This window comes from Triticum aestivum, chromosome 7A, assembly GCF_018294505.1.
Source record: "Triticum aestivum cultivar Chinese Spring chromosome 7A, IWGSC CS RefSeq v2.1, whole genome shotgun sequence".
NCBI lineage: Eukaryota > Viridiplantae > Streptophyta > Magnoliopsida > Poales > Poaceae > Triticum > Triticum aestivum.
In genome coordinates this window covers 347,413,075-347,485,163 of record NC_057812.1, presented here as the reverse complement: position 1 = coordinate 347,485,163, position 72,089 = coordinate 347,413,075, and positions in this window count along the sequence as shown.

Sequence of the window (72,089 nt, the reverse complement as noted above, 5' to 3'; positions counted from 1 at the left end):
ATTGGGTTGTTTATATTGGGTATAATTGTGAGTGGGAACTTGTGAATGTGTACACTCGTCACCGGGTTCCACTTCCAAAAATCACAGACTGCCCAGAGGTTGAGCACACGGATGATCTACGTACGTTCAAATACGATCATGGTGACTGTCGTCTATGGAAGATAGCAATTTGTCGAGTTCCCAACCACTCTTGGGATTACAAGAACTATGAAGTAGTTGCTATCTTCGACAAGCTTGTTGCCGTCCTTACTTCCATGACTCGACAGATATTGTACAAAAATCATTTTTGTACACAGATGAGTACTGTGATGCAATTCAGTACGAGGGTCTTGTGTTTGCTGCTAGCACTCGTGGCACTGTTTTTGCATGGAAACCTTATGGTTTCGGTACGTTCTCTTCCACCGTAATTATAATTGTTTCATCCACATGCATGCGGGTTAGCTAGTTTCCCTTTACTGACTAACCTTCTTGTGTTTCCAAGGCCCTGTGAACATTCCACCACCTATACTTGAAATTTTTTATAACCAAGGGGGAGATGATGATGGTGACGATCAAGAGCATGAGGACAAGCAAGACCTGTATACTCAGTGGCACCTGGCAACTTATTCCGATGGATCACCTCTTCTTGTATGTATACAGGGCACTACTGATGTTACTAATGATGCAGGTGTTGTCACCCATGGTCACACTCTCCGGACCTATTCCAAGATCCGTTGTAGGGTATTCAGGATGGATACTAGTGTGCTAGCGCCAACACCTTCTCCCTGGTCCAGTATTGATAGTCTTCGAGAAAACTCACTCTTACTTAGACAAAACCATCCAATGATGGTGTAAGGCGATCCAGTTGCTGTTGATACAACATTGCTACCATTTATGAGAAGCAACTGTATCTATACCTCGGACATTGCTATGGTTCCCTCCCTAGCTATCACAATATGCGTCCTGATATAGGCCACTTCAGCCTGAATGATCAGTCCTGCGTTGGTCTCGAGATTGACAATAGCTGGCCCTTCCCAGAGAATCAATTATGGTTCAAAGAAAGCATTTACAACACCGAGGATTGGTTGAGCTGAAGTTCATTTCATCGCTTTATTATTTTTTGTGTGAGAAAAACTTTACTTTACTAGAATGTTTTGTTGGAAATAATCTATAATCCAACATGTATCCTTGTTGTCGTTGTGAGTTTATGACTTGTTGTATGTAATGAATGGTACATTTTCATATGTGTCCCGTCAACTCACGCCTGCTCGCACGGCACACGGGTCGCGTGGTGACACATATATTATTTTTCTATTTCGATGATTAATGTTGCCGCTTTATTGCTTAACCGAAGCGTGGCACATATCCATTGTTGGTCTAACGCTCACGGTTCGAATAAATAATTTGTTTGGGATATTGGTTCCTAGTTATTAATAATCTCTTGTCTGTAATTAGATAAAGATTACATCAAAACTGGTCTCAAATTTGACAGAAAAGTACAATGCCACTTTGTATTGGTATCCATATGAATAGTGCTAGTGATTTTAGTTGCAAAAATTAGATAGTGCTAGTGATTTTTAGCTGCATATTTTGACAAATCGCAGTGTTACAAGGTTGAAAAATGGCAATGTTACTAGATCAACAAATGTCAATATTTCCAGTTTGACAAATGGAAACATACCCAATATGACAGATGCAAATCTTACCAAATTGTTTGTACGTGGTTGGACACGGGTCATCTAAAACAACCGTTTGCGTTGAAGGGATGCACAAATCTTGCTCAACACATTTTCTCTTGGCTTCATGGGGAAGCTGTCGGTTTGCATACGGGTGTTCTAACTAAAACGTTTCCGATCAAGAGCTGCACAAAATCCTGCTCGACACATTTTCAGTTGGTGTAACACCCCGGCTGTAACTTCCATATTTGTAACTCCGACTCTTGCCATTTTCGGCTTTATGTTATGAGATTCCCTCCGTGGTTGGGTTTTGTCTTCGTTTTGCATTTTGTTCATGTCATGCATTTCATATCATGTCATCATGTGCATCGCATTTGCATTCGTGTTCGTCTCATGCATCCGAGCATTTTCCCCGTTGTTCGTTTCGCAGTCCGACACTTCCACATGCACCCGATGCACCTCTCGTGTCTCTTTTCGTGAGCGGGAGATAAAAATTCTCGGAATGGGTCGAGATTTGTCAAGTGGCCTTGGTACACCATCGGTAGACCGCCTGTCAAATTTCGTTCGATTTGGAGGCCGTTTGATGCCCCAACGGTTAACCGGGTAACCACAAAAGCCTCTTGTGTGTTGCAGCCCAACACCCCTCCAAAACAGCCCAATAACCCATCTAAACCACCTCCATGTTCTCCACCGTCGGATCACGATCGTGTGGGCGAAAACCGCACCTCATTTGGACACTCCTACCTCCATCTACCTATAAATATGTGCCCCTCCCCGAAATTCCGTAGATAAAACCTTAGCCTAGCCTCCCCGCCGCCACCGGACACGTCCGGAGGTGCCAGACACAATCCCGCCGCCACCCGCAGCCAATCGCGCCTCGCCACCTGTCCCGCTCCGCCGCCACCCGCCCCCGGCCCACCGGGCCTAGGCGCCCCCCCGGCCCGACCGACCGCGCCGCGCCTCCCCGCGCCGCCCGCGCTCACCGCTGCCGCCGCGTTAGCTCGTCGTCGCCGCCACCATGTTAGCTCGCCGCCGTCGCGCTAGTTCGCCGCCGGCCCGCGCCGGAGCTCCCTGCCGCCTCGCGCTCGCCGTCCCCGCCACGCCCGCATCGCCGCCTCACCGCCCGTCAACTTCGGTGAGCGGATCCGGCGCCCCGCACTCCCCCGACCAACTCCGGTGGCCGTCGCCTCGTATCCGGTGAGATCCACCGCCGCCTCGATCTGCGTTCCCGAGGAAACCCTAGATCTCGGGGAGGTCAATTTCTTCCAAGTCCTTGTCCCGTGTTATTTTTATGCCTCCTTCATCGCATCATATCTCGGTGACCGTGGCTCCAAATCATGCATATAATATGTCAAAATGTTCGTCTCGTTGAGCTCTTTATGTTAGCAGCATATCCATGCATGTTACTGTCCTTTATGATGCCATTTTCTTTGTTGCAAGAGTGCTATAAAATGTTAACTGCTGGTAGTTATCAGATCATGGTGATTTGTCATTTTTGTTGCATTTGATGTGTGCATCCTTTGAGCATGAGGTCTACATGTGTTTTGAACTACAACATTCCATATTCATAGAGGTGCAAGTCTTGTATTTTTGTGATCTATGTGGTGACTAGCACAAGCATGCAAACTAGGCTCCGTAATGTTGCTGTTTTCAGGGACTTAGGATTGTGCTAAGTCTTTTTCCTGCTGTTATTTTGATGCCATGTAAACTTGATGCTACATTGAGATCCATGCTTATTTTGGGTTACTTCACTAAGGATGTTTTGAACATGTGGTTATGCTATATCCATTTATGCCCCTGGTTGAAATTATGGAGTGCTCTAGCATGTCTTTTTCTTGCTCTAGTTTTGCTACATATTATTCCTGGCAGATTGTTAACATGTTAATCAATATTTCCATGGTTGTTGCTAGTGATCCATGCATCCTATTAACTTTCTCTTGCCATGGTTAGCTTCATGAAAATGTCATCTTGCTGTTGGTATGCTTATGTTGTCATTTAATGGTTTGTGGTGAGTGGCATGAGCTCGCAAAGTTGCTATCATAAATCTGTTTATGTCATGCTCTGTTTTTCTTCTAAGTCTGAATCTGTTAATGAAACTTGTTATGTTTACATGGGTGCCATCGTATCTTCTGTGCCCTTTTGGCTCATGTTCAGTAAGGGGGCTTTTGTTTTATGATTTTAGTAGAATCATGCCATGCCTTTGTTTGTTATGATATGTTCCTGTAGCATGTTGTTTGCTTGCTCTAAACATTGCTTCCTGATGTTGTTTTTGACATGTTAGTATTTTCACAAAGTCTGTGAAGCTGATATCTTTTGCACTTTTGCCATGCTTGTTTGAACCTGCTCTAGTGTGATTTAGCCGTAGCTCAGTGTTCATGTTTTGTCAAGAATCTCTTGTACATCACTTCCATATGCTTTGTTGCTATGTTAGAGTGCACTAGCTTAGTTTCTTGTTGCATTCTAAGTGCCATCATGCTGTTAATCGCAGTTTTGCGTCATTCTTGTGTTGCTTGTCATTTGTCAACCGTGCATCCGTTTCCCATGATCCTTATATCGATTTCGACCGAAATCACCTCATCTTTCTAGTGGCATACTTGGTTTGCCAAGTTGATGCCTTGATCATTCTTTCCCTTTCGGAGCATGCATATGCATTGCATATCATGCCATGTATTGCATCATGTTGCTTGTGCATTGCACTGTGATTGATTGTCATTCCATTGCTTGTGTTCTTGCTCTGGGTAGAGCCGGGAGACGAGTACGTGATCAATGAACCTGTTGAGTATGCTAACAAGGATCAAGCTTTCGACAACTCTGAGAAATTTGCAGGCAAGATGACCATACCCTCGAAATCACTTCTATCTTTGCTGGCTAGTTCTTTCGTTCTGTCTCTATGTCACGCTACCTACCACTTGTTATATCATGCCTCCCATGTTGCCATATCAAGCCTCGAACCCACCTTCCTAGCAAACCATTGTTTGGCTATGTTACCGCTTTTGCTCAGCCCCTCTTATAGCGTTGCTAGTTGCAGGTGAAGTTGAAGTTTGTTCCATGTTGGAACATGGATATTGTTGGGATATCATTATTATCTCTTATTTACTTTAATGCATCTATATACTTGGTAAAGGGTGGAAGGCTCGGCCTTATGCCTGGTGTTTTGTTCCACTCTTGCCGCCCTAGTTTCCCTCATACCGGTGTTATGTTCCTTGATTTTGCATTCCTTATGCGGTTGGGTGTTATGGGAACCCCTTGACAATTCGCTTTGAATAAAACTCCTCCAGAAAGGCCCAACCTTGGTTTTACCATTTGCATACCTACCACCTATACCTTTCCCTTGGGTTCTGCAGACTCAAGGGTCATCTTTATTTTAACCCCCCCCCCCCAGCCAGTGCTCCTCTAAGTGTTGGTCCGAAATGGGCAGCCTGCAGGGCCACCTCAGGGAAACTTGAGGGCTGGTTTTACTCGTAGCTTGTCTCATCCGGTGTGCCCTAAGAACAAGATACGTGTGACTCCTATCGGGATTTGTCAGCACATCCGGCGGCTTTGCTGGTCTTGTTTTACCATTGTCGAAATGTCTTGTAACGGGGATTTCGAGGCTGATCGGGTCTTTCCGGGAGAAGGAATATCCTTCGTTGACCGTGAGAGCTTGTGATGGGCTAAGTTGGGACACCCATGCAGGGTATAAAGTTTCGAGAGTCGTGCCCGCGGTTATGTGGTAGATCGGAATTTGTTAATATCCGGTTGTAGAGAACTTGACACTTAACTTAATTAAAATGAATCAACCGCGTGTGTAGCCGTGATGGTCTCTTTTCGGCGGAGTTCGGGAAGTGAACACGGTCTTGTGTTATGCTTGAACGTAAGTAGTTTCAGGATCACTTCTTGATCACTTCTAGCTTCTCGATCGTGCGTTGCTTCTCTTCTCACTCTTATTTGCGTATGTTAGCCACCATATATGCTTAGTGCTTGCTGCAGCTCCGCCTCACTACCTTCTCCTACCCATAAGCTTAAATAGTCTTGATCTCGCGGGTGTGAGATTGCTAAGTCCTCGTGACTCACGGATACTTCCATACAGTTGTAGGTGCCGAGGATACCAGTGCAAGTGATGCTGCCGAACTCAAGTGGGAGTTCAACGAGGATCTGGGTCGTTACTACGTTTCATTTCCTAATGATCAGTAGTGGAGCCCAGTTGGGACGATTGGGGATCTAGCATTTGGGGCTTTATCGTCCTTTTATTCGGATTTTACCGTAGTCGGTCTTTGAGTGTATTTGGATGATGTATGAATTATCTATGTATTGTGCGAATTAGCGATTGTAAGCCAACTCTTTATCCCTTTCTTATTCAGTACATGGGATTGTGTGAAGATTACCCCTCTTGCGATAAAACTACCATGCAGCTATGCCTCTAAGTCGTGCCCCGACACATGGGAGATATCGCCGCATTGTGGGTGTTACAAGTTGGTAACCAGAGCCATCCCCGACTTAGGAGCCCCCTGCTTGATCAAATCGCCGACGTTGTTGAGTCTAGAACAAATTGTTTTGAGTATTAGGATTATATATATATATCGTCGAGTAGGATTCTTTTTACTCCTCAGTCCCTTCGTCGCGCTGGTGAGGCCTCCTCACGTAGAAGTTTTGACTCTCCCCTCCTCAAATTTCATGAATTTTTTAGGATCACGCGGGTATCTTGGAATCGTTCCGATAGTCTTGTGACGAGAACATTGTTCTTGGTGCCTCCTGACATTTAGGGGTTGTGGCAGTGTCCCGGGGAGTTGAGCTCCAAGGTGTTGTCGTCACAATTTTATCATTGCAGTTCTGGAATACCTGAGTTCGCCGAGATCGAAAATCTCTTTTATGCAGTTGTTGGTGAGATAACCTCGACGCCACCCAGTACTGGGGCGGGAGTTCGGGAGTATTGCCATAACTCGCATAACGGATGCTTTTCAAAGGTTGAGGTACATGATTTCCGAAGGTTTATTGGTTATGTGTTGAAGGATGGTTCCAGCTGGATGTAGGGATTGTTAGTTTAGGTGAGATATTATGCTTCCCCTGTATCCCCAACACCTGATTGCATAACCAGAAATTTTTGGGAGTTTTATAGGTGGGAATTCAAGTAGCTCTAGTATTTCTTCCCGCAGATATTTGGTTTGTGATTGGGCAATCCTTACCACTTATTTGTTCATATTCGTACCTTGTTGCTTTATTCATCTACCTTTATCAAAGTGGCTTCTCAACTTAATGGACGTGTCATGATTTACTTTGGAATTCATTCATTCATCCTTGTTCGAATGTCTATTGTGAAGACTGTATGTTGCAATTTCTATCCATTGATTCAGCTGGTCTATCTGTCTATCAAGATTCTAACGGATGTCACCCTCTTCAGGATGGCTCCTCCAATGCGTCAGAATCCGGACCGCAATGATGGGGATCAGTCAAACCCTCCGCCACCACCTCCACCTCCAGAGACATGGCAAGTTGTCATGGCAGCCATCAACGCCAACACTCAGATGCTTTTGCAACTCTTGCAAGAGCACAACCGAGGTCAAGGCAACCAAGGAAATCAAGGCCAAGGGAATTCCAACAATCAGCCTCAGTTTGCTACCCACAACCAGTTCCTCGCAAACCAGCCGAAGTCTTTCAGCAACTGTGTCGAGGCCACAGACGCCAACGATTGGCTTGTGGACATCTGCAAGTATTTTGAATGTAGCAATGCCAGGCCTGAGGACTTTGTCAAGTTTGCTTCGTTTCAACTCAAGGACCAAGCTGCTGAGTGGTATCAACAATATAGAGATTCCATAGGAGTTCGTGTGATTACCTGGGATGATTTCCGCCGAGACTTCAAAGCTCATCATATCCCACCAAGTGTTGCTGAGAGCAAGCGTGAGGAGTTCTGCCATGGAATTGTCACGGCAGTTGTCCTAGTGAAAGGACTTAGTCGTGGAGCCATCGCAACTAGGAAGCTTAAAGGGGTTAATCGGAACAAAGGACAAGAGAGGTTTATACTGGTCCGGCCCCTTGCGGTGAAGGTAAAGCCTAGTCCAGTTGTTGTGGTATTGCTAGGTTTCGATGACCAAGGAGCGAAAAATGCTAGCTCGGCTCTCGACCTGTTGTTTCTTGCCCTAAGCCGCCGCCGAGTCGTCCCCTTATATACACGGGTTGACGCCCGGCGGCCTATAGAGTCCCGGCCGGCTCGTACAACGTGTTCGGCTCGGTAACGTCTTTTACATGCCTTACTTTACAAGTCTTATCATACATGTCGGTTTATAATTACGGGCCTTAAGCCACCTCTGGGCTTGGGCCTACTACAAGCCTTATCATGAACCGTCGCCATGTATACTCGTCGGGCTTCTTTTAAGTAACCCGCCATGGTGATTGACCCGGCCCCTCCTGGGTGGGTCATACCTGGTAGTTATATCCCCAACATTAGGCCCGAGACGTGACCCCGGATTTACCTTCCCACCGGAGCTCACTCAGTTGATCCAGCAGCAGAACACATTGATGCAGTTGCTAGTCCAGAATCAGAATCAGGGGAACAACAACAACAACCCACCACCACCACCACCTGTTGACCACTTAGCCCGTTCTCTTAGGCTGAATCCACCGGTGTTTTCCAGTAGCACCGAGCCGATAGTAGCAGATGATTGGCTCCGCAAGACAGCAAGGGAGTTGACCACGGCAGGATGCACATATGCGGAAAAGGTGAAGTTTGCCGCACATTATCTTGACGGACCCGCAGCATCATGGTGGGAGAATTTCACAGCCACTTTCCCTATCGACACTATCACATGGGACCACTTTCAGCAGGCTTTCCGTACTGCCCATGTTTCAGCAGGAGCTATGGCCATGAAGAAGCGTGAGTTTCGCAACTTGCGCCAAGGAGGACGGACAGTTGGCCAGTATGTGGAGGACTTTAGTAAGTTAGCATGTTATGCCCCAGATGACGTTGCTACGGATGCAGCTAAGCAGGAGAAGTTTCTAGAAGGACTGAATGATGAGTTGAGCATGCAGTTGATGGTAGGAACCTTCAACAACTACTAGGAGTTGGTAGATCGTGCTCTTATGATTGAAGGGAAGCAACAACAGATTGAGAATCGTAAGAGGAAGTATGGACAAGGGAAGTAAAACTCAGGAGCTTAGCAGAAGCCACGTTTTACCCCTAGACCGAGAGGACATTTTCAGCATACCCATGGAGGAGGTAGCTCGCACAATCATAATGGCCCCAAGAATGGTAATGGGAATGGAGGAAGCAACAGCCAAACCGTACCAACCCATCAACCCCAGCCAAGAGAGACCTGAGCCAAGTCACTTGCTTTAAGTGCCAGAAGACCGGACATTATGCCAATGAATGTCCTGAAGCCCAGAACGGAAATGGCAATGGAAGCTCCGGGATAAAGCCGAACCCTTTCAACAGGGGACATGTGAACCACGTTAGGGTGGAGGAGGTTGAAGAGCAGCCCGATGCAGTAATCGGTAAGTTTTTGGTTAAGTCATTTACTGCACTCGTTCTTTTTGATACTGGTGCATCGCATTCATACATCTCAAGGGGATTTGTGGATAAGTATGAATTGCCAACCCAAGCCCTTAGGTCACCCATGTTAGTAACCTCACCTAGAGCAGAATATATGGCTAGTCTATGGTGTGATCGGTTACCATTGAGGATTGGTAACTACGTATTTCCCTCAGACCTAATAGTATTGGAATCTCAAGGATTGGATGTGATATTAGGCATGGATTGGTTATCGAAGTATGAAGGGAATATTTAATGCGCCAGTAAGTCAATTTTGCTTACAACGCCAGAAGGAAGAAGGATCAAGTATGTATTCCAGCATGTGCCTAAAAGGACTCAAGTAAATTCCCTAACAGGAGTTGTGCAGGAGGAAGTACCAGTAGTGAAGGATTTCCCTGATGTATTTCCAGAGGAGTTGCCAGGCATGCCACCGGATAGAGATATTGAGTTTTTGATTGAGCTTTTGCCAGGCACAGGGCCAATATCTAAGAGACCATATAGGATGCCCGCAAAGGATTTGGAGGAGATTAATAAGCAGATTAAGGAGTTACTTGATAAAGGATATATTCGCCCAAGTTCTTCACCTTGGGGATCGCCGAAGCTTCTAGTGGAGAAGAAGGATGGATCGTTAAGGATGGTTGTTGATTATCGAGGATTGAATGAAGTAACCATCAAGAACAAGTACCCACTACCGATGATCAATGATCTGTTTGATCGATTGCAAGGAGCTAAGGTATTTTCCAAGATTGATCTGCAATCAGGGTACCATCAGTTGAAGATTCGAGAACATGATATACCTAAGACAGCTTTTACCACTAGGTATGGGCTGTACGATTATACCGTTATGTCATTTGGTCTGACTAACGCACCTGCATATTTTATGAACATGATGAACAAAGTGTTTATGGAGATTTTGGATAAGTTCGTCGTAGTGTTCATTGATGATATCCTGGTTTACTCAAAGAATGAAGAGGAGCATAAGGAGCATTTGCGTTTGGTGCTTGGTAAACTCAGAGAACATCAGTTATATGCCAAGTTTAGCAAATGTGAATTTTGATTGAAGGAAGTTGGATTTCTCGAAAACGTTATATCCGGAGAAGGTATAGCAGTGGATCCCACCAAGGTTGACACTGTGACAAATTGGGAAGCCCCAACAACAGTTGGAGAGATCCGTAGTTTTCTTGGACTTGCAGGATACTATCGGAGATTCATTGAAAATTTCTCGAAGATTGCGAAGCCTATGACGGAGTTGTTGAAGAAGGATACCAAGTTCATATGGACTGAAGAGTGTGAGGCCAGTTTCCAGGAGTTGAAGAAACGTTTGGTTACATCACCTGTGTTGATTTTGCCAGATCAGACCAAGGATTATGAGGTGTATTGCGATGCTTCACGCCGAGGACTTGGAGCAGTACTTATGCAGGAAGGAAGAGTTGTTTCATATGCCTCACGACAGCTTAAGCCTTATGAGTTGAATTATGCTATGCATGATTTGGAGTTAGCAGCCGTAGTGCATGCGTTGAAGACTTAGAGACATTTTCTCATTGGAAATCATTGTGAGGTGTACACAGATCACAAGAGTCTGAAGTACATTTTCACGCAGAAGGAGTTAAATCTCAGGAAGAGGAGATGGTTGGAGCTCATCAAGGATTATGATATGAGATTGCATTATCACCCCGGAAAGGCTAACGTAGTAGCCGATGCACTGAGTCGTAAAAGCCATGTCAACACCTTAATGACGGGAGATTTACCAAGAGAGTTAGCCGAGAATCTTCGTGAGCTATGTTTGGAGATAGTTCCGAGAGGCTATGTAGCAGCATTGGAGATTCAGTCTACTCTGATGGATAAATTAAGAGAAGCTCAAAGGACTGACAAGGAGATCGTTTCTATTAAGGAGAAAATGAGCAAAGGAAAAGCTAAAGGATTTTGTGAGGATGAGCACGATACCTTATGGTTTGAAGACCGTGTTTATGTGCCCAATGACCCGGAGATCGGGAAGTTGATTCTGCAAGAGGCCCATGATTCACCATATTCGGTTCACCAAGGAAATACCAAGATGTATCGGGATTTGAAGGATATTTTCTGGTGGACCGGAATGAAGAAGGATATTGCGGAGTATGTAGCAGTTTGTGATGTATATCAGAGAGTAAAGGCAGAGCATCAGAAGCCTGCCAGATTACTACAGCCATTGCCGATACCCGAATGGAAGTGGGATAAGTTAGGCATGGTTTCTATTATAGGATTGCCCAGAACTTGTTCAGGCTATGACTCGATTTGGGTTGTAGTCGATCGTTTGACAAAAGTAGCTCATTTCATTCTAGTGAAGACTACCTATACTAGTGCCAAGTTGGCCAAGATATACATGACCAGGATCGTATGTCTGCATGGAGTTCCAAGGAGCATTGTATCAGATAGAGGAACCCAGTTTACCTCAAAATTCTGGAATCAGTTGCATGAAACCTTGGGTACCAGGCTAGAGTTTAGTACAGCTTTCCATCCGCAGACAGATGGACAGACCGAGAGAGTCAATCAGATTTTGGAGGATATGCTGAGAGCTTGTGCGCTAGATTATGGATCTAGTTGGGGCGATAATTTGCCATATGTAGAGTTCTCTTACAACAACAGTTACCAGTCAAGTTTGAAGATGGCCCCTTTTTGAAGCCTTGTACGGAAGGAGGTGCATGACCCCATTGTCGTGGGATGAAGTTGGAGACCGCCAGTTGTTTGGACCGGATCTGAATAAGGAGTTTGAACAGAAAGTGAAATTGATTCGTGATAGGCTCAAGGTAGCCCAGTCCAGGCAGAAGAGCTACGTAGATTCTAAACGCAAGGAGACAGTTTACGAAGTAGGAGATAGAGTTTATCTTCGAGTATCTCCACTTCGAGGAGTTAAGCGCTTTGGAGTTAAGGGAAAGTTAGCGCCACGTTTTCTAGGACCATACAAAGTTTTGGATCATATGGGAGAAGTAGCTTACAAGTTGGAATTGCCCGAAGGATTGTCAGGAGTTCATGACGTGTTCCACGTTTCCCAGTTGAAGAAGTGCCATGCGGATATGGCTAATATACCACTGAGAGATACAGTGCCGCTAGAAGCGATTCAGTTGGACAGTGATTTGACCTACGAGGAGAAACCAGTTAAGATTCTTGAGTATGCCAGCCGAGTCACCCGCAGCAAGGTTATTAGGTTGTGCAAAGTTCAGTGGAGCCACCACATGGAGGATGAAGCCACCTGGGAACGAGAGGAAGAATTGCTGAAAGACCACCCTCACCTATTTTCTAGCCAACCCGAATCTCGAGGGCGAGATTCATCTTAAGGGGGTAGGTTTGTAACATCCCAAATTTTCAATTTGAAATGTTGTACACTAGATCATCATTGCATATCATATTTTATTGCATTTTGGTTGATCCAGAAATTTCACGCAACTCAAGGACCCTCGGAGAGAGTAGGGGATTTCGTTATTTTCATATTTGAGTTTTCCTCAAATTTTGAAAATAGAATCATTTGATTTTATTTATTTTATCTTCAATTATTTCTATCATAAAAATATGAGAGAGGGAATAAAATGACTTTCCCAAAATAAAGAAATATTCTGGATTTAATAATAAAATCAAATAAGATTTTATTTTGGTTTTATTTGCTATTTTATTTGAATTTAGGAAAAATGTGCGTTTTTCAAAATTGCATTTAGGCCCCAAATAAATGTCCATCCTGTGTGGCTTGATTTTAGAAGCCGGGGAAATTTTATTTCGGTATTTTTGGAGTCCGTTTAGTATTCCTTTTGTTTCTTTCTGAGCGTAATTATTAAAAAAACGCGAACCGACCTATGGGCCGTATCCGGCCCGGACTCCTCCGGGGGGGGGGGGGGGGAGGCTTTATATAGCAAGCGCCCGGGCCGCCTCCAACCCAAGCCGCCGCGCCCCACAAACCCTAACCGCCCGCGCCCCGCAACCTCAGCCGCCGCCGCCGCGCTGCCGCGCCGCGCCGCCACCCGCGCCGCCATCGGAGCCGCCGCCGCCGAGGTCAAAACCGCCGCCGGTTTTTTTAGAAAACCGTTGGTTTTCACCGGTTTTTTTTGGTTTTTTTAGATTCATTTTTAGATAGATAGTTTTTTTCTCGGTTTAGTTAATTAGCGAGCGTTCGCTCGTTCGTTCGTTTTAACGAACACGTTCATCGTTTAGATTAAGATAACGAATGTCCGTTCGTTAATTTGTTCGTCATTTTCTTTTTCTCGGATTAAATCCGCGATTTTTTTGATCGCAATTTCCGATCCGATTTTCGTTCTAGTATAACTTTTCGCTCGTTTATCGGAATCAGGCGATTCAAGCGCTTGGAGTTTCGTCTCGAAACCCTCTTTTCGTTTAACCAACTCAAACAAGTTCTTGCCTGTGTAAAATTTGACCTAGATCCAGAATAGTAAACGAAGCCTGTTTCTTTTGCCGTTTGTCTTTCGTCGCTTCGTTTGATTTGATTCTTTTTGCCAACCGGAGTTCTTAAGTTGAACTTTCTGGTTAGATCTCTTATTTGAGTTTTACCTTTGCATTAGTCGAGTACTTATTGTATGCTTGTTTGTTTGTGATAGAGTACCTGGAGTGCCCCGCTTGCTACTTCGAATCGCTAGGTTTCGCGGGTCATCAGCAAGGCAAGTAACACTTTGATCATACTTCCTACTACCCAGTTTTTATTGCATTAGATCAACCCTCACACATTGCTTTATTAGGATCTAATTAAATTTTAGGTTTGGGAAGTAGATGAGGTAGTACCTATTACCCGTTTTATATTCAAACCTTTGGGAGTTACTTCTACGTTTGCTTATTATGCCATGCTATGCTAGTAGACGTGGATTGGGTGAGTGTATCCATGACAGATGTGAGATGGTTAAAATAATGGTTTATCTAAGGTGGCAACTTAAACACACATCTGGGTGGATTGAGGCACCTGGGTATTCCAGCGATTGCCTGTTTTTCTTTTGGACCGCCACCCAGGCTCAAAGGGATCATGAGATTATTCATACTAGAAACTTCCGTGTGCAGCCACAAGCTACTATGGGCTCTAGCATAGTTGACTAAGTCGTGCGAACTCTTACAGTGGTAGACTAGCACATGTAGGGGATGTAGGTTGGTATGGTCTACCCGTTCGTAAGGTGCAAGCACTTCTGAAAGACTATGTCTCGGTCATCCATTTCTCAAACATCATGTAGTGCGAGAATCCCAACGGAGGAGATCGAGTCTTGTGGGGAAAAGTGCGCAAACCTTTGCAGAGTGTATAAACTAATAATGGTTAGCCGTGTCCCCGGTTATGGACATCTCGAGTATCTAGTACTTGGATTATCATGTGAATCTCATCATGTTACTCTAATTAATTTTGTTGGGTTTTAATGATGTTACTTAATTGGGATTGAGAATGCTGTCAACCATTCTCAATGTTCAACAACCACCATGATAGTTAATTAGAATGTATTCACTTGCAATAGGGAAAAATTGGCTTTACGCAAAACTGTAACCATAGAGCTTTCCACCAGCCAAATATGCATGTAGTATAGTTTTATCCTTTCATTGCCCTCTATGTGTTACATGGCCAGCATATTCCATGTGCTGACCCATTTCGTGCTGCAACGTTCATGTTGCAGACTTTTCAGACAACGAGTAAGGTGCTTTTAGGTCGTGGTTCTATACTCAGTGATGCCGTTGGAGTTGATGGACTCACTTATCTTCCAAGCCTTCTGCTGTTATCGTTATTAGATGGCCTTAAGCCATATTTATTGTAATAAGTTCTCTTTTGAGACACTCGATGTAATAAGTGTGTGATTGCTACTCTGTTATAAATCCTTCAAGTACTGTGTGGTGTCAGCATTACTGATCCAGGGATGACACCGAAGCATAGAGACTAGACTGTTTGACATCTGGTCGCTACACACGCGCTCGCGGCACGTCCGAAATATTATTTTATAAGTGGCCAGAGAATGTTGTCGGAATGGGTTGAAAGTTGGCGTGCGGTATTATTATAGTGTAGGTAGGCCACCTGCCAAGTTTCATCGCATTCGGAGTCCGTTTGACGCCCCAACGGATAACTATAGCGGCAGTATAGCTGGTCTTTTCGTCGGACGTTTTCGGTCTCCGAAAACTGTGCCGGGCTGCATCTCTCCCCTCTTCTCTTAGGCCAACCCGCTCTCCACAGTCCACCTAGGCCCATGCCTATCCCTCTTCGCGTCCGGAGCCATCCGATGCGATCGCACGGTCCGAAAACCCCTCTTTGCTCAGTGCACAAACCCCTTCGCGTGCGTGTTCGAAACTGTCCGGAACCCGACCCGGATAGTCATCACCGTTGGGTACGGAACATCCCAAAACATCTACAAAATATAACTGTTTTCTTATTTGGACTCCCTAGCCTATTTTTCCTGACCGTCCGATTAAAATCGAAGGGACCAAATGCCCCTATCACAAATCAACTTGCTTTATATATATAGACCAATCCCCTAGGCAGCAACCCTAGAAATCCTCCCCCATGTCCTATCGCGCCGCCGCCACTAGCTTCACCCGGTCGCCTCCCTTCTCGGGATCTCCTCCCGCAGCAACCGCCGCTCCACCTCGTTTTCAGTGCCGGGCCAACCAGCGCTCTTCCTACCACCATCGGCTCCATCCAGCCAGCAGCCACCACCTCCTCCATTCGAACCATCCTCGCGCCCACCTCCAGATCGAGCAGGAGGCTCATTCCTGGCCTCCTCCTCCCGCAGCACGCCCGTCCTCAAGCCCCTGCCCCAAGCCTCCCCGTGCTCCTCCTCCTCGCCTCGTCGTCCGGCGCCGCCGCCAGGGATTGAACCAGCTAGCAAGATGAGCGCCCACCCCTCTCTCCCATGTTCTCCTTCCTCTAGTTTCTTTCTCTCAATCATCTCTCTGTTCTGTTGCCATGGATAGGAGCTTGCCGGTGCGCTGATCTGTCTCCACCGGCATTCGAAGTTCCCTTGAAGCCCGGATCTGGTACCCTGCGCGCCAGATCCGTCCGTTCTCCTGCGCCCGTCCGTCGCCCCGCTGCCATCTCCGGCCTGTCCCCGCCGGGTCCGCGTCGTCGCATCCCCACCATGGACGCCCGAACCTGAAGCTCCATCTCTGCCTCACTCCACGCCTCGCCTCTAGTCAGATCGGCTCCCCAGGGCCGGATCCGCACGTCCGCTCCATCCCTGCCGTCCCGCCGGAGTCCCCTGCCTCGCCGGAGCCCGCTACTGCCTTCCCATCCAACGCCGCCGCTGCTCTGCTTCCTGACGAGAAGATGATCATGCTCGCTTTCAGTGCCTCCCCGAGCTCGCTCGGTCAAGCTGCGCGTTGATCTCCAGCCGCGGCCCAGCAGCCTCCAAGGCCCAGTCAAGAGCCCCGCGGCCCAGCTGGCTCCAACGGCCTGGGCTTGGCCCGTGGTGAGGAAGCCCAGCACCCAGATCCAGCCGCATATGTTTTTTGTGTGCGCGCTGTGATTTTCCTATTTATTCCAGAGTCTGCCAGTTTTGCAGAGAACCCCCTAGACTTCATGCATTTAATAACTCATAATCTATGCAGCATATGTAAAGACTTAATATATGAAACTTTCTTAGAATTTTGTGTAGTTTCATAATATGTCATATCCATCCATGTTTAAAATGTTTAAAATGTTGTTTGTGTAATTTTGCCCATATGCCATGCTAAAATGATTTAATTCATAACTTAATAACCGTAGCTCCAAATTTAATAATCTTTATATGTAAATGGGGTAGAAAAATGTCTAGTTTAACATGGTGGCTTTACTTTGCATGTTTAACAACTCTAAAATATGGTTTAGGGCAGAACAGTACCAAAACCTAAAATATGCACGTGAGGATTTTCCGGAATTGTTGTTTGTTATTTCCGACCTCATTTTAACTTGCCTAGATAGGTAGTTTTCATATGTTTCACCCCTTGCCATGTTTAACAACATTTAATATTGTTGGGTACATAAACAAGAGAGAACTAAATAAGTCCCGTGGTGTTTCGTCAATATGCAACTCATTGCATATTGAGCTCCACTTAACTTGTAGTTTTGCTTGTGCACTTTGCCATGCCATGCCCTCATTAAACCGGACATGTATCATACTGGGTTGTGCATCATGCCATGATTATGTGTTGGTTGTTTATTATGTTGTTTTCTTCTTTCCGGGTTGCTTCTCGCGTTAGCTTTGGTTTTGTTCCGGAGTGGTGAGGATCCGTTCGACTACGTCCGATTGTTTTCTTCATGGACTCATTCTTCTTCCTTGCGGGATCTCAGGCAAGATGACCATACCCTCGAAATCACTTCTATCTTTGCTTTCTAGTTGCTCACTCTATTGTTATGCCTATGCCGCGATACCTATCACTTGCTTTATCATGCCTCCCATATTGCCATGCCAAGCCTCTAACCCACCTTGTCCTAGCAAACCGTTGTTTGGCTATGTTATCGCTTTGCTCAGCCCCCTCTTATAGCGTTGCTAGTTGGAGGTGAAGATTGGAGTTTGTTCCATGTTGGAACATGGATATGTTGGGATATCACAATATCTCTTATTTAATTAATGCATCTATATATTTGGTAAAGGGTGGAAGGCTCGGCCTTATGCTTTGTGTTTTGTTCCACTCTTGCCGCCCTAGTTTCCGTCATACTGGTGTTATGTTCCTTGATTTTGTGTTCCTTACGCGATCGGGTTATAATGGGAACCCCTTGATAGTTTGCTTTGAATAAAACTCCTCCAGCAAGGCCCAACCTTGGTTTTACCGTTTGCACTAACAACCTATCACCTTCCCTTGGGTTCTGCAGACTCAAGGGTCATCTTTATTTAACCCCCCGGGCCAATGCTTCTCTAAGTGTTGGTCCGAACTGAGTAGACTGCGGGGCCACCTCGGGGAAACTTGAGGGTTGGTTTTACTCGTAGGATGTCTCATCCGGTGTTACCCTGAGAACGAGATATGTGCAGCTTCTATCAGGATGTCGGCGCATCAAGCAACTTTGCTGGTTTAGTTTTACCATTGTCAAAATGTCTTGTAACCGGGATTCCGAGTCTGATCGGGCCATCCTGGGAGAAGGAATATCCTTCGTTGACCATGAGAGCTTGTGATGGGCTAAGTTGGGACACCCCTGCAGGGTTTTGAACTTTCGAAAGCCGTGCCCGCGGTTATGGGCAGATGGGAATTAGTTAATGTCCGGTTGTAGAAAACTTGACACTTAACTTAATTAAAATGCATCAACCGCGTGTGTAGCCGTGATGGTCTCTTCTCGGCAGGGTCCGGGAAGTGAACACGGTGTTGGAGTTATGCTTGAACGTAAGTAGTTTCAGGATCACTTCTTGATCACTTCTAGCTCACGATCGTGCCTTGCCTTTCTCTTCTCGCTCTCATTTGCGTAAGTTAGCCACCATATATGCTAGTGCTTGCTGCAGCTCCACCTCATACCTTTTCCTTACCCATGAGCTTAAATAGTCTTGATCGCGAGGGTGTGAGATTGCTGAGTCCCCGTGACTCACATATTACTTCCAAAACCAGCTTGCAGGTGCCGATGATACCATGCAGGTGACGCAACCGACCTCGAGGAGGAGCTCGATGAAGATCTCGTTCTTTGTGTTGTATCATTTCCAGTTGATCAGTAGTGGAGCCCAGTTGGGGCGATCGGGGATCTGTTGCATTAGGGGTAGTCCTCTTCTATTTTGGTTCCATAGTCGGACCTTGATTGTATCTGGATGATGTAATGCTATAGCCAAGTATTGTGTGAAGTGGCGATTGTAAGCCAACTCTGTACCTCTTTCTTATTCAGTACAAGGGATGTGTAAAGAGTACCCCTCTTGCGACATGCCTACAATGCGGTTATGCCTCTAAGTCATGCTCCGACACGTGGGAGATATAGCCGCATCGTGGGTGTTACAAGTTGGTATGAGAGCCTTCCCAGACTTAGGAGCCCCCTGCTTGATCGAATCATTGGCGTTGTTGAGTCTAGAAAAATGTTTTGAGTCATTTAGGATTATATATATATATATATATATATCGGAGAGTAGGATTATTTTTACTCCTCAGTCCCTTCGTCGCTCTCGTGAGGCATCCTGACGTAGAGTTTTGACTCTTCTCTTCTCAAATTTCACTAAAAAAATTTAGGATCACGCGGGTATCTTGGAATCGTTTCGATGGTTTTGTGACGAGAACATTGTTCTTGGTGCCTCCTGACATTTAGGGGTTATGGGAGTGTCCTGGGGAGTTGAGCTTCGAGGTGTTGTCGTCACAATTTTATCGTTGCAGTTCTGGAATACCTGAGTTTCGCCGACATCGAAAATCTCTTTTATGCAGTTGTTGGTGAGATAACCTCGACGCCACCCAGTACTGGGGCGGGAGTCCGGGAGTATTGCCATAACTCGTATAACGGATGCTTTTCAAAGGTTGAGGTAAATGATTTCCGAAGGTTTCTTGGTTATGTCTTGAAGGATGGATACAGCTGGATGTAGGATTTGTTAGTTTTGGGTGAGATATTATGCTTCCCCTGTATCCCCAACACCTGATTGCATAACCAGAAAGTTTCGAGAGTTTATAAGTGGGAATTCAAGTAGCTCCTAGGATATCTTTCTGACAGATGTATGATATGAAATTGGGGTTCGACGTCTAGTGGTCCGCCTATCCATGGTTGGTTTTACAGTGGTCTCGTTGTGTCTTAAAGAGTCCTTGGCTATGCTGACTCGGGGGCGCTTCATATGTCATGTGCACTGCCTTTTACATGATGGTGTTGTACGATCGAGCCCATGTGGGCCCCACCACGAAAACTTCGGACGAAATCTCTATCATATGTTTGTTCCGGCTTATCCTGCAAGCCAATCATTTGTTTTGTTTTTAGTTGTGGTATTCGAGTTGCTTCAACGTCAAATGTGTTTCCGTACCATTCCTAAGCGGTATTCTCATATTTCTATGTGAATACTAATCCTTCATGATAATCAAGATTGTCATGTTAATCCTTTTTCAACCGGTGTGTTTTCTCTTCAAGTGGATATGATCATTTTTTTCAACATACGCAAGATCAACTCAAGTCTTCTCAACGGTGTTTGTTTCATCCGTCCCAAGTTGTCTTTGTTTTTCCCGCCCTCCCACCCTTTTTCTTCAAGGACTCAAATATCTTAATCAAGTATTCATTTGAATCATGTGAACTTTCTTCTTTCCTTTCCTTCAATGTTCTTAACCGGTGATTTCTCGTGGAGATGCTCAGAAACTTCAAGTTCATCATTCTTAATTCTTTTTCTTCTCTGGTGAATTCAATTCAAGCTTTGTCAATCATATTCCTTTTCCTCATTTAAAATGCTTTCTCATGACGGTGCACCTCTTAATCATTCCCCGCTCGCTATTCTATTGTTCCGGAGAGCTCAAGATATCTCGAGGATTCGTGTTTTCACTCTACATTCATTCAAGCTCTTTCGAGGATGTTATCTCATTCAAGTCTTTTAATTCAATCGGTGCAATCTATCTCTTTAAATCATTTCGACGGTGTTTCTCTTGAGTGGGCCCTAACCCACAGGTCTTTTTCCAGGATCTTACCTGACTCTTCTAATTCTTTTCGGAGTTATTTTTAAAATTCTTTTCAAAGTATGACGTAAGTATGATCTGTCATCAGTCATCTGTCTTTCTCTGAGATCTCTCAAATTCTTTTCACCTTTGGCTCAACCTTTCTATTCGCCATCCGGGAGTATCTCAATAATTCATGGTCGTGTTTCTCATCATCATCAACATTTGAAGACCGAAGAAGAGTTTTCTCTGCAATCATATCCATTCTTTCAAAGATTCGTGATTCTAGCTTGATGCCATACTCTCATAATTGTTTCGATTGTGAGAATTATTTTCATCCTTCCGGAGCAATCCAGGAGTCTTTTCAGTCTGATTCTTTGGAGGCCATCATTTCGGGATTATTCATTCTAGCTTTCAGCTCTCATCCTCCAAATCTTACAGGTGCATCATTTAAATATACTCTAATCAGTTCGTGATCTATTCGTTTCACTTGTATCTAAATTCTCTCAAGCATCTTTGTTCATTTGCAAATTCTTGCTCTTGTTTTTTATCCTTTCTTCGTTCATTTTCAATTCTTACCGATGGTTCATTCAAGATTTCTCTTCCTTTGTTATTGTATCAATTCATTCGTTGTTTCAATCCTATCGGTGGTTCGCTGAAGACCTTCCCAAGTTTGCGCTATATCTCGTTTAATCCTTTCTACGAGAATAAGTAGTGTGCCAAATCCATTGTTTGTCATCAATTTAATTGGTGAAGGATAAGCATAATGTAATTCTTATTCTTGTTTCATCGAGTGAATTCAATTCCTTATTCCGGAGGTTCATCATATCACATTCTCGGTTCGAGAGGCTTATCTTTTCTTTTCCAAGAGTTCCAAGCTCTCACAATTATATCACCACGGAGATTCATCTAAATCATTGCAAGGCTTCACCTTGTGTTTTGAACCTCTCTTTCCTTCCGTTTGATCATCCTTTTGTTACCGGAGTTCTTCATGGAGGTTCTACATGATGGTTCACCAAGGATTTAATTCCTTCTCGAAGTGTTCATCAAGATTCTTTTCAGAGGAGCTCAAGCATTCTCCATCTTGCAATCCGGAGTGCAATTCTTTCTACCGTATCATTGGAGGTGGTATTATGTCATTCTTGATAATTTGAGTTCATGTTTCATAATTCACATGTTGTTAAGAATGAGGTAGTTTTAAAATCCATCAATCTCCTCGTTGGAGCTATCTTGGGTTATATTTCACCTAAAGCCTTCCCTAAGGATTGTTGCTATTTATGGTGCTCATAAATGACCCAAGTTCTTCATTTATCCTCCCGGTGATATAAGTTGCTCGTCTCCTTGTTCATATCAATCCAATCTATTGTTTCCGGTAGTGGAAAAATTTCACCTCAGTTTTGAGATGTTTTCCTTAAGCCCACATCAAGCTTATCCTTTCGTTGTTGATAATCCAACAACTCCGTTCTAGCATTTTTTGTAAGCGTGCTCTCCCAAGATCTTGTTTCCCTCCGTTCATTCCATTCCATTCTTTCATTTCTTCCGGAGGCAGTGTGATGTTTCTATCTTCACTCATCATCTCAAGTTGTGAGGATCATATTCTTTCTCTTGCTTATCCATTTAACTGGAGTGTTGTGTCCTCTGCTCAAGTTCTTTTCGCCTTATCTAGTCTTGCATCACTTTTCAACCGGAGTGCTGCCCGAATTTGTTCTTCTTCGTTCCTCTTTTCTGACGGAGATTGGCAAATTCGTTCATCTCTGTTGTATTCTTTTCTCGAAGTTGTTCAACTTTTCAAGGTTCCTTGGTTTCACTCGTTTGTCAAAGAAGCAACTTAGTTTTACCTCTTCTCTTTCTCTTCCATTTTCCCTCTCGTGCCATTCTAGATCTCGGGACGAGATCCTCTCATAGTGGTGGAGTGCTGTGACGCCCCGAGACCGTTACGCCAGGTGTCTTCCAGTTATTCGTTGTTGTTGCCTTGTCATTTGCTTGCGTGTCGCTTCTTGCCATTTCATCATCTGCATTGCATCATCATGTTTTCGAAACTTGCATTCGTCCGGGTTCCCCAGTTCTGTCCGTTGTCCGTTCTGAGCCCAGACACACTTGCACGCGCCCGCGGCACGTCCGAAATATTATTTTATAAGTGGCCGGAAAATGTTCTCGGAATGGGTTGAAAGTTGGCATGCGGTCTTATTATAGTGTAGGTAGGCCGCCTTCCAAGTTTCATCGCATTCGGAGTCCGTTTGACGCCCCAACGGGTAACTATAGCGGCAATATAGCAGGTCTTTTCGTCGGACGTTTTCGGTCTCCGGAAACTGTGACGGGCTGCATCTCTCCCCACTTTTCTCAGGCCAACCCGCTCTCCACAGTCCACCTAGGCCCATGCCTATCCCTCTTCGCGTCCGGAGCCGTCAGATGCGATCGCACGATCCGAAAACCCCTCTTTGCTCAGTGCACAAACCCCCTCGCATGCGTGTCCAAAACTGTCCCGAACCCGACCCGGATAGTCATCACCGTTGGGTCCGGAACATCCCCAAACATCTACAAAATATATCCGTTTTCTTATTTGGACTCCCTAGCCTATTTTCCTGACCGTCCGATTAAAATCGAAGGGACCAAATGCCCCTATCACAAATCCACTTGCTTTATATATATAGACCAATCCCCTAGGCAGCAACCCTAGAAATCCTCCCCCTTGTCCTATCGCGCCGCCGCCACTAGCTCCACCCGGTCGCCTCCCTCCTCGGGATCTCCTCCCGCAGCAACTGCCGCTCCACCTCGTTTTCAGTGCCGGGCCTACCAGCGCTCGCCCTACCACCATCGGCTCCATCCAGCCAGCAACCACCAACTCCTCCATTCGAACCATCCTCGCGCCCGCCTCCAGATCGAGCAGGAGGCTCATTCCCGGCCTCCTCCTCCCGCAACATGCCCGTCCTCAAGCCCCTGCCCCGAGCCTCCCCGTGCTCCTCCTCCTCGCGTCATCGTCCGGCGCCGCCGCCATGGACCGAACCAGCTAGCAAGATGAGTGCCCACCCCTCTCTCCCTTCTTCTCCTTCCTCTAGTTTCTTTCTCTCAATCCTCTCTCTATTCTATTGCCACAGACAGGAGCTCGCCGTCGCGCTGATCTGTCTCCACCGGCGTTCGAAGTTCCCTTGAAGCCCGGATCTGTTACCCTGCGCGCCGGATCCGTCCGTTCTCCCGCGCCCGTTCGTCGCCCCGCTGCCATCTCCGGCCTGTCCCCGTCGGGTCCGCGTCGTCGCCTCCCCCCATGGCCGCCTGAACCTGAAGCTCCATCTCTGCCTCGCTCCACGCCTCGCCTCTAGTCAGATCGGCTCCCCAGGGCCAGATTCGCACATCCGCTCCATCCCTGTCGTCCCGCCGGAGTCCCCTACCTCGCTGGACCCCGCTGCTTCCTTCCCATCCAATGCCGCCGCTGCTCTGCTTCCTGACAAGAAGATGACCGCGCCCACTTTCAGTGCCTCCCCGAGCTCGCTCGGTCAAGCTGCGCGTTGATCTCCAGCCGCGGCCCAGCAGCCTCCAAGGCCCAGTCAAGAGCCCTGCGGCCCAGCTGGCTCCAACGGCCTGGGCTTGGCCCGTGGTGAGGAAGCCCAGCACCCAGATCCAGCCACATATGTTTTTTTTGTGCGCGCTGTGATTTTCCTATTTATTCGAGAGGTTGCCAGTTTTGCAGAGAACCCCCTAGACTGCATGCATTTAATAACTCATTATCTATGCAGCATATGTAAAGACTTAATATATGAAACTTTCTTAGAATTTTGTGTAGTTTCATAATATGTCATATCCATCCATGTTTAAAATGTTTAAAATGTTGTTTGTGTAATTTAGCCCATATGCCATGCTAAAATGATTTAATTCATAACTTAATAACCGTAGCTCCAAATTTAATAATCTTTATATGTAAATGGGGTAGAAAAATGCCTAGTTTAACATGGTGGCTTTACTTTGCATGTTTAACAATTCTAAAATATGGTTTAGGGCAGAACAGTACCAAAACCTAAAATATGCACATGAGGATTTTCCGAAATTGTTGTTTGTTATTTCCGGCCTCATTTAAACTTGCTTAGATAGGTAGTTTTCATATGTTTCACCCCTTGCCATGTTTAACAACATTTAATATTCTTGGGTACATAAATGAGAGAGAACTAAATAAGTCCCGTGGTGTTTCGTCAATATGCAACTCGTTGCATATTGAGCTCCATTTAACTTGTAGTTTTGCTTGTGCACTATGCCATGCCATGCCCTCATTAAACCGGACATGCATCATACTGGGTTGTGCATCATGCCATGATTATGTGTTGGTTGTTTATTATGTTGTTTGCTTCTTTTCGGGTTGCTTCTCGCGTTAGCTTTGGTTTCGTTCTGGAGTGGTGAGGATCTGTTCGACTACGTCTGGTTGTTTTCTTCATGGACTCGTTCTTCTTCCTTGCGGGATCTCAGGCAAGATGACCATACCTTCGAAATCACTTCTATCTTTGCTTGCTAGTAGCTCACTCTATTGCTATGCCTATGCTGCGATACCTAGCACTTGCTTTATCATGCCTCCCATATTGCCATGCCAAGCCTCTAACCCACCTTGTCCTAGCAAACCGTTGTTTGGCTATGTTATCGCTTTGCTCAGGCCCCTCTTATAGCGTTGCTAGTTGTAGGTGAAGATTGGAGTTTGTTCCATGTTGGAACATGGATTTTTTGGGATATCACAATATCTCTTATTGAATTGATGCATATATATATTTGGTAAAGGGTGGAAGGCTCGGCCTTATGCCTGGTGTTTTGTTCCACTCTTGCCGCCCTAGTTTCCGTCATACCGGTGTTATGTTCCTTGATTTTGCATTCCTTACGCGGTCGGGTTATAATGGGAACCCCTTGACAGTTCGCTTTGAATAAAACTCCTCCAGCAAGGCCCAACCTTGGTTTTACCATTTGCACTAACAACCTATCACCTTCCCTTGGGTTCTGCAGACTCAAGGGTCATTTTATTTAACCCCCCCGGGCCAATGCTTCTCTAATTGTTGGTCCGAACTGAGTAGACTACGGGGCCACCTCGGGGAAACTTGAGGGTTGGTTTTACTCGTAGGATGTCTCATCCGGTGTTGCCCTGAGAATGAGATATGTGCAGCTTCTATCAGGATGTCGGTGCATCGGGCAGCTTTGCTGGTTTAGTTTTACCATTGTCGAAATGTCTTGTAAACGGGATTCCAAGTCTGATCGGGCCCTCCTGGGAGAAGGAATATACTTTGTTGACTGTGAGAGCTTGTGATGGGCTAAGTTGGGACACCCCTGCAGGGTTTTCAACTTTCGAAAGTCGTGCCCGCGGTTATGGGCAGATGGGAATTTGTTAATGTCCGGTTGTAGAAAACTTGACACTTAACTTAATTAAAATGCATCAACCGCGTGTGTAGCCATGGTGGTCTTTTCTCGATGGGGTCCGGGAAGTGAACACGGTGTTGGAGTTATGCTTGAACGTAAGTAGTTTTAGGATCACTTCTTGATCACTTCTAGCTCACGATCGTGCCTTGCCTTTCTCTTCTCGCTCTCATTTGCGTAAGTTAGCCACCATATATGCTAGTGCTTGCTGCAGCTCCACCTCATACCTTTTCCTTACCCATAAGCTTAAATAGTCTTGATTGCGAGGGTGTGAGATTGCTGAGTCCCCGTGACTCACAAATTACTTCCAAAACCAACTTGCAGGTGCCGATGATATCGTGCAGGTGATGCAACCGAGCTCGAGGAGGAGCTCGATGAAGATCTCGTTCTTTGTGTTGTATCATTTCCAGTTGATCAGTAGTGGAGCCTAGTTGGGGCGATCGGGGATCTGCAGCATTAGGGGTAGTCCTCTTTTATTTTGGTTCCGTAGTCAGACCTTGATTATATCTGGATGATGTAATGCTATAGTCAGGTATTGTGTGAAGTGGCGATTGTAGGCCAACTCTGTACCTCTTTCTTATTCAGTACATGGATGTGTAAAGATTACCCCTCTTGCGACATGCCTACAATGCGGTTATGCCTCTAAGTCATGCTCCGACACGTGGGAGATATAGCCGCATCGTGGGTGTTACATAGTGCTTGACGACCAACCCTTCAATACTACGGGGATGGTCGCTGGCGCAGGTGCAGGGGATGGGAGCTCTGACGGGAGCGGGGGCAGCAACCGCCGTGACCAGCTCATTCAGGGCCACTTCCATGAGGCCCCATTCCTCCTTATTTTCTATCTCCTCTAGCTCGGAGTCGACTTCACCAAACTTGAAGACTAGTGGAAGATGATCATTCTGCGCCATGGCGTTGGTGGAGGTCTACGGAGGGAGGGGAATGGGAGGCGAATAGTAAGGCCGCCTGTATTAAACAGCGGCTCGGGCACCATTAATGGAGACGAAGGTGGGCGGCCATGGAAGTCAAAGGGCTCACTTCCCAGTGACCCTACGCAGCATACAACTCGCATGCTTCCCGGTGAGCCTACGCATTGGAGGACAACTTGCACGCCTCTCGGTCAGCCTGCGCACCGGACTCCGCTCGCACGCCTCCCGTTTCAGTCAAGAAGTTGTCCGCACGGCACCTCCTATAGCCATTAAAACCAAGACACGTGGTGTCACGTGAATGGTTAACAGAACGCACACGATTTGAAATATACAAACGTTTGAGATATTAAAGTGGCAGATATTTTTTCAAAATGCCTTTGTTGGTTGTTCAAGTGCGCCTTCCCTCAAAATGGACACGAAAAATACGACAACATGCCGGGTGCCATTCCATGATAGCATGCCAAGTTTCATATAATTTCAGACGAGTTTTGGATTTACTAGAATTTAAAAACAAAGTATCTCAATGTTTTGCTGGCAATCAATAGTGCCTCGGTGTTTGAAATTCATTCCCATTTCTTGCATGGGACCTAACCATGCACCCAAGGACACCGATTTGATTTTTCAACCAATTTATATGCACTGGAGCATGTGCATGTAATTCAAATTTGAATTATGCACATAAAATGCCTAGAAAACCTAGTTAATGTATAAAAATGTCTAAACGAACCCCGAAAAATTCCAAAATTTAACACAACACTCTTGTTGTTCTATGTTGACACTAGAAAATTTTTGAAAGCAATAAGAGGCAACGGATATCATTTCGTCCCCAATGGTGGCACATTCCCTACCAAAACCATCAGGCTTGTTGTGAGAAGCTCTGGTTTGTGAGAAGCTTATGCTCAAACCTACCCCAAATGGGACAGATTTTTTACCACGGCATGTTTGATGCCGCTCCATGATAGCATGCCAAGTTTCATGAATTTTAGACTAGTTTTGGATTTGCTAGAATTTAAAAACCAGGTATCTCAATGTTTGCGGCCGAGTGATGGTGGCAGGGTCTTTGAAATTCATTCCCATTTCTTGCATGAGACCTAAGCATGCACCCAAGGACACATATTAGATTTTTCAACCAATTTATATGAACTGGAGCATGTGCATGTAGTTCAAATTTGAATTATGCACATAAAATGTCTAGAAATCCCAGTTAATGTATAAAAATGTCCAGACCAACCCCGAAAAAATTCCAAACTTTAACACAACAGTCCTGTTGTTCTATGTTGACACTAGAAGTTTTTTAAAGCAATAAGAGGCAACGGATATCATTTCGTCCCCAAAGGTGGCACGTTCCCTACCGAAACCGCGAGGCTTGTTGTGAGAAGCTTATACCCAAACCAGCCCGGAATGGGACAAATTTTTTACCACGACTTGTTGATGCCGCTCCATGATAGCAACCCAAGTTTCATGAATTTCAAACGAGTTTTGGATTTACTAGAATTTAAAAACAAAGTATCTCAACATTTTGTCGGCAATCAACAGTGCCCTGGTGTTTGAAATTCATTCCCATTTCTTGCATGGGACCTAAGCATGCACCCAAGGACACTGATTTGATTTTTCAACCAATTTATATGCACTGGAGCATGTGCATGTAGTTCGAATTTGAATTATGCACATAAAATGTCTAGAAACCCCAGTTAATGTATAAAAATGTCCAAACGAACCCCGAAAAATTCCAAAAATTAACACAACACTCCCGTTGTTCTATGTTGACACTAGAGAAAAAATTGAAATCAAGAAGAGGCAACCAATATCGTTTCGTCCCCAAAGGTGAAACATTCCCTACAAAAACTATCAGGCTTATTGTGAGAAGCTCTGATTTGTGAGAAGCTTATAACCAAATCTGCCCCAAATGGGACAAAATTTTTACCATGACATGTTGATGCCGCTCCATGATAGCATGCCATGTTTCATGAATTTCAAAAGAATTTTGTGATTTACTAGAATTTCAAAACCAGGTATCTCAATGTTTGCGGCCGAGTGATGGTGGCAGGGTGTTTGACATTCATTCCCATTTTTTGCATGGGACTTAAACATGCAACCAAGGACACAAATTTGAATTTTCAACCAATGTATATACATTAGAGCATGTGCATGTACTTCAAATTTGAATTATGCACATAAATTCATAGAAAACTCAATTAATGTATAAAAATGTCCAAACGAGCCTCAAGAAATTCCTAAAATTAACACAACACTCATGTTGTTCTATGTTGACACTAGAACAAAAATTGAAATCAAGAAGAGGCAACGGATATCGTTTTGTCCAGAAAGGTAAAACATTCCCTACCATAACCATGAGGCTTGTTGTGAGAAGCTATGGCTTGTGAGAAGCTTATATACACCAACCTGCCCCAAATGGGACAATATTTTTACCACTGCATGTTGATGTCGTTCCATGCTAGCATGTCAAGTTTCATAAATTTCGGATGTGTTTTCGATTTACTAGAATTTAAAAACCGTGTATCTCAATGTTAGCGGGAGCAACGGTGGCATGGTGTTTGACATTCCTTCTCATTTCTTGCATGGGACTTAAGCATGAACCAAGGATAGACATTCAAATTTTGAACCAATTTATATGCATTGGAGCATGTGCATGTAGTTCAAATTTGAATTATGCACATGAATGCATAGAAAACTCAGTTAATGTATAAAAATGTCCAAAAAATCCCTGAAATTCATCCCCATGTCCTTCATTGGAGATAAGCATAAACCCATGGACACATATATGATTTTACAACCCATCTTGTTGCACTGGAGCATGTGCACGTAGTTTAATTTTGAATTGTGCACCTGAAATGGCTAGAAAACCAATTTAATGTATAAAATGTCCAAATAAACCCTGAATAATTCCAATTCTTTTACGACACACATATAGTTGCATGTTCACTGCAGATAAAAGTTCTAGCAATTCAAACAACGTGCATTGCCACTTTGACCCCATTATGTAATTCAAATCAAGATGAAAAATCATGTAGATCCCAGACAGTTTATTATCACCAACCATGTGAGATGCAGTACAAAATACCCTGGAGCACCGTTAGATGACACTTTGCGTGCCAGTTTTTTCGCTGAAGCGATTCAAAATTTTCGGCTACCGTCGAAATATCTACTTCTCTGCCCCCTCCCCCTTACCAAAAGCCGCATTTCCCCTATTTCCGCCTTCCTTTCCAAGTTGAAACCTTCACTCCTTGCTTGTAGCGCTGCCTCCTTGCTGGCGACCGTCCTTCACGCTTCTCGGCCTTGCCTATCCAAGCAGGTAATCCACACCCGACCCCCATCCTCCTCCTCCTTCCACATCCCACATGCCCCGACCGCCGGCGCAACACCTTCCACCCAAATCACCGACCCCTCCACCAAATAAGCACTGCCCAAAGCCATGGTGCATGCAGTATAGCCAGGATCTCAAGGAGCATTTGGCAGCGGAGAAGCAAATCGCAGCCGCGGATGAGGTCGTGATGGCTGCCATTCGTGTCGTCCCCCAGATCTTGGAGGAGCACCTCGCTGTCGATGCCTCGCATGCCGATGCCGCGACATGATTGTCTGCTTTAAACGACAGTTCGTGGTGTTTTCTAGAGGCCACCCTCGGTGCCTTCGACGAAGACTATGAGGTGTTTTCTTAGCGTGCACGTGCTTACCTCATCTCGAGAGCCAGTAGGTTGGTGCCCGTAGCGGCTCAGGAAACTCACCACTACGACAAGGGCACCCATGATGTGGAGGGATTGCCCTCTTCCATGTCCAAGGAGCCAATCGTCATCGATATCTCCAACAATGAGGAGTAGCTTGTCTTATTAGCTCACTATAAGGACCCATGTTCAGTTTTCTTGATACTGCCTTTCCTTAAAAAATTCTAGTGAATTGTGCTATCTACTTTTACCATGCAATTTGTTGCTCCAGTGTATATGTTCTATATGTCCTGCAATGTGGTGCTCACTTATTAACTGTTGGTTAATTAGTTGTCGTGTTCAGTTAACTGTTTGGTTCCATTATGCAAATGTGATGTTAAATTCTTCAGGGTGCAATTTTCTATTGTCTTCCATGTGAGAAATAAATTGATTTTTTTTCTTTACAAAATACATGAGAAACAAATACAATAGCTACATTTCCTAGTTGTCAAGCATGCTTGGTTTGGTTAACTGTCTGATTTTCTAGTATATTATACATTGTGCAATGTGGTGCTCAGTTAACGTTTGGTTCATTTGTTGTGGTGTTTAGTTAACTGTTTGGTTCAATTTTGCAATGTGATGTTCAATTGTTGAGGGTGCATTCTATTATTGTATACCATGTGAAAAATAAATCGACGTGGTGTTTAGTCAATGTTTGGTTCATTTGTTGTGGTGTTTAGTTAACTGCTTGGTTCAATTCTGCAATGTGATGTCCAATTGTCGTGGGTAGAATTTTGTATTGTTGTGCATGTGAGGAATAAATCTAATTTGGTTGTACTAAATACATGAGAAAGAAATAAAATTGCTATATTTCTGAGTTGTTAAGCATGCTTGGTTTGGTTAACTGTCTGATCTTCTATTAGCAGTATGTTATATTGTGCAATGTGGTGCTCAGTTAATGTTTGGTTCATTTGTTGTGGTGTTTAGTTAACTGCTTGGTTCAATTTTGCAATGCGATGTCCAATTGTCATGGGTAGAATTTTGTATTGTTGTGCATGTGAGAAATAAATCGAATTTGGCTGCACTTAATACATGAGAAACATATACAAGTGCTATATTTCCTACTTCTTAATCATGCTTGGTTTGGATAAATGGGTTTTCCATGTGGCTTGAATTAATCTGATGAATCTGCAATGTGCTTATTTTTCATCAATATATTTTACTGATAGCATGCGAACCCTTACTTAACCTGGTGACTAACTACCTTATATGTGTTGCAGGGAAACAATGGGAAGCACTGAGGTTTACAATCGAGGTTAAGACGTGCATGCTTCGTTGTCTAATAGCACATTATTATGCAATTGCAGGAACCATTCTAATATTTAGGTTTTTAACAATTTGGTCTTGCACATGTAGGTCCTGCTGTCAGAGGTTTTGACCCACTGCTCGACCCTTTTTGCATATGGGAAAATGACTTGTCCATGAATATCAATCAAATCAAGAAACTCAGAAAGATTGTTAGGATAAAGAAATTAGGGACGAAAAACAACAGAATCTTTGTCTACACAATGAAGAAGACATCAGTTAGCTAGAAGATGGTACTAACTATTACACCTTGCCTTTTGTTATTCCTTTGCCCCATTACCAATATAGAGAAGATATTTATGCACATCCTTGTTTTCAGGCCTTTCCAAAGCAGTTCACTGATGATTACCTCTGAAACCACCTCTATGGTTAGGAGGCGAGGGAGGTTTTCATACAACACCCTCCTGAAGAGGACGAAGGATGGACGGTTAGTCATCTATAGGCACTGGCCTAAAGTTGCAAAGACCTTCAACATGAGTGAAGGCTCAATATTCGCCTTCCGCTTCAGCAGTTTTCGAGATGAGATGCATCTTTCTATGTGCTGTTTATGATGCTAATTTCGAAAGGTTCTAGATGTTGCATGTCAAACTTGGTGCTGGTGCAGTTGTGTAATGGGGTAGCTAAGTGCTGAAGGTATATCATGTTGTACTCTGATGTATTTCAATTATGAAATCCTGCTTCCTTAATATGGAAATGAAATATATTATGTGCTTAATATGAATGTTAATTAGATTAATAAACGGATTATTAATAATAGGGCAATTAGCCTGCTAACTAGGTTTTTCTATTGCAAACGGTTATTCAGAAAACACCATGGGCGATGACCTCAGGCAACGCACACAATTTCTATGAATAAACCGTGTTGGATCAATGAACAATCACAAATGACATTCTCTTGAAAATTGTTTGCATTAGGCCACCTAGCGCAAACATTTACCACATAAAAACTATGTGTGATGGACAGCCTTTCCCACACAGTTTCTTCTATGCACCGTGTGTGATGCATTCAATAATGCAAACAATAAAATTGTTAATATCATGTGCAATGGCAACGCTATCACAAACGACTTAACGGGGAAAATTGTGTGTGTCGTACATGCGAAGGGAAACGTTTTCCTTGGAGCGGCTGTGTGGGATGTTTATACAAACGGAAACGTTTAGCAAGGACTGACTGTGTGGGATGTACTTACGACTGGAAATGATTTCACCTGTATAATTGTATTCTTTTAGCATTACTATACGTATAACCATATTTGAGCACTGTCCGGTCGCACACGACCTCATTTTGTCGAGCGTGTGTGCCAGGAGGGCATATCCCGGGCAGTTTCTGGGAACTGTGGGAAGGATCCCCTATCACCCACACTCACTTGGCGACGGTTCAAAATGTCGTCGTGGAAAGGGGTTAAAATCCGTTTGTATAGCACCTCGCTATACCAGTGAAGGTGTGTGCGATATATGGCATCTGGTTCACTTGGATGAACTATTTTCGATTAGGAGACACAATAGAAACGGTTCAGCAAGATCAAGGTGTGTGCAATGGAGGGCATACAGTTCATTCTGATAAACTATTTGTGTTGAGCCAAGAGAATGGAACGTTTCACATAAAGAAGATGTGTGTAATACGCGGCAAACATCCAATTACATAGGTGGCTAGTACACACATGACATTTCCACACACCAAAGTAAACTATTACATGCATAATTAACTAGGATAAATGATCATCTGACCATCATCTCCTTCTTGTGCTAGCTCAATGTTCCTTCTATCCTAAGTTTCCATTAATTGATGGCGTTTATGAACACGCCACCATTTCCCGCCATTTCCTCACCGGTTTCCCTCCACCGAGCAATATTGAGCATAAACCTAGGAGGCGCGCGACACACGGAGGCAACAAGCATAGCCTGTAGCACATCCACCTTTTCCAAGCATTCCAACCCACCAAAGCGCCGCCTCTGCCATCAACCTCGTTGACGAGGAAACGAGCAGGCGCCACAGCCCTTCGAGGCTGAGGCACTCACCAGAAACGTGATGGATGACGTCGTGATGCACGTCATCGTCAGGGTTGAGCAGACCCTTGGTGCATGGCGCTACAGATCCGCGTATCAAGATAGGCATGTCAGCGCCGAGAGGCTGCAACTCATTGCACAACATGATCGATGGCGCGCTGCAGAGCAAGCTAGGCACGTCCGCGCCGATAGGCTATGGCTCGCCGCACGGTGAGACCATTGGTGCGCCGTAGATCAAGAGGCGTGGCGCGCCGCATAGCAAGAGCGGATCCATCGACGCTTGCCTTCTGTCGACAGGGCGTCGTAGCTGAGTACATGTCCCATCAGTACACCCATTCCTCGCCAGGAGTGGGTAGAGGCCCTCTGCACCATACTTGCACCAGAGGTCAGTCGCGCCGAACTTCCACCGAACGCCTGCCGCACTGTTCGCATGGGTCGTGTCATTCGCCTTGTCCGTGGCCCGCTCGATGCCAACGTGCTGCTCGCTAGGCTCAACCGTCTCCTTGGTCGGGGTGTCCACCTAAGCACAGTAGAGGAACATGGTCGTCGGATCCTCGAGCTGGTGATCTCCGATGAAATATAGAACTTGGAGCTCGAGATCGCGCTCTAGATGTACAGCGAGCATGTCGAGCGCTTGGACGAATGCCTGCACGAGTTCAGGCAGAGCCAAGAGCCACCATAGGCAAGGGCTGTTGGTCATGGTCTCATGGACGTGTTTTATTTTGTTGAGTCGTTTCAACGTGGATCACTATGTATTCACATCAATCATAATATTGCTCTGTTTCAATGTGTGTACTCTGTTTTCCGTTCTTATATGTTCCGTTTCAATGTGTGTGTATATGCTTTCCATTTTGTATATGTGGATGATAACAGATAGATACAAATTAGTATACAAAAACAGATAGAAAATGGAATTCATAATATATATATATATTAAGTGTACACTAGTTCATCACAGAATATATATAATATCATCACATATACGTGATGATACTAAACTACTAGGTAGTAGGTACAATGCATAAAATTGAAAACTAACAATACTAAAACTAATCATCCCTCCTGGGGGCAGTATTTCGGCAGTCCCTGGCCAGCAGCTCCCTGGTGCGCAGAGTCTTCCCAATGCGGAGGCAGTACTCCACCTCCTCTGACTCGCAGCGCTTGACGTACTGATCTGCCTCTTGCTGGCGGACGAGCGCGAACGATCTTGCCATTTCGTTGGGCACCCACCGGAGCTCCTCATCGGTGGCACGCTGGAGCTTATCGGCCCACCTCCATGCAGTGATGAGGCGCCTAGCGCCTTTGACCTTCATCGCAAAGTAACCATCTTCGTACACCTCCTCCGCACGATGACGCGCCCACCCCCAAAGCTCCACTGCCTCTTTTTTCTAGGAGGCATCACGTGCTTCACTGGCCGCCTGGTACCTGGCTTCCTCCTCCATCATATCCTTCTTGAACGCCACTTGTCTGGCTTTCTCAGTTGGCGGCAACGACTTCCATAGACAAATATTGTACTGGCCCCAAAACCAATCCAAAGTTAGGGGGTCCGACGCAAACTCGTCCGGCGGCGCGTAGGGGTCCTCTTCGTCGCTGCTCTTCGACTGAGCATCCTCGGGGGGTGGCGACTCCTCGTCGGCACGTGGGCAGATCGGCGGCGCCATGGCAGAGATTTGAGAGAGAGAGAGAGAGAGAGAGAAAGAGAGAGAGAGAGAGAGAGAGAGAGAGAGAGAGAGGGCGAGTGTCGGTGTCAAAACCAGCAGATCTCGGGTAGGGGGTCCTGAACTGTGCATCTAAGGATCGAGGGTAACATGAGGCAAGGGACACGATGTTTTACCTAGGTTCGGGCCCTCTTGATGGAGGTAATAACCTACCACCTGCTTGATTGACTTTGATGAGTATAGGGGTTACAAGAGTTGATCTACCTTGAGATCATACTGGCTAAACCCTAGATGTCTAGCCTGTATGATTATGATTGCCTCTAGGGACTAAACCCTTCGGTTTATATAGACACCGGAGGGGGCTAGGGTTGTACAGAATCGGTTTATAGAGAAAGGAATCTTCATATCCGCACACCAAGGAGAGTCCCATTCGGACACGGGGGAAAGCCTTCTATCTTGTATCTTCGCAGCCCATTAGTCCGACCCATGTTACATAGCCCAGACGTCCGAGGACCCCCTAATCCAGGACTCCCTCGGTAGCCCCTGAACCAGGCTTCAATGACAATGTATCTGGCGCGGATTGTCTTCGGCATTGCAAGGCGGGTTCCTCCTCCGAATACTCCAAAGTTGTTGATTAGCAATAACTATGTCCGGATCTGTCTAATAGCCACAATATCGCTGCCACAGGGCATAATAATTAATCAAAAAACACGATATGTCTTTACTGGTAGTTTTTGCTAGCGAGACATTACGTCTGGCCTCTTTATTATTTTGAATCACTTTTCAATCTCCTGTTTCGTGTTTCGAGACGCAGCCTCCGGTGACACATCTTGTCAAAACAGAGATCGTGTCCTCTTTTCACGGGATCTTTATGAATATGGGTTTGGGTAATCCAACCGTGCCGTCTGCACAACCCCTTGGGAATAGGCAAGTTTTAAGGCTCGTGGGGGGACGCTCTATATTCACTGCCTTTATAAGGAGATAAGAATCCACCTTTTCACCCCACGCCTTCTTCTTCCTTAGCCCATCCGCCCTCAAGCTCCAGAGCCCAAGCTTCGATCCCTTCTGTCCCCAGAGAACATTCAAGCCATGTTCGGATCCAGAGCACAAGGCAAGTGGATGGCCTCCTCTGTCACAGAGGAGGACATCAAGAAGCTCCGGGAAGCAGGGTACTTGGCCAAGGAAATCTCCCACCGGCTTCCGGACAAGAAGCAGATCGTCCCTACTCCGGAGCCCCATGAGAGGGTAGCATTTATCCCTCATTTCCTTTGTGGGTTAGGGTTTCCCCTCCATCCTTTTGTTCGCGGCCTTATGTTCTAATACAGGCTAGATTTCCATGATGTAGCTTAGAATTCCTTCCTCAACATTCCGGCGTTCATCGCCGTATGTGAGGCATTCCTCCGCATCCCTCTCCACTTCAGACTTTGGCTCAAGGTCTTCAATGTGAAGCCAAAAGTGGTGGATGGTCAACACGCGGAGTGTGGCAGCAGCATGGTGAGCAAACTACCCAACGTCACTTGGCCTAAAGGCACCTTCGTGGAGACCGTGAAGGGGTGGCAGCAGGGGTGGTTCTACGTCACGGAACCCCGTGACTCCACATGGGCCGCTCCTCCCGAGTTCAAGTACGGGCCTCCACTACGGCTGACATCCTGGCTCAACAAGGGTCTGGACTGGGCGTCATCCGACGAGGTGATGATGTTGCAGAAGCGCATCCAGGTAATGCTTTTTTGCCAGATTCTCCACTGCCAAGACCGGACTCAGCACACGTGGGAGTTCGACCCGGCCGGTACCCGGACCCTATGGTGATTCTTTGGCACGGAGCACGAAGACATGTGGAAGCTGTTGTTCAAGACCCAAAAGACATGGCCAAAAACGACTGAGGATCTCGGCCTTGACTGTACTCACGCATCGTCTCCCGTAAGTTTTTATGACAACTTTATTATTTGCAAATCCAAGGGGCTTACTAAGCTTTCCATTCTTCCCACATGGTTGGACGAAGAAGGCGAAGCGGATTCACTGTCCAGCTCCGCTACCCGAAGATCCAGCCATCCCTCTGCTAACGAGGATGGTGGTTCCAGCGCCATATCAGGCGCCGGAAAAGCGGGCCAAGAAGAAGGCCAAGGAGGCCAAAAGTGGCCTCCGTTGTGATGGTGCTTCGGATGTAGTGTCCGAAGACACTGAGACCCACTCCTCCCCTGACGAAGATGAAGGGGAGGAGGAAGAGAGTAAATCTCCCCTTAAGGGGGGAAAGAAGAATAGGGGGCTTCCGTGGATCTGGAGGCGGAGGCGTGAAAGAGAGGAAGAATCTCCCTCATGGATGACTCCGAATCGGATGCTGATGAATGGCACCCCAGGCCGAAGCCCCTAGCCCGATCATAAGTACCCCCAAAGGCACTTGTACTTATATATCTATCCGGCTTTCTGCTTTGTGATCTTAATATACTACATTACGTGCTGCAGTCCGGCACGCGTCCTCCCCCAGCAATCCTCATCTTCAGGGAATTCACTGGATCAGAATGTGATGGACAGCGGGTCGCCTCTGCCGGCCTCCTGCCCCAGAGCTATGGATGATGCCGAAGTGTTGTCCCGAAGGACCCTTCCGAGTCAGGGGGGTGCGGGGAGCTGCCACGGTGGCGCCAGAGGGCGATATCCCTGCTACGAGAAACATGGGGGAATCAACCGCCATGGAGACTAATGACAGGGGCCATGCCCAATTCGGTCCCCAACCGAATATTATTCCGGAGACCTATATGGCTCTGGAATCAGGTGGGCAACCTCCTTCGAAAGAAGGAGGTGAGAAAATCCCACCGGCGTCCTTTGTCAATCCGGAGGCGCCGGATACTCTGGTGGAAGCACTTCAGAGTGCCATCATTGTAGAAGAACATCATACCCTTATGGGTACGGTGGTTGAAAGGGTTCGGTCCGCCAAAAGCGGATTGAATGAGGCCTATACTAGCCTTCTGAGAGGCTTTGAGGTACGTAATATAATACCTTTTGTCTATATGAGAAAAAGTGTACGTGCATAGATAGTATCCCCTGAGACTCTATTCGGTATTCAAAAGGAAAGGCCGAATAGAGGATCTAATGTCTCAATCAGGAGATTAACACACATATCTATTTGAACCAAACAGGCTACGATGCAGGCGTCAGCTACCCATGCCGCCGAAGCGTTTGAGCTGAGGCGGAAGTTAGCGAAAAGCAAGGTACATGATACGGAAAATACTTCTGAAATAATATCAGCAATAATTTGCCATCTGAATGAGTCTTATAACTTTGCTCATAGCTGACGCGCCTGAGATCGATATGCTCAAGAGCATGCTGGCCGAGGCCAAGAAAGAGGCGGAGGAGGAACGAGCCACCCGCCTAAGACATGAGTCGAGGGTGGAGGAAGTCCAGCAAGAGCTCAAGGATGCTATAAGCAAATGTGAGTCCTTAGAGCACAAAATTTCGGATCAAAAATCCGAACTTGCTAAGGCCCTCCAAAGTGCTCAGGAGGCCCGGACTGAAGCCCAAAATGCCTGCCGAGAGATCCAGGAGGTGAAGCAAATTGCGACTGGTAAGGCCTTTAACATGCAGAGCAAATTTGTGAGGAAAAAATACATCTTACTGACCCGAATTTGGAGTTCTCAAGGAGCTTTTGTGGACCTGCCCCGGAGTGTTGCCGATGCTGCGGAGTTCTTCCGAGGCGAAGAGGGGAGCTCAATGGAAAAGCTATTCTGGTCGCAATACCTTGTGCATGAGCATCTCGTGCCCCTTAGTTATGAGCTGAAGAAGTTGGCCGAACTGCATACGGTGGCCGGATTGGCCATGAGGGATTTTATAATCCGCCTATGGCCTGCCGAACCGATACCCAGCAGCTACTTCGGGCTCGTGAAGCGGCTGGTCAGTGCCTGCCCCCGTCTTGATGCCGTGAAGCGGTCAGTCTGCATCGAAGGTGCGCGGATGGCCTTCGCCCGTGTCAAAGTGTAGTGGGCGAAGTTGGAAGCCGTCAAGCTCGCGGCCGAGGGACCGCCCACAGGGAAAGAGCGCCGCACGCTGGAGCGGTATTTCGATGATGGCCTAGAAGGATCCCACATTGTAGAGGGCTAGTGTTCGAAGGACATCATTTTTGAATGAATGTATCCTATGTTGTCCAATCCTGTATTATGAAACAAGGCTTATGTATGCTATGTTGCTAGATTTATTTAAAATATTTTCCTCATGTGCGGCTGTTTAAGACATCTGAGAGTTGCTAGTCGTCGACTTCAGCCCCCACGTAGGTACTACGGGGGTGTTCGGGATAGCACCTAAACACACTTGACCTAGTGACTTGGTCCGTGAAGGAGGTGTTAGTGTAGCGAACCAGGGAATCGGACTATATGGCTTTATCGCTCTTACTTAGCCATAGGAGTTTTTTAATGGGAGTATAGGCGCAGAACCTAGTATTGTTTGGTTATCCAAACTTGGGTGCTGTGGATGCCCGGTCGGGTGAAGGCTGGCCTGTCGCGTAATGCGGAAAAAATCGCAAGAGATTTATACTTAGTCACCGAGTAGCTGACCAGCTCCCGCCGCATCATGACAGTCAGTTTTTGGCTTTCTCTACTGAGGTGTCTGTCCGGATGAACCAGAAACACAATCGCAGTAGTTCTCCCTTTACTACCTTAGCCGAACAAGTGGAATGTAAGGTAGTAACCACAGGAGCCGGGCAACCCAACTATTAACCAAAGACATGATTCGGAGCCGATGCATATAATGCTATATTCGGGACGCCGAATTGCACTGTGAAAGTGTTCGGACTTTGTTTAGTTTTTTGAAAGAATGTACGTGGCTCAATAGAGCCCTTGGCGATTTAAGTCGTACCGAGGTGTACATGACAATCGGACAAAAACAGGGAGACACAGATTAAGAGATAGGCCAACACAACATAGGTTGGGCTAGAAACTGTTTCCATTATAGTCGGATTGATACGTCAAGACGTATTGGTACAAATAGTGCAATAAGCAACAAGGCTATTTTACATGCCGAGCACAAGGGAAAGCTATGTATGTGTCCTGAAAAGGGACGAGGTGATATTTAAAGACCCTGTAGGTACTCTGCCACGCGTCTACGCTGCCTTTTCCCCTTGGTGTATTGTCCTTCGAGAGGATCATCGATCGGTGTTTTGATGATAGGACTCAAAAAGAGGCCTTGGTACCATAAAAAAGGTGACATGGGTTGTAAGGAACCTGAAAAAATAAAAAGAAAAAGGAAATATGAGTGTCCAGATAGGGTTTAGCCATATTGTGGACTTTATCTTGATTATGCCTCCATCCTTTCCCATGGTATCTTTAGTGCGTAATTATGCACGCGTGGTACATGTGCCACAATTTGGTGGGGGATGAGATGGAGGCTGAATTGCTAATCAAGCTCCTGACGAGCTGGACTGTCGTACTGTGGGGCAGTCCGGACTCATTTGACAATGTCTGGGGACTTGGCCGCCGATGTAATAGTCGGCTTGATAAGGCCACCCTGTACTTCCGCTGCCAGGGCCGCGGTGTGCTCCTCAGTACGAAAGGAGCATTCCATGTTTCCATTGAACGTTATAACGCCGCGTGGTCTGGGCATCTTGAGTTTGCGATAGGCATAGTGTGGGACTGCATTGAAGCGAGCGAACACGGTTCGTCCGAGCAGTGCATGGTAGCCACTGTGGAAGGGGACGATGTCGAAGATCAAGTCTTCACTTCGGAAGTTGTCCGGCGAACCAAAGACAACCTCCAATGTGATTGAGCCCGTGCAGCGGGCCTCTACACCAGGTATTACTCCTTTAAAGGTATTTTTGGTAGGCTTGATTCTTGACGGATCAATGCCCATCTTGCGGACTGTGTCCGGAAAGAGCAGGTTAAGGCTGCCGCCGCCATCCATGAGGATTCGCGTAAGGTGGAATCTGTCAATGATTGGGTCGAGGACCAGTGCGGCCGAACCTACTAGTCGGATGGTCCATGCGATCAAAGGTGATTGGCCAGGCCGACCATGGGTTGAATTATGGGGCGACTGGCTCTATCGCATAGCTGTCCCTTAGCGCGCGCTTGCGCTCCCTCTTGGGGATATGAGTGACGTATATCATATTTACCGTTTTGACTTGAGGGGAAATTTCTTCTGTCCTCCTATGTTCGGTTGACAGGGCTCCTTGTCGTCGTCCTTGCTGGGCGACCCTTTCTCCTTATGTTTGGTATTTAACTTACCGGCCTGTTTAAAAACCCAACAACTTTGGTTGGTATGATTGGCAGGCTTGTCGGGGGTGTCGTGAATCTGGCAGGGTCAATCGAGTATTCGGTCCAAGCTAGATGAGCCCTCTCTATTTCTTTTGAATGGCTTCTTCCGCTGACCGGACTTGGAGCCGTTGAATCCGACGCTGACCACCGTGTCTTCGGTATTGTCATTATTGTTGTGGCGCTTGTGTTTGTTACGTCGGGGCCTGCCGTTGTTATTCTTAGCTTCAGAAGTGCCAGGTTCGCTTGTACTATTACGGCTATGGGCTAGCCAGCTGTCTTTGCATGCGCAAAAGCGGGTCATGAGTGCCGTGAGGGCTGCCATGGACTTCGACTCCTCTTGACCGAAGTGTCGGGCGAGCCTTTCGTCCCGAATGCTATGTTTAAAGGCCGCTAGGGCTTCGGTGTCTGGACAATCGACAATCTGGTTCTTTTTAAAGAGGAACCTAGTCCAGAATTTTCGGGTGGACTCTCGGGTTGTTGGACAATATGACTGAGGTCACCAGCATCTGGAGGCCGGATGTAGGTGCCTTGGAAGTTGTCTCTAAAGGCATCCTCCAGGTCTTCCCAGCTTCCGATAGAGTTTTCTGGGAGGCTGTTTAACCAGTGCCGAGCTGGCCCCTTAAGTTTTAGGGGGAGGTATTTGATGGCGTGTAGATCGTCACATGAGCTATGTGAATGTGGAGAAGAAAATCTTCAATCCATACTACGGGATCTGTTGTGCCGTCGTATGATTCAATGTTCACGGGTTTAAACCCTTCTGGGAACTGGTGCTCCATTACCTCATTGGTGAAGCTTAGGGGGTGTGCAGCGGCTCTATATCGGGCCATGTCACGACGCAGTTCGGACGAAGTCCGTATGAGGTTTTCGGCCCGAGCATGATTGTGCTTGTCGCGCCCGGATTGATAACCGTACTTTCACACCGGGGCACGCCCCCGCGATCCATAGATCGATCTAGTCTAACCTGCTCTATTTTCTAGGTCCTGTCATAGATCATATGTGTATCCCCGAGCTGTTGTTTCTCTGCTTTTGTGTCGAGGATGGCGGACATGAGGAACAAGTTTGCACAACCGGATGAAGACACACCCTTTGGACGACACTTGAAGGAAATCACTAAGTACATGAATATTGGAATACCAAGCTTCACCGGGACCTACAACACCGCTTTACCAGAAGATTAGCGCTGGATGATCCAAGTTCAAATTCCAGGAAGGACATTCATGCCGGTCACTGAGCCCATAGAGTTTTCCTTTGACGCACACACCTGGAGTCTAGGCAAGAGCATGGCAGCCCACATCACCATGGGACGCATTGGAGAAGTTTACCACAAGGATCTCAAGGATACTATGTACCAGATTTGTGGGCGTCGATATGAACAATGGGAGATGATCAGCACCAGGAAGGATAGATCAATTGCCACTTTCCTCCAGGTGTTAAACCAGCACATTCGTCGCCAGGAGAACCAGATGTGCACATGCATGATAGATCGAAGAAGGCAATGACAAGGATCACAGAGCTTGAAGAGGAACTCAAGGCTACTCGTGAAGATTATGAGGAGGAAATCGTCGTACTAGTGGAGAAGAATGACGATCTGACAAGGAAGTTAGGAGTATTCATGGGAGACCCCGCGCCAGGAGGAGAGGATGACGATTCCACCTGCCCGGAGAACTACATCATCATCGACGACACTGACTCGGACCCCGATGATAGAGATGATGACTTTGTTGATGAAGCTGGAGCAGATATTATGGAGTCTTCTACCGATCAATTTTTCTAGTCGACCACCATAACAGTAGTAGTATTCCCCCATGTATAAAGTATAGTCCGATCACTTTTGTAACGATAGTTAGACCGATTGTATGCCCTTGTTTGAATTGATTGAAGTGATATGATTGTGTTTGTCTCATGTGCATATGGGTAGTGTTTTTCCCCCTAGACCCCATTCTACTCTATTTTCTCATCTTTTCTAAACCCATCAGATGCCTCCGAGACGTGACAATGGATTTGCTTTCCCACCGGAGCTCACTCAGTTGATCCAGCAGCAGAATGCATTGATGCAGATACTAGTCCAGAATCAAAATCAGGGGAACAACAACAATAACAACAACCCACCACCCATGTTGATCACTTCGCCCATTTTCTAAGGCTGAATCCGCCGGTGTTCTCTAGTAGCACCGAGCCGATAGTCGTAGATGATTGACTCTGCAAGATTGGAAGGGAGTTGACCACTGCAGGATGCACAGATGCGGAAAGAGTGCGTTTTGCCTCACATCAGCTTGATGGACCCGCAGCAGCATGGTGGGAGAATTACACTATCACCTATCCCATCGACACTGTTATGTGGGACCAGTTTTAGCAGGCCTTTCACACAACCCATGTATCAGCGGGAGCTATGGCCATGAAGAAGCGTGAGTTTCGCAACTTACTCCAAGGAGGACGCACCGTTGGCCAGTATGTGGATGACTTTAGCAAGCTAGCACGTTATGCCCCAGAAGACATTGCTACAGATGCAGCTAAACAGGAGAAGTTTCTGGAAGGATTGAATGATGAGCTGAGCATGCAGTTGATGGTAGTAAATTTTAATAACTACCAACAGTTGGTGGATAGAGCTCTCATGATTGAAGGGAAGCAGCAGCAGATTGACAACCTTAAGAGGAAGTATGGACATGGGAAGTATAATTCTGGAGCTCAGCAGAGACCCCGTTTTACCACAAACTCGGGAAGACCCCTCAAACATAACTATGGAGGTCACAACCACAATGGAGGGGTTGCGCACAACCATAGTGTCCCCAGTAATGCAAATGGTAATGGAGGAAGCAATGGCCAGAACCGTACCAACCCCGCAACGCCCGCCAAGAAGGATCTAAGTCACATTACTTGTTTCAAGTGCGGGAAGAATGGACATTATGCCACAGAATGTTCTGAAGCAAACCATGGAAATGGCAATGGAAGCTCTGGGAAGAAGCCCAACCCTTTCAACAGGGGACAAGTGAATCACGTTAGCGTGGAGGAGATTGAAGCACAACCCGATGCAGTAATAGGTAAGTTTATGATTAAGTCATTTACTGCAATCGTTCTTTTTGATACTGGTGCATTGCATTCATACATATCAAGGGGATTTGTGTATAAGTTTAAACTGCCAACCCAAACCCTTAGGACACCCATGTTAGTAACCTCGCCAGGAGCAGAGTATATGGCTAGCCTTTGGTGTGATCGATTACCATTAAGGATTGGTAACTACTTGTTTCCCTCAGACCTAATAGTATTGGAGTCACAAGGACTGGATGTGATATTAGGCATGGATTGGTTATCGAAGTATGAAGGGAACATTGACTGCACCAGTAAGTCGATTTTGCTTACCACCCCAAAAGGAAGAAGGATCAAGTATGTATCCCGGCATGTGCCGAACAGGACTCAAGTAAATTCCTTATCAGGAGTTGTACAGGAGGAAGTACCAGTGGTGAAGGATTTCCAGATGTATTTCCAGAGGAGTTGCCAGGCATGCCACCGGATAGAGACACTGAGTTTTCGATCGAGCTTTTGCCAGGCACATGGCCAATCTCTAAGAGACCGTACAGGATGCCCGCAAAGGATTTAGAGGAAATTAAGAAGCAGATTAAGGAGTTACTAGATAAAGGTTATATTGGCCCAAGCTCGTCACCTTGGGGATCACCAGTACTTCTAGTGGAGAAGAAGGATGGATCGTTGAGGATGGTTGTTGATTATCGTGGATTGAATGAGGTGACGATCAAGAACAAGTACCCACTACCGATGATAAATGATTTGTTTGACCAGTTGCAAGGAGCTAAGGTGTTTTCCAAGCTCGATTTGCAATCAGGGTACCACCAGTTGAAGATTCGAGAGCAGGATATACCTAAGACAGCTTTTACCATAAGGTGCGTGCTATATGAGTATACCGTTATGTCATTTGGTCTGACTAACGCACCTGCCTATTTCATGAACATGATGAACAAGGTGTTTATGGAGTTTTTGGATAAGTTCATCGTGGTGTTCATTGATGATATTCTGGTCTACTCAAAGAATGAAGATGGAACATAAGGAGCATTTGCGTTTGGTACTTGGGAAGCTCAGAGAACACCAGTTATATGCCAAGTTCAGCAAGTGTGAGTTTTGGTTGAAGGAAGTTGGATTCCTTGGACATGTTATATCCGGAGAAGGAATAGCAGTAGACCCTACCAAGGTTGTCACTGTGACAAATTGGGAAGCCCCCATGTCAGTTGGAGAGATCCGTAGTTTTCTTGGACTCGCAGGATACTACTGGAGGTTCATTGAGAATTTCTCAAAGATTGCAGAGCCCATGACGGAGTTGTTGAAGAATGATACTAAGTTCAAATGGACTGAGGAATGTGAGGCCAGTTTTTAGGAGTTGAAGAAATGCTTGGTTACAGCTCCAGTGTTGATTCTTCCAGAGCAACACAAGGATTACCAGGTATATTGCGATGCTTCTCGTCGAGGACTTGGAGCAGTGCTTATGTAGGAAGGAAGATTTGTTTCATATGCCTCACGATAGCTCAAACCCCATGAGTTGAATTATGCTACCCATGATTTGGAGTTAGCAGCCGTAGTGCATGCGTTGAAGACATGGAGACATTTTCTCATCGGAAACCATTGTCAGGTGTACACGGATCACAAGAGTGTGAAGTATATCTTCACGCAGAAGGTGTTGAATCCCAGACAAAGGAGATGGTTGGAGCTCATTAAGGATTATGATATGAAGTTGCATTATCATCCCGGAAAGGCTAACGTAGTATCCGATGCGTTAAGCCGCAAGAGCCATGTCAATACACTCATGACCGCAGAGTTACCCAAGGAGTTAGAGGAGGATCTTCGTGAGCTATGTTTGGAAATAGTTCCGACGGGTTATGTAGCAGCATTGGAGACTCAATCTACTTTGATGGATAAGATCAGAGAAGCTCAGAAGACGGACAAGGAGATTACTGAGATAAAAGAGAGGATGAGCAAAGGAAAAGCTAAAGGATTTCGTGAGGATGAGCACTATACGCTATGGTTTGAAGACCGTGTATATGTGCCAAATGATCCAGAGATCAGGAAGTTGATTCTGCAAGAGGCCCATGATTCGCCGTATTCGATTCACCCAGGAAATACCAAGATGCATCTGGATTTGAAGGATAGTTTTTGGTGGGCCGGGATGAAGAAGGATACTGCGGAATATGTAGCAGTTTGTGATGTATGTCACAGAGTGAAGGCAGACCATCAGAAGCTAGCGGGATTGTTACAGCCATTGCCAATACCCGAATGGAAGTGGGATAAACTAGGCATGGACTTTATCACGGGATTGCCCAGGACATGTTCAGACTATGACTCGATATGGGTTGTAGTCGATCGTTTGACGAAAGTAGCTCATTTCATCCCAGTGAAGACCACTTACACCAGTGCTAAGTTGGCAAAGATTTACATGACCAGGACCATATGTCTGCATGGAGTTCAGAGGACTATTGTATCAGATAGAGGAACCCAGTTTACCTCAAAGTTTTGGAATCAGTTGGATGAAACTTTGGGAACCAGGCTTGAGTTCAGTATAGCTTTTCACCCGCACACAGATGGACAGACTGAGAGAGTCAATCAGATTTTGGAGGACATGTTGAGAGCTTGTGTGCTAGATTATGGATCTAGTGGGGACGACAACTTGCCTTACGCAGAGTTCTCTTACAGCAACAGCTATCAAGCCGGTTTGAAGATGGTCCCTTTTGAAGCATTGTACGGAAGGATGTGCAGGACACCATTGTTGTGGGATGAAGTTGGAGACCGTCAGTTATTTGGACCAGATTTGATTAAAGAATCTGAAGAGAAGGTTAATCTGATTCACGATAGACTCAAGGTAGCCCAGTCCAGGCAGAAGAGTTATGCGGATTCTAAACGCAAGGAGACAGTTTACGAAGTTGGAGACAAAGTGTATCTTCGTGTATCACCACTCCGAGGAGTGAAACGCTTTGGAGTTAAGGGAAAGTTAACACCACGTTTTGTGGGACCATACCGTGTTTTGGAACGTATGGGAGAAGTTGCTTACAAGTTGGAGTTGCCCGAAGGATTGTTAGGAGTTCACGATGTGTTCCACGTTTCTCAGTTGAAGAAGTGCCACGCAGAGATGGCTGATATTCCTCTAAGAGATACAGTGCCTGATGAGGACATCAATACCATTGTTACACCCACAGCCCCTACTGTTACATATACTGGACCAATTACTAGAGCTCGTGCACGCCAATTAAATTACCAGGTACTTTCGTTTCTTGGTAATGATTCTAATGTTCATGAGATTATGATGCTGCCTAAATTGGATACATTTGTTTTGCTTACAAATGAAGGGCCTAGCTTGGAGAAGGATGAACATTGGAGCAAGAACACGCATGGAGTTGATGGCATGCGCAAGGGGATCAAGAACGGAGTTACAAGTGATGATTTCAGGACTTTGAAGCCGCCATAAGGAGTGCATGAAGCCTTGGACGAAATATACAAGATGCCACTTCATAATATTCGTCCATAGGCTATTCTAGGTGCTGCGTCACCTTATTAATGGGCCAGGTTCATGTAATTTCGAAATACTTAAGTATAGGCTATTTTTAGAGTCCGTATGTGTGGGGAAACAAGAGTTAGGGTTGGTTTCGGACCCCACCCTCAAGGGCCACAAAATTCCCCCCTCTTCCTCCATATATACAGCCCTTAAGGCGTCGTTTAGACTTTGGGTTTTGTTTAGATTAAAAGTTCGCCATAGCTTCAACTTCGCGTACTTCGTTTGTGTCCAACGACCAGACCAAGACGTCACAGAACCCCACCTTGATCAATAAAGCTTTCATCTTATATTCGCAATATCCCGATTGCAATCTCAGTTTCTTGCTTGTTCTTCATTTGCTCGCAGGAAACAGACCCTCGTGGTCAGGTTGATCGTGCTCCGGCATGGTCAATAACCCTCGGAAGTTGGTTTAGCGATTGCTAAGGCGCGACGTCTCGCACGTTTGTAGTCGGACCGTCAAGGTCGACTCCCACAGAAAACGATAGCCACCATCTCATTGAAACATCGGGACACCTTAGCCTCTATCAAGTGGTATCAGATTTCCAGGTTGCTCGGTGAGATTTTGCAGTTTTTCGTAGATTAGATCGAGTCTGTTCTTCATACCTACAGTCCACGAAAAAGCCAGAAAAAAAAATTAGGGTTAGTTCATCATATCCAAACCAATCTGAGCCTTTGCATAATCTTTTTAGGGTTTTTGCTTTGTTGAATTTACGGTTGCATCCTCGTGTCAAGTTGCTGGTCTTAGAGTCTAGTCTTTTAGAGTTTCGAGTTCTGGTCATAAGTTGTCACACCGCCGCCGCACCATCATCATCGCCCATCTACCACTTTTGCTTATCCACCACCGCCCTGAATCCATATCCATATACCACCACCAATCCGTATCCATATACCACCACCAATCTGTATCCATATACCACCACCGCTACCATATACCACCACCGCTGCCATATACCACAACCATATATCCACCACCAATCCGAGTTCTTCTCATATTAGGTTTGTTCTTGAGATCAATCTAAATTCTGATTCGTGTTTCCTTGCCTGCGTAGGTCTTGGGAAAAAAAAGGAGTCTGGAGACCCCCGGGCAGTTTTTAGGCCAAAATTTTCACGGGCAAATTTTTTTCCCTATCCTATTTTTAGGCTTTTCTGAGTCTTTTGAGCCACCTGCCATCATAGTGATTTTTTGTCGCACTTTTTCGTCGTCGCTGCCCTGATGTCCGAAAAAAAAGTGAAAAAAAAAATTCCATGCCCATCCTATCAGTTTGACGAGGGAAGAGTTTTGAGACACTCGCCATTATAGTGATTTTTCGCAAAAAAAAGAGGAGCGCAAAAAAAAGGAGCGCAAAAAAAAAGAGCGAAAAAAAAGAGTTCCAGAGTGTGCTTTTCCCTTATTTACGTGCAGTGCCATGATTTTGTTAGTGTTCTAGGCTCGTGTCTCTAGCACGGTTTAGCCTAGGACCAGCACAGTACCGTCGTTGAGCATTTATTCAACTTTGCATCTCTGAATTGATTATTGCCGACCCTTTTTGCTACCATACTATAAGCCTTCCCAGCTCCACATACATCTACGTCGTGCGTTTGACTCTCCCTAGCAATCACTCTATCCAAGCTTTTGAGAGTTTTGACTACAACGGTTGCCGATCACCGCCTGCTGCTGGGTAAGAACCGGTAAGAATTTGAGATTTGCTTGACGGATTTGTGACACCCGCCACCACCACCACTTGTTAGTAGTCTGTAGGATCATATTCTTGTGTGTTTCTATTGCTGCTAACCATGCCAGGTTCACAAGCCGACGAGACTGACTGGGAGAACTTGACGAACAAGGAGCTTCATGATACGTTTCAGCAAATGATGAGTGGACAGGTGCAAGATGTGATAAACAGATTTGAAGAGGCCATGGAGAAGATAGATGGCATGGAGAAGACCTTTGAAATAAAGCTCGATAACAAGTTTGCTGAATTGCTTTCGCGTTTTCCACCACCACCACCGGTTGCTCCTGCCGCACCTCTGCAACAACAACAACAACATCGACTACCTCCACGTCGGGAAACAGCCCTCCGCCGAGCGAGCCGTGTCCCTCTTCAGTCGGGCCAAACTTCTGGTGCTGCTGTTGATACTTCTGTGGCTCCTACTGCTGATGTGGAGGAGGATGATTATGTGGGAGATTATGAGGATGAGGTTGATCAAATCAGAACTACGTGCCACCACCAGCACAACAACCACCAGGTTGTCCACATGCAAATAATGGCAATGGTAGGGCTCACCCTCAGGTACGAGATCATGACCATCTCCCTAAACTAAAATTGAATATTCCACCATTTGAGGGTAGATATGTTCCTGATATATATCTTACTTGGGAGTTAGAAACTGAACAACGATTACATGTTTACAATATCCCGAGGAGAGACGTGTTCCTACTGTTGTTTGTGCATTCACTAGTTTTGCATGTGTTTGGTGGTCTGAGCATTGTAGATTATATCCTATTCCGGCTACTTGGGCTGCTTTGAAAACTGCTATGCGTACTCATTGGGTTCCACCATATTATCAACGTGAATTACTTCAAAAATTGCAGCGCTTAAGACAGGGAAAAAATTCTGTAGAAGAATATTATCAGGAATTACAAACTGGCATGATTAGATGTGGTATTGTTGAGGAGAATGAAGCTATGCTTGCACGTTTTATGGGTGGATTAAATAGAGAGATTCAGACGATTCTAGAGTATAAGGAGTATACTAATATCACTCGTTTATTCCATCTTGCTTGTAAAGTTGAACGTGAAGTGCAGGATCGACAGGCATTAGCGCGGACTAACTTTTCTGTAGGTCGACCTTCATCATGGACACCACGTGCATCATCTACTTCCACACGTTCTGCTACACCGGCGCCTCCGTCGGCTGCCACCTCCAACCGTGATACAATAAAGCAGGCACAATCACCACTATCTGCCAAGAGCACACCTTCTGGGCCTGCAAAGAGCTCTTCTTCATCCATGGCATCAACATGGCAAACACATGATATTATTTGTCGACGTTGCAAGGGTGGAGGTCATTATGCGAGAGAATGCCACTCTAAGTGTGTGATGATTGTTACCGAGGATGGTGGGTATGAGTCCGCTAGTGACTATGATGAGGAGACTTTGGCTCTTATTACACATGAAGAACACGGTGGAGACGATTCTGATCATGAGACGCAATACATGGCTCCTGAAGATGCTGACAGGTATGAATGTTTAGTTGCTCAACGTGTTTTGAGTGTGCAGGTTACACAAGCTGAGCAAAATCAGAGGCATAATTTGTTCCATACAAAGGGAGTTGTGAAGGAACGTTCTGTTCGCATGATCATAGATGGAGGGGGCTGCAATAACTTGGCTAGCATGGAGATGGTGGAGAAGCTATCTCTCACCACAAGACCACATCCACATCCTTACTACATCCAATGGTTCAACAACAGTGGCAAGGTTAAGGTAATACGTACTGTTCGTGTGCATTTTAGTATATCTACATATGCTGATTATGTTGATTGTGATGTGGTACCTATGCAAGCATGTTCCTTATTACTTGGTAGACCATGGCAATTTGATAAAAATTCTGTACACCATGGTAGAAACAATTAGTATACTCTTGTTCATAATGATAAAAATATTACTTTGCTTCCTATGACTCCTGATTCCATTTTGAAAGATGATATTAATAGAGCTAATAAAGCAAAACAGGAGACAAATAAGAGTGAAAATCAGATTGTGGCAAAAGAATTTGAGCACCAAATTAAGCCTAATAATAAACCATCTACTGTGGTTTCTAAAATTAAATTGAAAAGTGCATGTTTACTTGCCACCAAATCTGATATTGATGAGCTAGATTTTAGCAAATCTGTTTGCTATGCTTTTGTGTGCAAAGAGGCATTATTTTCATTCGAGGACGTGCCTTCCTCTTTGCCCCCTGCTGTCACTAACATTTTGCAGGAGTTCGCTGACGTCTTTACACAAGATGTGCCACCGGGATTACCACCTATTCGAGGGATTGAGCATCAAATTGACTTAATTCCCGGTGCTTCGCTACCCAACCGTGCACCATACCGTACCAATCCAGAGGAGACGAAGGAGATTATGCGTCAAGTACAAGAACTGCTCGACAAAGGTTATATACGCGAATCTCTTAGTCCTTGTGCTGTTCCTATCATTTTAGTGCCGAAGAAGGATGGTACGTCGCGTATGTGCGTTGATTGTAGAGGCGTTAATAATATTACTATTCGTTATCGTCATCCTATTCCTAGGCTAGATGATATGCTTGATGAATTGAGTGGCTCTACAATATTCTCCAAAGTTGATTTGCGTAGTGGATACCATCAAATTCGTATGAAATTGGGTGATGAATGGAAAACAACATTTAAAACTAAGTTTGGATTATATGAGTGGTTAGTCATGCCTTTTGGGTTAACTAATGCACCTAGTACTTTCATGAGGTTAATGAACGAAGTTTTACATGCTTTCATTGGACGATTTGTGGTAGTTTACTTTGATGACATATTGATTTATAGCAAATCTTTGGAGGAACATTTGGAACATTTACGTGCTGTTTTTATTGCTCTACGTGATGCACGTTTGTTTGGAAACCTTGGAAAGTTCACCTTTTGCACCGACCGAGTATCTTTTCTTGGCTATGTTGTTAAAGCTATTGAGAGTTGGCCGCAGCCCAAAGCGGTCACACAAGTGAGGAGTTTCCTTGGCCTTGCTGGTTTCTATAGGCGTTTTGTGAGAGATTTCAGCACCATTGCTGCACCTCTCAACGAGCTTACAAAGAAGGATGTGCCTTTTGTTTGGGGTACCGCACAGGAAGAAGCCTTCATGGTATTGAAAGATAAGTTGACACATGCTCCTTTACTCCAACTTCCTAATTTCAATAAGACTTTTGAGCTTGAATGTGATGCTAGTGGAATTGGATTAGGAGGTGTGTTATTACAAGATGGAAAACCTGTTGCATACTTTTCTGAAAAATTGAGTGGGCCTAGTCTGAACTATTCTACTTATGATAAAGAATTATATGCTCTTGTTCGGACCTTAGAAACATGGCAACATTATTTATGGCCCAAGGAATTTGTTATACATTCTGATCATGAATCTTTGAAACACATTAAAAGTCAAGCAAAACTGAACCATAGACATGCTAAATGGGTTGAATTCATTGAGACTTTCCCTTATGTCATTAAACACAAGAAGGGTAAAGAAAATGTTATTGCTGATGCCTTGTCTCGTCGTTATACTATGCTTTCACAACTTGACTTTAAAATATTTGGTTTGGAGACCATCAAAGATCAATATGTTCATGATGCTGAATTTAAAGATGTATTGCAGAATTGTAAGGAAGGGAGAACTTGGAACAAGTTCGTTCTTAACGATGGATTTGTGTTTCGTGCTAACAAGCTATGCATACCAGCTAGCTACGTTCGTCTTTTGTTGTTGCAGGAGGCGCATGGAGGAGGATTAATGGGACACTTTGGCGTCAAGAAGACGGAGGATATACTTGCTACACATTTCTTTTGGCCAAAGATGAGATAGGATGTTGAGCCTTTTGTTGCTCGCTGCACTACATGTCAAAGAGCTAAGTCACGACTCAATCCTCATGGTTTATATATGCCTTTGCCTGTACCTAGTGTTACTTGGGAGGATATATCTATGGACTTTGTTTTAGGTTTACCTCGAACAAAGAAGGGGAGGGATAGCATATTTGTTGTCGTGGATAGGTTCTCGAAAATGGCACACTTTATACCATGTCGTAAAAGCGATGATGCTGTTAATGTTGCTGATTTGTTCTTTCGTGAAATTATTCGCTTACATGGTGTGCCAAATACTATTGTTTCAGATCGTGACACTAAATTTCTTAGCCACTTTTGGAGATGTTTATGGGCTAAGTTGGGGACTAAGCTGATTTTTAGTACTACTTGTCACCCCCAAACTGATGGACAAACTGAAGTAGTCAATAGAACATTGTCTACTATGCTTAGGGCTGTTTTGAAGAATAACAAGAAAATGTGGGAAGAATTCTTGCCTCATATTGAATTTGCTTATAATCATTCATTGCATTCTACTACTAAGATGTGCCCTTTTGAAATTGTGTATGGTTTCCTACCTCGTGCACCTATTGATTTGTTGCCTCTTCCATCTTCAGAGAAGGTTAATTTTGATGCTAAAGAACGTTCTGAATTGATTTTAAAAATGCATGAGTTAACTAAGGAAAACATTGAGCGTATGAATGCTAAATATAAACTTGCTGGAGATAAGGGTAGAAAACATGTTGTGTTTGCGCCTGGAGATCTTGTTTGGTTACGTTTGCGTAAAGATAGATTTCCTAATCTGTGCAAATCAAAGCTAATGCCACGTGCTGATGGTCCTTTTAAGGTGTTAGAGAAAATAAATGATAATGCATATAAACTTGAGCTACCTGTAGATTTTGGGGTTAGTCCCACTTTTAACATTGCAGATTTGAAGCCTTATTTGGGTGAGGAAGATGCGCTTCCGTCGAGGACGACTTCATTTCAAGAAGGGGAGGATGATGAGGACATCAATACCATTGTTACACCCACAGCCCCTACTGTTACATATACTGGACCAATTACTAGAGCTCGCGCACGCCCATTAAATTACCAGGTACTTTCGTTTCTTGGTAATGATTCTAATGTTCATGAGATTATGATGCTGCCTAAATTGGATACATTTGTTTTGCTTACAAATGAAGGGCCTAGCTTGGAGAAGGATGAACATTGGAGCAAGAACACGCATGGAGTTGATGGCATGCGCAAGGGGATCAAGAACGGAGTTACAAGTGATGATTTCAGGACTTTGAAGCCGCCATAAGGAGTGCATGAAGCCTTGGATGAAATATACAAGATGCCACTTCATAATATTCGTCCATAGGCTATTCTAGGTGTTGCGTCACCTTATTAATGGGCCAGGCCCATGTAACTTCCAAATACTTAAGTATAGGCTATTTTTAGAGTCCGTATGTGTGGGGAAACAAGAGTTAGGGTTGGTTTCGGACCCCACCCTCAAGGGCCACGAAATTCCCCCCTCTTCCTCCATATATACAGCCCTTAGGGCGTCGTTTGGACTTTGGGTTTTGTTTAGATTTAAAGTTCGCCATAGCTGCAACTTCGCGTACTTCGTTTGTGTCCAACCACCAGACCAAGACGTCACAGAACCCCACCTTGATCAATAAAGCTTTCATCTTATATTCGCAATATCCCGATTGCAATCTCAGTTTCTTGCTTGTTCTTCGTTTGCTCGCAGGAAACAGACCCTCGTGGTCAGGTTGATCGTGCTCCGGCGTGGTCAATAACCCTCGGAAGTTGGTTTAGCGATTGCTAAGGCGCGACGTCTCGCACGTTCGTAGTCGGATCGTCAAGGTCGACTCCCACAGAAAACGATAGCCACCATCTCATCGAAACATCGGGACACCTTAGCCTCTATCAGTGCCACTAGAAGCGATTCATTTGGATAGCGACTTGACCTACGAGGAGAAACCAGTCAAGATTCTTGATTTTGCCAGCCGAGTCACATGCAGTAAGGTTATCAAGTTCTGTAAGGTTCAGTGGAGCCACCATATTGAGGATGAAGCCACCTAGGAACGAGAGGAGGACCTATGGAAGGATGACCCTTACCTATTTTCTAGCCAACCCGAATCTCGAGGGCGAGATTCATCTTAAGGGGGGTAGGTTTGTAACATCCCAAATTTTCAATTTGGAATGTTATGCATTAGATCATCATTGCATATCATATTTTATTGCATTTTGGTTTGATCCTAGAAATTCTACGCAACTCAAGGATCCACGGAGAGAGTTGGGGATTTCGTTATTTTTCATATTTGAGTTCTCTTAAATCATGAAAAGAGGATCGTTTGATTTTAATTATTTTCTCTTCATATATTTATTTTATGAAAATAAAGAGAGGGGATAAAATGACTTCCCAAAATAAAGAAATACTGGAGATTTAATATTAAAATCAAATAGGATTTTATTCAAAGTTTTATTGCTATTTTATTTGAAATTAGGAAAAATATGCGTTTTTCAAAATTGCATTTTAGGCCCAAATAAATGTTCACCTTGTCCGTTAGATTTTTAGAGGACGGGGAAAATTTATTTTAGGATTTTTGGAGTCCGTTTAGTATTCTTTTCTTTCTTTTTCTGCATGTCGGCATATTTTTTTTAAAAAAAGGGAAACCGACTCTGGGCCGTAACCGACCGGGACTCCGCCCGCCCGGCCTTTAAAGCCCGAGGAGCCGAGCCCCGCAGCCCACCGCTCCGCCCCGCCGAACCCTAGCGCGCCGCCGCCTTGCCCCGCCGCTGCCGCACAGCCGCCTCGCCTTGCCGGCGCCGCCTTGCCCCGCCGCCGGAGCCGCCGCCACCGGACCCTACCGGACCCGAGGTAGACGCCGCCGTTTATTTAGAAACCGACCGGTTTTTATATAAACCCTAGTTTCGGTTTTTTTATTTTAAATCGGTTTAGATCGGTTATTTTTTGGTTCAGTTAAATAGCGGACGTTCGTCGGTACGTTCGTTTTAACGAACGGTTTTCGCCCGTTAGCCACAGATAGCGAACGTTCGTTCGTTAGCCTGTTCTTCAGTTTTTCTTTTTCTCGGATTTTTCACGATTATTTTCAATCGCGATTTCTGATCCCATTTTTGTTTTAGTTTAACTTCTCGCTCGTTAGTCGGAATCAGACGATTCAAGCGCCTAGATCTTCGTCTCGAAGCCCTCTTTCTGTTTCACCAACTTGAACACGATTTTGAAATAGGAAAATTTGACTTTAGTTCAGATTAGTGATCGGATCTTGTTTCTTTCGTAGTTTGTGTTTCGTTGCTTTGTTCGATTTGATTGTTTTTGCAAACCGGAGTTCTTAAGTTTAACTTTCTGGTTAGATCTTCTTATTTGAGTTTTACCCGTGCTTCTAGTTGAGTGCTTATTGTATGCCTGTTTGTTTGTGATAGAGTACCCAGAGTGCGAAGCGTGCTACTATGAGTCTCTAGGTTTTGCGGATCATCAGCAAGGCAAGTAACACTTTGATCATACTTCTTTACTACCCAGTTTTATTGCATTAGATTCAATCCCCAAACACTTGCATGATTAGGATCTGATTAAATTGTGGGTTTTGGGAAGTAGATGAGGTAGTACCTATGCACCTGTTTATTATCAAACCTATGGGAGTTACTTCTACGTTGCTTATATTTGCTATGCTATGCTCGTAGACGTGGATTGGGTTTGAGAGTATTCATGATAGATGTGAGCTTGTTAATTAATGGTTCAACTTAAGGTGGCAACTTGAATACACATCTGGGTGGATTGCTTGTGGACACCTGGAGTACCCAGCGTTGTCCTAGGATATCCCGGAGGACCCATGTGATCATCCTACGGCCCACCACCCAGGCTCAAAGGGATCATAAGATTATCTATGCTAGAAACTTCCGTGTGCAGCCACAAGCTATTATGGGCTCTAGCATAGTTGAGTAAGTTGCGTGAAGCTCTTGAAGAGGTAGACTAGCAGATGTAGTGGGTTGTAGGTGGTATAGTCTACCTAGAGTAGAGAGTTAATGCTTTAGAAAGACTGTGTCTCGAATCTCCGACCATGGATGTATTTGAGTCTTGTAGGGAAAAGTGTGCAAACCTCTGCAGAGTGTATAAAATAATCATGGTTAGCCGTGTCCCCAGTCATGGACATCTTGAGTATCTAGTCCTTGATTTATCATGATTGATCTCATCACTCTTAATTTAAGTTGATTGGGTTTAATGATGATGTTTAATTGGGATTGAGTTGGAGGAACCTTCTCAATGTTTAACAACTACCATGATAGTTAAATAATATTTATTCCTTTGTTGTAGGAAAAAATTGGCTTTTCGCAAAAACATATTAACCATACAACCTCCACCAGCCAAATATGCATGTAGTGATAGCATTTATTTTGTTCATTATTCTCTTGTGTTACCTTGCTAGCATATTCCATGTGCTGACCCATTTCGGGCTGCAACGTTTATGTTGCAGACTTTTCAGACGATGAGTAAGGAGCCATAGGTCGTTGTCTTTCACTCAGTGATGCCGTTGGAGTTGATGGACTCACTTTATGTTCCAAGCCTTCCGCTGTAATCGATTTAGATGGCCTTAAGCCATATTTATTGTTTTGTTCTCTTTTGAGACACTCGATGTAATAAGTGTGTGATTGATACTCTGTTATGAATCCTCAAGTACTGTGCATGTCAGCATTACTGATCCAGGGATGACACTGAAGCACAGAGATCAGACTGTTTGAGGTCTGGTCGCTACATGAAGACATCTGGGTCGATGTGCAGACGCCTCCAGTTCTACCATTATGTGAGTTTCTCAACCATATTTATGTCTTCCATATTGTTTATTTAAAAATAGTTGACAACTAATTTCTATTGACAACTTATTTCCATTCGAGCAAACATGTCCGACGCTTGGTAGACAGGACCGTCCATTGTCCCGGGGCTGAACTAAACTGCGAGGAGACAAGTCATTATGTTTCATGGCTTGAGGATCTTGATGCTGTCAAGAGAAATTATTTTCCTGAATTTGAAAATCTTAGTACTCAAAACGTGTGACCAATAGTGATCGTATTGAACTACGGTCACATCTAGCCGTGTCCCTGGTTATGGACATCTTGAGTATCTAGTACTTGGATTATCATGTGAATCTCATCATGTTACTCTAATTAATTTTGTTGGGTTTTAATGATGTTACTTAATTGGGATTGAGAATGCTGTCAACCATTCTCAATGTTCAACAACCACCATGATAGTTAATTAGAATGTATTCCTTTGCAGTAGGGAAAAATTGGCTTTACGCAAAACTGTAACCATAGAGCTTTCCACCAGCCAAATATACATGTAGTATAGTTTTACCCTTTCATTGCCCTCTATGTGTTACATTGCCAGCATATTCCATGTGTTGACCCGTTTCGGGCTGCAACGTTCATGTTACAAACTTTTCAGACAACGAGTAAGGTGCTTTTAGGTTGTGGTTCTATACTCAGTGATGCCGTTGGAGTTGATGGACTCACTTATCTTCCAAGCCTTCCGCTGTTATCATTATTAGATGGCCTTAAGCCATATTTATTGTAATAAGTTCTCTTTTGAGACACTCGATGTAATAAGTGTGTGATTGCTACTCTATTATAAATCCTTCAAGTATTGAGTGGTGTCAGCATTACTGATCCAGGGATGACACCGGAGCACAGAGATTGGACCGTTTGAGGTCTGGTCGCTACACACGCGCCCACGGCAAGTCCGAAATATTATTTTATAAGTGGCCAGAAAATGTTGTCGGAATGGGTTGAAAGTTGGCGTGCGGTCTTATTATAGTGTAGGTAGGCCGCCTGCCAAGTTTCATCGCATTCGGAGTCCGTTTGACTCCCCAACGGATAACTATAGCGACAGTATAGCCGGTATTTTCGTCGGACAATTTCGGTCTCCGGAAACTGTGCCGGGCTGCATCTCTCCCCTCTTCTCTCAAGCCAACCCGCTCTCCACAGTCCACCTAGGCCCATGCCTATCCCTCTTCGCATCCGGAGCCGTCCGATGTGATCGCACGGTCCGAAAACCCCTCTTTGCTCAGTGCACAAACCCCTTCGCGTGCGTGTCCGAAACTGTCCGGAACCCGACCCGGATAGTCATCACCGTTGGGTACGGAACATCCCAAAACATCTACAAAATATAACTGTTTTCTTATTTGGACTCCCTAGCCTATTTTTCCTGACCGTCCGATTTAAATCGAAGGGACCAAATGCCACTATCACAAATCAACTTGCTTTATATATATAGACCAATCCCCTAGGCAGCAACCCTAGAAATCCTCCCCCTTGTCCTATCGCGCCGCCGCCACTAGATCCACCCGGTCGCCTCCCTTCTCGGGATCTCCTCCCGCAGCAACCGCCGCTCCACCTCGTTTTCAGTGCCGGGCCAACCAGCGCTCCCCCTACCACCATCGGCTCCATCCAGCCAGCAGCCACCACCTCCTCCATTCGAACCATCCTCACGCCCGCCTCCAGTTCGAGCAGGAGGCTCATTCCCGGCCTCCTCCTCCCGCAGCACGCCCGTCCTCAAGCCCCTGCCCCGAGCCTCCCCGTGCTCCTCCTCCTCGCCTCGTCGTCCGACGCCGTCGCCAGGGACCGAACCAGCTAGCAAGATGAGCGCCCACCCCTCTCTCGCTTGTTCTCATTCCTCTAGTTTCTTTCTCTCAATCATCTCTCTGTTCTGTTGCCTATGCTAGTTGCTCACTCTATTGCTATGCCTATGCTGCGATACCTATCACTTGCTTTATCATGCCTCCCATATCACTTCTATCTTTGCTTGCTAGTTGCTCACTCTATTGCTATGCCTATGCTGCGATACCTATCACTTGCTTTATCATGCCTCCCATATTGCCATGCCAAGCCTCTAACCCACCTTGTCCTAGCAAACCGTTGTTTGGCTATGTTATCGCTTTGCTCAGCCCCCTCTTATAGCGTTGCTAGTTGCAGGTGAAGATTGGAGTTTGTTCCATGTTGGAACATGGATATGTTGGGATATCACAATATCTCTTATTTAATTAATGCATCTATATACTTGCTAAAGGGTGGAAGGCTCGGCCTTATGCCCGGTGTTTTGTTCCACTCTTGCCGCCCTAGTTTCCGTCATACCGGTGTTATGTTCCTTGATTTTGTGTTCCTTACGCGGTCGGGTTATAATGGGAACCCCTTGACAGTTCGCTTTGAATAAAACTCCTCCAGCAAGGCCCAACCTTGGTTTTACCATTTGCACTAACAACCAATCACCTTCCCTTGGGTTCTGCAGACTCAAGGGTCATCTTTATTTAACCCCCCGGGCCAGTGCTTCTCTAAGTGTTGGTCCGAACTGAGTAGACTGCGGGGCCACCTCGGGGAAACTTGAGGGTTGGTTTTACTCGTAGGATGTCTCATCCAGTGTTGCCCTGAGAACGAGATATGTGCAGCTTCTATCAGGATGTCGGCGCATCAGGCGAATTTGCTGGTTTAGTTTTACCATTGTCGAAATGTCTTGTAACCGGGATTCCGAGTCTGATCGGGCCGTCCTGGGAGAAGGAATATCCTTCGTTGACCGTGAGAGCTTGTGATGGGCTAAGTTGGGACACCCCTGCAGGGTTTTGAACTTTCGAAAGCCATGCCCGCGGTTATGGGCGGATGGGAATTTGTTAATGTCCGGTTGTAGAAAACTTGACACTTAACTTAATTAAAATGCATCAACCGCGTGTGTAGCCGTGATGGTCTCTTCTCGGCAGGGTCCGGGAAGTGAACACGGTGTTGGAGTTATGCTTGAACGTAAGTAGTTTCTGGATCACTTCTTGATCACTTCTAGCTCACGATCGTGCCTTGCCTTTCTCTTCTCGCTCTCATTTGCATAAGTTAGCCACCATATATGCTAGTGCTTGTTGTAGCTCCACCTCATACCTTTTCCTTACCCATGAGCTTAAATAGTCTTGATCGCGAGGGTGTGAGATTGCTGAGTCCCCGTGACTCACAGATTACTTCCAAAACCAGCTTGCAGGTGCCGATGATACCATGCAGGTAACGCAACCGACCTCGAGGAGGAGCTCGATGAAGATCTCGTTCTTTGTGTTGTATCATTTCTAGTTGATCAGTAGTGGAGCCCAGTTGGGGCGATCGGGGATCTGTTGCATTAGGGGTAGTCCTCTTTTATTTTGGTTCCATAGTCTTACCTTGATTGTATCTGGATGATGTAATGCTATAGCCAAGTATTGTGTGAAGTGGCGATTGTAAGCCAACTCTGTACCTCTTTCTTAATCAGTACATGGGATGTGTAAAGATTACCCCTCTTGCGACATGCCTACAATGCGGTTATGCCTCTAAGTCATGCTCCGACACGTGGGAGATATAGCCGCATCGTGGGTGTTACAAGTTGGTATGAGAGCCTTCCCCGACTTAGGAGCCCCCTGCTTGATCGAATCGTTGGCGTTGTTGAGTCTAGAAAAATGTTTTGAGTCATTTAGGATTATATATATATATCGGAGAGTAGGATTATTTTTACTCCTCAGTCCCTTCGTCGCTCTGGTGAGGCATCCTGACGTAGAGTTTTGACTCTTCTCTTCTCAAATTTCACTAAAAAAATTAGGATCACGCGGGTATCTTGGAATCGTTCCGATGGTTTTGTGATGAGAACATTGTTCTTGGTGCCTCCTGACATTTAGGGGTTATGGGAGTGTCCCGGAGAGTTGAGCTCCGAGTTGTTGTCGTCACAATTTTATCGTTGCAGTTCTGGAATACCTGAGTTTCGCCGACATCGAAAATCTCTTTTATGCAGTTGTTGGTGAGATAACCTCGACGCCACCTAGTAGTGGGGCGGGAGTTCGGGAGTATTGCCATAACTCGTATAACGGATGCTTTTCAAAGGTTGAGGTAAATGATTGACGAAGGTTTCTTGGTTATGTCTTGAAGGATGGATACAGCTGGATGTAGGATTTGTTAGTTTTGGGTGAGATATTATGCTTCCCCCATATCCCCAACACCTGATTGCATAACCAGAAAGTTTCGGGAGTTTATAAGTGGGAATTCAAGTAGCTCCTAGGATATCTTTCTGACAGATGTATGATATGAAATTGGGGTTCAACGTCTAGTGGTCCGCCTATCCACGGTTGGTTTTACAGTGGTCTCGGGTGTCTTAAAGAGTCCTTGGCTATGTTGACTCGGGGACGCTTCGTATGTCATGTGCACTGCCTTGTACATGATGGTGCTGTACGATCGAGCCCGTGTGGGCCCCACCACAAAAAGTTAGGACGAAATCTCTATCATATGTTTGTTCCGGCTTATCCTGCAAGCCAATCCTTTGTTTTGTTTTTAGTTGTGGTATTCGAGTTGCTTCAATGTCAAATGTGTTTCCATACCTTTCCTAAGCGGTATTCTCATATTTCTATGTGAATACTAATCCTCCATGATAATCAAGATTGTCATGTTAATCCTTTTTCAACCGGTGTGTTTTCTCTTCAAGTGGATATGATCATTTTTTTTCAACATCCGCAAGATCAACTCAAGTCTTCTCAACGGTGTTTGTTTCATCCGTCCCAAGTTGTCTTTGTTTTTCCCGCCCTCCCACCCTTTTTCTTCAAGGACTCAAATATCTTAATCAAGTATTCATTTGAATCATGTGAACTTTCTTCTTTCCTTTCCTTCAATGTTCTTAACCGGTGATTTCTCGTGGAGATGCTCAGAAACTTCAAGTTCATCATTCTTAATTCTTTTTCTTCTCTGGTGAATTCAATTCAAGCTTTGTCAATCATATTCCTTTTCCTTGTTTAAAATGCTTTCTCATGACGGTGCACCTCTTAATCATTCCCCGCTCGCTATTCTATTGTTCCGGAGAGCTCAAGATATCTCGAGGATTCGTGTTTTCACTCTACATTCATTCAAGCTCTTTCGAGGATGTTATCTCATTCAAGTCTTTTAATTCAATCGGTGCAATCTATCTCTTTAAATCGTTTCGACGGTGTTTCTCTTGAGTGGGCCCTAACCCACAGGTCTTTTTCCAGGATCTTACCTGACTCTTCTAATTCTTTTCGGAGTTATTTTTAAAATTATTTTCAAAGTATGACGTAAGTATGATCTGTCATCAGTCATCTATCTTTCTCTGAGATCTCTCAAATTCTTTTCACCTTTGGCTCAACCTTTCTATTCGCCACCCCGGAGTATCTCAATAATTCATGGTCGTGTTTCTCTCATCATCAACATTTGAAGACCAAAGAAGAGTTTTCTCTGCAATCATATCCGTTCTTTCAAAGATTCGTGATTCTAGCTTGATGCCATACTCTCATAATTGTTTCGATTGTGAGAATTATTTTCATCCTTCCGGAGCAATCCAGGAGTCTTTTCAGTCTGATTCTTTGGAGGCCATCATTTCGGGATTATTCATTCTAGCTTTCAGCTCTCATCCTCCAAATCTTACAGGTGCATCATTTAAATATACTCTAATCAGTTCGTGATCTATTCGTTTCACTTGTATCTAAATTCTCTCAAGCATCTTCGTTCATTTGCAAATTCTTCCTAGTATTTTTTTATCTTTTCTTCATTCATTTTCAATTCTTACCGGTGGTTCGTTCAAGATTTCTCTTCCTTTGTTATTGTATCAATTCATTCATTGTTTCAATCCTACCGGTGGTTCGCTGAAGACCTTCCCAAGTTTGCGCTATATCTCGTTTAATCCTTTCTACGAGAATAAGTAGTGTGTCAAATCCATTGTTTGTCATCAATTTAATTGGTGAAGGATAAGCATAATGTAATTCTTATTCTTGTTTCATCGAGTGAATTCAATTCCTTATTCCGGAGGTTCATCATATCACATTCTCGGTTCGAGAGGCTTATCTTTTCTTTTCCAAGAGTTCCAAGCTCTCACAATTATATCACCAGGGAGATTCATCTAAATCATTGTAAGGCTTCACCTTGTGTTTTGAACCTCTCTTTCCTTCCGTTCGATCATCCTTTTGTTACCGGAGTTCTTCATGGAGGTTCTACATGATGGTTCACCAAGGATTTAATTCCTTCTCGAAGTGTTCATCAAGATTCTTTTCAGAGGAGCTCAAGCATTCTCCATCTTGCAATCCGGAGTGCAATTCTTTCTACCGTATCATTGGAGGTGGTATTATGTCATTCTTGATAATTTGAGTTCATGTTTCATAATTCACATGTTGTTAAGAATGAGGTAGTTTTAAAATCCATCAATCTCCTCGTTGGAGATATCTTGGGTTATATTTCACCTAAAGCCTTCCCATTTATGGTGCTCATAAATGACCCAAGTTCTTCATTTATCCTCCCGGTGATATAAGTTGCTCGTCTCCTTGTTCATATCAATCCAATCTATTGTTTCCGGTAGTGGAAAAATTTCACCTCAGTTTTGGGATGTTTTCCTTGAGCCCACATCAAGCTTATCCTTTCGTTGTTGATAATCCAACAACTCTGTTCTAGCATTTGTTGTAAGCGTGCTCTCCCAAGATCTTGTTTCCCTTCGTTCCTTCCATTCCATTCTTTCATTTCTTCCAGAGGCAGTGTGATGTTTCTATCTTCACTCATCATCTCAAGTTGTGAGGATCATATTCTTTCTCTTGCTTATCCATTTAACCGGAGTGTGGTGTCCTCTGCTCAAGTTCTTTTCGCCTTATCTAGTCTTGCATCACTTTTCAACCGGAGTGCTGCCCGAATTTGTTCTTCTTCGTTCCTCTTTTCTGACGGAGATTGGCAAATTCGTTCATCTCCATTGTATTCTTTTCTCGAAGTTGTTCAACTTTTCAAGGTTCCTTGGTTTCACTCGTTTCTCAAAGAAGCAACTTAGTTTTACCTCTTCTCTTTATCTTCCGTTTTCCCCTCTAGTGACATTCTAGATCTCGGGACGAGATCCTCTCATAGTGGTGGAGTGCTGTGACACCCCGAGACCGTTGCGCCAGGTGTCTTCCAGTTATTCGTTGTTGTTGCCTTGTCATTTTCTTGCGTGTCGCTTCTTGCCATGTCATCATCCGCATTGCATCATCATGTTTTTGAAACTTGCATTCGTCCGGGTTCCCCAGTTCCGTCCGTTATCCGTTCTGAGCCCGGACACACTTGCACGCGCCCGCGGCACGTCCGAAATATTATTTTATAAGTGGCCGGAAAATGTTCTCGGAATGGGTTGAAAGTTGGCATGCGGTCTTATTATAGTGTAGGTAGGCCGCCTGCCAAGTTTCATCGCATTCGGAGTCCGTTTGACGCCCCAACGGGTAACTAGAGCGGCAATATAGCCGGTCTTTTCGTCGGACGTTTTCGGTCTTCGGAAACTGTGACGGGCTGCATCTCTCCCCTCTTCTCTCAGGCCAACCCGCTCTCCACAGTCCACCTAGGCCCATGCCTATCCCTCTTCGCGTCCAGAGCCGTCCGATGCGATCGGACGGTCCGAACACCCCTCTTTGCTAAGTGCACAAACCCCTTCGCATGCGTGTCCAGAACTGACCCGAACCTGACCCAGATAGTCATCACCGTTGGGTCCGGAACATCCCCAAACATCTCCAAAATATATCCGTTTTCTTATTTGGACTCCCTAGCCTATTTTTCCTGGCCGTCCGATTAAAATCGAAGGGACCAAATGCCCCTATCACAAATCCACTTGCTTTATATATATAAACCAATCCCCTAGGCAGCAACCCTAGAAATCCTCCCCCTTGTCCTATCGCGCTGCCGCCACTAGCTCCACCCGGTCGCCTCCCTCCTCAGGATCTCCTCCCGCAGCAACCACCGCTCCACCTCGTTTTCAGTGCCGGGCCTACCAGCGCTCGCCCTACCACCATCGGCTCCATCCAGTCAGCAGCCACCACCTCCTCCATTCAAACCATCCTCGCGCCCGCCTCCAGATCGAGCAGGAGGCTCATTCCTGGCCTCCTCCTCCCGCAGCACGCCCGTCCTCAAGCCCCTGCCCCGAGCCTCCCCGTGCTCCTCCTCCTCGCCTCGTCGTCTGGCACCGCCGCCATGGACCGAACCAGCTAGCAAGATGAGCGCCCACCCCTCTCTCCCTTCTTCTCCTTCCTCTAGTTTCTTTCTCTCAATCCTCTCTCTGTTCTGTTTCCATGGATAGGAGCTCGCCGTCGCGCTGATCTGTCTCCACCGGCGTTCGAAGTTCCCTTGAAGCCCGGATCTGTTACCCTGCGCGCCGGATCCGTCCGTTCTCCCGCGCCCGTTAGTCGCCCCGCTGCCATCTCCGGCCTGTCCCCGCCGGGTCCGCGTCGTCGCCTCCCCCCATGGCCACTTGAACCTGAAGCTCCATCTCTGACTCGCTCCACGCATCGCCTCTAGTCAGATCGGCTCCCCAGGGCCGGATCCGCACATCCGCTCCATCCCTGCCGTCCCGCCGGAGTCCCCTGCCTCGCCGGACCCCGTTGCTGCCTTCCCATCCAATGCCGCCGATGCTCTGCTTCCTGACGAGAAGATGACCGCGCCCGCTTTCAGTGCCTCCCCGAGCTCGCTCGGTCAAGCTGCGCGTTGATCTCCAGCCGCGGCCCAACAGCCTCCAAGGCCCAGTCAAGAGCCCCGCGGCCCAGCTGGCTCCAACGGCCTGGGCTTGGCCCGTGGTGAGGAAGCCCAGCACCCAGATCCAGCCGCATATGTTTTTTTTGTGCGCGCTGTGATTTTCCTATTTATTCCAGAGGCTGCCAGTTTTGCAGAGAACCCCCTAGACTTCATGCATTTAATAACTCATTATCTATGCAGCATATGTAAAGACTTAATATATGAAACTTACTTAGAATTTTGTGTAGTTTCATAATATGTCATATCCATCCATGTTTAAAATGTTTAAAATGTTGTTTGTGTAATTTTTCCCATATGCCATGCTAAAATGATTTAATTCATAACTTAATAACCGTAGCTCCAACTTTAATAATCTTTATATGTAAATGGGGTAGAAAAATGCCTAGTTTAACATGGTGGCTTTACTTTGCGTGTTTAACAACTCTAAAATATGGTTTAGGGCAGAACAGTACCAAAACCTAAAATATGCACATGAGGATTTTCCGGAATTGTTGTTTGTTATTTCCGGCCTCATTTAAACTTGCTTAGATAGGTAGTTTTCATATGTTTCACCCCTTGCCATGTTTAACAACATTTAATATTGTTGGGTACATAAATGAGAGAGAACTAAATAAGTCCCGTGGTGTTTCGTCAATATGCAACTCGTTGCATATTGAGCTCCATTTAACTTGTAGTTTTGCTTGTGCACTTTGCCATGCCATGCCCTCATTAAACCGGACATGCATCATACTGGGTTGTGCATCATGCCATGATTATGTGTTGGTTGTTTATTATGTTGTTTGCTTCTTTCCGGGTTGCTTCTCGCGTTAGCTTCGGTTTCGTTCCGGAGTGGTGAGGATCTATTTGACTACGTCTGGTTGTTTTCTTCATGGACTCGTTCTTCTTCCTTGCGGGATCTCAGGCAAGATGACCATACCCTCGAAATCACTTCTATCTTTGCTTGCTAGTTGCTCACTCTATTGCTACGCCTATGCTGCGATACCTATCACTTGCTTTATCATGCCTCCCATATTGCCATGCCAAGCCTCTAACCCACCTTGTCCTAGCAAACCGTTGTTTGGCTATGTTATCGCTTTGCTCAGCCCCCTCTTATAGCGTTGCTAGTTGCAGGTGAAGATTGGAGTTTGTTCCATGTTGGAACATGGATATGTTGGGATATCACAATATCTCTTATTTAATTAATGCATCTATATACTTGGTAAAGGGTGGAAGGCTCGGCCTTATGCCTGGTGTTTTGTTCCACTCTTGCCGCCCTAGTTTCCGTCATATCGGTGTTATGTTCCTTGATTTTGTGTTCCTTACGCGGTCGGGTTATAATGGGAACCCCTTGACAGTTCGCTTTGAATAAAACTCCTCCAGCAAGGCCCAACCTTGGTTTTACCATTCGCACTAACAACCTATCACCTTCCCTTGGGTTCTGCAGACTCAAGGGTCATCTTTATTTAACCCCCCGGGCCAGTGCTTCTCTAAGTGTTGGTCTGAACTGAGTAGACTGCGGGGCCACCTCGGGGAAACTTGAGGGTTGGTTTTACTCGTAGGATGTCTCATTCGGTGTTGCCCTGAGAACGAGATATGTGCAGCTTCTATCAGGATGTCGGTGCATCAGGCAACTTTGCTGGTTTAGTTTTACCATTGTCGAAATGTCTTGTAAACGGGATTCCAAGTCTGACCGGGCCGTCCTGGGAGAAGGAATATACTTCGTTGATCGTGAGAGCTTGTGATGGGCTAAGTTGGGACACCCCTGCAGGGTTTTGAACTTTCAGAAGCCGTGCCCGCGGTTATGGGCAGATGGGAATTTGTTAATATCCGGTTGTAGAAAACTTGACACTTAACTTAATTAAAATGCATCAACCATGTGTGTAGCCGTGATGGTCTCTTCTCGGTGGGGTCCGGGAAGTGAACACGGTGTTGGAGTTATGCTTGAACGTAAGTAGTTTTAGGATCACTTCTTGATCACTTCTAGCTCACGACCGTGCCTTGCCTTTCTCTTCTCACTCTCATTTGCGTAAGTGAGCCACCATATATGCTAGTGCTTGCTGCAGCTCCACCTCATACCTTGTCCTTACCCATAAGCTTAAATAGTCTTGATTGCGAGGGTGTGAGATTGCTGAGTCCCCGTGACTCACAAATTACTTCCAAAACCAACTAGCAGGTGCCGATGATACCGTGCAGGTGACGCAACCGAGCTCGAGGAGGAGCTCGATGAAGATCTCGTTCTTTGTGTTGTATCGTTTCCAGTTGATCAGTAGTGGAGCCCAGTTGGGGCGATTGGGGATCTGCAGCATTAGGGGTAGTCCTCTTTTATTTTCGTTCCATAGTCGGACCTTGATTATATCTGGATGATGTAATGCTATAGTCAGGTATTGTGTGAAGTGGCGATTGTAAGCCAACTCTGTACCTCTTTCTTATTCAGTACATGGGATGTGTAAAGATTACCCCTCTCGCGACATGCCTACAATGCGGTTATGCCTCTAAGTCGTGCTCCGACACGTGGGAGATATAGCCGCATCGTGGGTGTTACATAGTGCTTGACGACCAACTCGTCAATACTACGGGGATGGTCGCTGGCGTAGGCGCAGGGGATGGGAGCTCTAACGGGAGCGGGGGCAGCAACCGCCGTGACCAGCTCGTTCAGGGCCACTTCCATGAGGCCCCATTCCTCCTTATTTTCTATCTCCTCTGTCTCGGAGTCGACTTCACCAAACTTGAAGACTAGTGGCAGATGATCATTTTGCGCCATGGCGTTGGTGGAGGTCTACGGAGGGAGGGGAATGGGAGGCGAACAGTAAGGCTGCCTGTATTAAACAGCGGCTCGGGCACCATTAATGGAGAGGAAGGTGGGCGTCCATGGAAGTCAAAGGGTTCACTTCCCAGTGAGCCTACGCAGCGTACAACTCGCACGCTTCCCGGTGAGCCAGCGCATTGGAGGACAACTTGCACGCCTCTCGGTTAGCCTGCACACCGGACTCCGCTCGCACGCCTCCCGTTTCAGTCAAGAAGTTGTCCGCACGACACCTCCTATAGCCATTAAAACCAAGACACGTGGTGTCACGTGAATGGTTAACAGAACGCACACGATTTGAAATATACAAACATTTCAGATATTAAAGTGACAGATATTTTTTCAAAATGCCTTTGTTGGTTGTTCGAGTGCGCCTTCCCTCAAAATGGACACGAAAAATACGACAACATGCCAGGTGCCATTCCATGATAGCATGCCAAGTTTCATATAATTTCAGACGAGTTTTGGATTTACTAGAATTTAAAAACAAAGTATCTCAACGTTTTGCTGGCAATCAATAGTGCCTCGGTGTTTGAAATTCATTCCCATTTCTTGCATGGGACCTAACCATGCACCCAAGGACACCGATTTGATTTTTCAACCAATTTATATGCACTGGAGCATGTGCATGTAGTTCAAATTTGAATTATGCACATAAAATGCCTAGAAAACCAGTTAATGTATAAAAATGTCCAAACGAACCCCGAAAAATTCCAAAATTTAACACAACACTCTTGTTTTTCTATGTTGACACTAGAAACTTTTTGAAAGCAATAAGAGGCAACGGATATCATTTCGTCCCCAATGGTGGCACATTCCCTACCAAAACCATCAGGCTTGTTGTGAGAAGCTTATGCTCAAACCTACCCCAAATGGGACAGATTTTTTACCACGGCATGTTTGATGCCGCTCCATGATAGCATGCCAAGTTTCATGAATTTTAGACTAGTTTTGGATTTGCTAGAATTTAAAAACCAGGTATCTCAATGTTTGCAGCCGAGTGATGGTGGCAGGGTCTTTGAAATTCATTCCCATTTCTTGCATGGGACCTAAGCATGCACCCAAGGACACATATTAGATTTTTCAACCAATTTATATGCACTGGAGCATGTGCATGTAGTTCAAATTTGAATTATGCACATAAAATGTCTAGAAACCCCAGTTAATGTATAAAAATGTCCAGACCAACTCCGAAAAAATTCCAAAATTTAACACAACAGTCCTGTTGTTCTATGTTGACACTAGAAGTTTTTTTAAAGCAATAAGAGGCAACGGATATCGTTTTGTCCCCAAAGGTGGCACGTTCCCTACCGAAACCACGAGGCTTGTTGTGAGAAGCTTATACCCAAACCAGCCCGGAATGGGACAAAAATTTTACCACGGCTTGATGATGCCGCTCCATGATAGCAACCCAAGTTTCATGAATTTCAGACGAGTTTTGGATTTACTAGAATTTAAAAACAAAGTATCTCAACATTTTGTCGGCAATCAAAAGTGCCCTGGTGTTTGAAATTCATTCCCATTTCTTGCATGGGACCTAAGCATGCACCCAAGGACACAAATTTGATTTTTCAACCAATTTATATGCACTGGAGCATGTGCATGTAGTTCGAATTTGAATTATGCACATAAAATGTCTAGAAACCCCAGTTAATGTATAAAAATGTCCAAATGAACCCCGAAAAATTCCAAAAATTAACACAACACTCCCGTTGTTCTATGTTGACACTAGAGAAAAAATTGAAATCAAGAAGAGGCAACCAATATCGAATCGTCCCCAAAGGTGAAACATTCCCTATAGAAACTA